The sequence below is a fragment of the Hemicordylus capensis genome, chromosome 5 (genome assembly GCF_027244095.1).
Source record: "Hemicordylus capensis ecotype Gifberg chromosome 5, rHemCap1.1.pri, whole genome shotgun sequence".
NCBI lineage: Eukaryota > Metazoa > Chordata > Lepidosauria > Squamata > Cordylidae > Hemicordylus > Hemicordylus capensis.
The window spans coordinates 221,683,258-221,755,346 of NC_069661.1; the positions used below are offsets into that span (position 1 = coordinate 221,683,258).

Here is a 72,089-nt window from a genome sequence, read left to right on the forward strand (position 1 = left end):
AATGAGGGTCCCCTGTACATTCATGGTTTTTCTGGCTTTACTTTTGGTCAATGACCGTAAATAAATAAATAAAACTAAACATTCATGGTTTCGGCATCTTTCTTGTGTCAATAACCATGTCAGTTTATGGTAGGGATTTGCACGGAACTCTACTGGGCCAGTTTGGTCTGGCACCCCCTTGAACCTTTCCCCCCGGTTCAGTTTGGGGGTTTGCAATCTTGAAATTCTTAATTTTTTTAAATCTTTTACTCCTCTCGGGGGAGTTCCTGGAGGGGGTGGGGTGGGTCCATGGAGGTTCCCCCTCCCCCTGCCAACCTTCTAAATCACCCCCTCACCCAGTTTGGGTGTTGTTCTGCCAGTTTTTGGCCTTCACCCGGTGGTCCAGTGGCCATGTTGGGGGCTGGGCAAACCCAGAGGGTATGGTTCGACCCTGAACCACTGAACCCCCAAACCAACCCCCCAAACTGGTTCACACTTCCCTAGTGTATGGATGGTAGTATCACCTAAGGTATTCACACTCCCCAACCACTAAATTGTGACTAAACTCAGGGCTGACCCTTCTATGAGTCCCTCTGACTGAGGCAGTTGCCTCAGGTGGTAGCTTGGAGGCAGCAGTGAGGGTTCTCCTGGGGTAACCATGCTGTTGCCTTTGCCATCACTCAAGCACTTCTTTGTCTCTCTTGATGGCTTCTAATTTCCCTGATCACCTTGCCTGCAAGGGACAGGGAATGAAGGAACAGGAAGTGTAGACAAGAAGAAGCCTGAGCAGCAGCAGCACTTCCTATCACCTTCACACCAGGTAAGTAGCAGGTGAAGGGGAAAGGTGGTTCGCTTGGCTATGAGGGGGAGAAGTTGCTCCTGGGCACATTTTGTATGCTGAGGAGAATAAAAAGTCAGGCCTGGGAATTGCTGCCATGAGAATGTAGGGCAGGTTGACTCACTGTCTCAGGCACTGACTCGGCTTGGGGCAGGCTTAAGCTCTGTGTTCCCTTAAACCCGGCATCCCCAAACTGCAGCCCTCCAGATGTTGCTGAACTACAATTCCCAGTATCCCTATACACAATTTTTGTGGCTGGGTATGCTGGAAGTTGTAGTTCAGCAAAATCTGGAGGGCCGCAGTTTGGGGATGCCTGCCTTAAACCTTCCTGCCGTGACCCCACAATATTTGTCACGTTCCTCTCTGCCATTGGATCTGTTCAGACTGAGGATACAAGGGATGCTGTAACCATATATAGTGTCCTGACACATGCCCAGAACTCCTGGCCCCAGCACCGATGTGCCAGCAAGCCTCATCCTTACTATACTGCTCACTGTTATGCATTTGTCTTAAGAAGCAAATATCATAAATGTGATGGTGGGTGTTTTTGTGATTGCAAGGCTGTGGCTTGTATCTTATTTTTCTCTTCTTGCCCTGGAAACAACAAAAGAGAGAAACATAAGATTTAAGAACAGCCTTGCTGGATCAGGTCCATGGCCTACCTAGTCCAGCATCCTGTTCACATAGGGGCCCACCAGATGCCTCTGAGAAGTCCACAGGCAAGAGGTGACCTGTCCTCCATTAATTTGTCTAAGCCCCCTTTAAAGCCATAATTGTTATAATTATCCAAAGTTTCCTTTGTGGTAATGGTCGACTCTTTCCATCTTGGAACTGTGCCCAGACAGAGACTCTTAATGACCAAAAGCACAAGGCAGACAAATTAGATTTCTCTTTTTCTTTATTTCCTTTTCTGTAGTGCCTTAGGGTTCAGGATGTTAGAAAATTAAACGTGTTTTTTTGTATCCAGCTATTAGTGGAGGCTGTGACTTTTTAGCACAATGTGCTTTTTCAAAACCTTTAGAGCTGCTGTTTTAACTACCACTCCTGAGCATCCACCGGCGTTATCACTGATGCTTTACATCCCTGCATGTGGCGATATAGCTTGTTGACTCTGTGCATTGTGGCCCTAGCAATGCTACTGTAGTAATTTATTAGATGTCGAGTTGTTGTTTGAAAGTTCTTCATGACTTGCACAGTCACATTTATAGCATTTGTAAAATTCGCTATGATTTTAGGGTGTTTGTAAAATGGTGTGACTTTACAGCATTTGAAAAGGACTAGGATTTAAATGAAAACCAGGCTCGATGGAATTCATTGGACAATATTTCTCTGTTATTACATGCACAGCATCTTTTGAACAGATTGGAATTGTCTTCTGAAGAGGACAGCAGTTAGAGAGATTTATACCAGGGATATGCAAGCCCTGTGGAAGTGAACTACTGTGTGGTCTTGTGCAGCTGGGCAAAGAAAGTGGTGCTTCTTCAAAGTGGTGCTTCTAAGAACATAAGAAAAGCCCTGCTGGACCAAGGCGCATCCAGTCCATACAACAGTCCAACCAGGTGCTCTTGGGAAGCCTGCAAGCAGAGAGAAAAGGGGAAATCTCCCTTTCCCTTGGTACTCCCTAGTACTGGGAGTTCAGGTGTGTACCACCTCTGATCCTAATGGAAGTATATAGCTACCAAAGCTAGTAGTCATGGATAGCCTATCCTCCATGAATTTGGACTCCCTTTTGAAACTATCTAGATTGGTGTCAGGATGTAGGGTCAATGGAACAAGGGGGGATGAATGTCCCTAGAGGAAGGAGCTCCCAACAAAGCACTGACTGGAGAGAAGTGAGAGTGAGGCTGAGTGGCCCCATTCCTGATGCTGGCCATGTCCCCTGCATCTGATGCTGACACATGGAGGGTGGCCACTAGTGTTGTGAAAGTGGGCAAAGTCTGTCTAGGATATCAGAAATCCTGGCCCCCACCATGAGGAGAAGCAATTGCCCCTGGTAGTGCGGTGGTGGAGGATTTCATTTGTATGAAATCCTGGAGCTTTCCCAGACAGCAGGCTTTACCGTGGGTTTTCTGCAAGGCTTTACTAAGAGTTCGAAGTTGCCCGCCCCCCATTGCTTGATTAAGTGCCGTCAAGTCGGTGTTGACTCTTAGCAACCACATAGATAGATTCTCTCCAGGATGAGTGGTTTACACAGAAAAACAAATAATACATAAATAAGAGTATATAGGCTCTATCCACCCCCAGCACCGTACCTCCAGTGACTGTTGCTGGTGTCTCTCTTATGTTTTTTTTTAGATTGTGATCCCCTTGGGGACAGGGATCCATCTGACTTAATTGTTATTTCTCTGTGTAAACCTCCCTTAGCCATTTTTGGAAGGGTGGTATAGAAATCGAATAAATAAAAATAAAACAATAAATAAGATGGTCCCCTGTCCCCAAAGGGCTCACAGTCTAAAAAGAAACATAAGGCAGATACCAGCAACAGCCACTGGGGGGATGTTGTGTTGAGATTGGATAGGGCCGGTTGCTCCCCCCCCCGCTAAATATAACAGAATCACCACTTTAAAAGGTGTCTCATTGCTCAGTTAGCATCACTCTAACAAAAAAACTTCCTGGCCCCCACTAGAGTGTGGGGCAATTGCCCCTGGTAGTGCGCTGGTGGCGGCGGCTCTATAATTGCTGACCCAGCACTGGTGCATGGTTGGCTGGGTGGCTGAGTGATGGAGGGGTATGATGCAGGGTGGCCTGAGAAAGCACATGGGGGGGGGGCTGAGAAGAAGTGTGGGATGCTGGGTAATGTAGTTCCACTAAGAGCTTCTCCCATGGATGTCCCCCCATGCTCCTTTATCCCTATGCCCATGGGTAAAGGAGACCTGTCCTCTTTCCCATAGGGCAGTCATTAGCCAGCTGCCATGAAGCGACCCAATGTTGCTTCTGTTGCCATCTGCAAATTATGTTGCAAAGGTGCAACATAAACTGTAAAATAATAATGAGAAGGGGGGAAAAAACCCCACTCACTGCTGCCACTACCAAGCAGCGGTGAGCCGCTTCCTTCAGAACTTTTCAATAATTTCTTAATCTGAAAATTTCTCCTGTTTTTGTTCCACCTAGCTTGAACCCCTGTATTTCATGGCAATTGCTTCTAGGAGACTATTCAGATTCAGATCAGCTCTCAGTCATGGATTACGGCAGTGGTTCCCAACCAGGGTTCCTCTAGATGTTGCTGAACTACAACTCCCATCACTTCCAGCTACTATTTATTGTGGCTGGGGGGTGATGGGAGATGTAGTTCAGCAACATCTGGAGGAACCTTGGTTGGAAACCACTGGATTAGGGCATGCCTCATCAGACCCTTTGTACACGTCTGCTTCTCCCATCAGCCATCAGCCAGACTTCCAGCTGGGTTCACACGTGACTGTCTCCTGTTCCCAGGTGACAGTTGCATCACTTCCCACTTGCCACCTGGGCATGTTTGCATTGTAAACTTGCCTCTTTTCTATCCCTGCCTTTTGGCTCAAGATGGTTGAGCGTCCCTCCTTAGCTCACACATAATACAAATGTAACAAAATGTTCTTCTTCAGGCAGTGCTTCTGATTTAACTTTAGTACAGGAAGACACAAAGTTCATGTCTTTCCTTAGGCAAACACTTTGTCTACAGTTATGGTTCAAGGGAGCACATACTACCTGTCGTACCTTACCTGGATTCGTCTCAGTTGGGCATGCATCTACAGGATTAACTCAGGATAAGTGAATTGAAGGAGTATGCCTTCTGGCAAGGTCTCCTCTTTTAACTCTGCTACTGGGGCAACATACTCTATACATAGAAGACCCAGTACAGAGGGTGGTATATACATTTATCTTAAAGGAAAATAGAACATTGAGAGAAATATCACGGTTGAAACTGATCAGAATTGTAGCAACATATTCTTGGCGATAAGAGGACACTAGCTATTGGAATGCGAAGTTGCTACCAGGGTGGCTTCAGTCCTCCCAAAGTAGAGCTAAGGAATAGTTCCATCACAGCACAACTCATTTTGAGCATTGTCACACAGGGACCTATGAACCATTTAGAGCCTGGTTCCAAGCACCCCACTTCATTGGAGTTTGGGCCAGTTGGGACCGAAGATAGGCAACAGTACCATGCCTTTCAAACATATCCCCCTGGAATGTCCATTCAGTGCATAAGAGCAGCCCTGCTGGATTGGGCCCAAGGCCCATCTAGTCCAGCATCCTGTTTCACACAGTGGCCCACTAGATGCCACCAGAAGCCTGCAGGCAGGAGTTGAGGGCATGCCCTCCCTCCTGCTGTTACTCCCCTGCAACTGGTACTCAGAGGCATCCTGCCTTTGAGGCTGGAGGTGGCCTTTAGCCCTCCAACTAGTAACCGATGGTAGACCTCTCCTCCATGAAGTTATCCAAACCCCTCTTAAAGCCATCCAGTTGTTGGCTGTCACCACATCTTATGGCAGAGAATTCCACAAGTTGATTATGCGTTGTGTGAAAAAGTACTTCCATTTGCTGGTCCTAAATTTTCTGGCAATCAAATTCATGGGATGACCCCTGGTTCTAGAGTTATGTGAGAGGGAGAAGAATTTCTTTCTATCCACTTTCTCCACACCATGCATGATTTTATAAACCTCTATCATGTCTCCCTGCAGTAATCTTTTTTCTAAACTAAATAGCCCCAGGTATTGTAGCCTTGCCTCATAAGAAAGGTGCTCTAGGCCCCTGATCATCTTGATTGCCCTCTTCTGCACCTTTTCCAGTTCTATAATGTCCTTTTTTAGATGTGGTGACCAGAATTTTACCAGTACTCCAGGTGTGGTCGCACCATCGTTTTGTATAAGGGCATGATAATATTAGCAGTTTTATTTTCAATCCCCTTCCTAATGATCCCTAGCATGGAATTGGCCTTCTTCACAGCTGCCACACATTTAGTTGACACTTTCAATGAGCTGTCCACCACAACCCCAAGATCCCTCTCCTGGTCAGTCACTGACAGCTCAGATCCCATCAGCGTATACTTGAAGTTGGGGTTTTTCATCCCAATGTGCATCAGTTTACAGTTGCCAACATTTAATTGCATTTGCTATTTTGTCACCCACTCACCCAGTTTGGAAAGATCCTTTTGGAGCTCCTCACAATCTGTTTTGGATTTCACTGCCTGAAAAAGTTTGGTATCATCTACAAATCTGGCCACCTTGTAGCTTACCCCTGCTTCTAGATCATTTATGAATAAATTAAAAAGCACCGGTCCCAGTACAGATCCCTGGGGGACCCCACTATAAATCATTAAATAATTCTACCACTTTGTCTCTGCCCCTTTGGCTACTACCAACTGCCAGCAGGCACTACCAGTTCATATATATTACAGCAAGTGCGTATAGCACCATCACCCCTTCTGTATAAGCTCTGTACATCTTCCTAAGCTGGAAGAGAAGGGCTTGAGGGAAGATCTGCCAAAGCTGCTAATAAGTCAGTGGCATATCATTAGGATTATAATAATTTCCTAGTAGGACTCTTGAGCCCTTCCCTCCTCCTTTGAGACATGGCGGTGGAAAATGGTGTAGCAAGAGAGTGATGTTGATAGCTCTGTCATTTCTCTCACTTCACAGTCGTGCAGAACACAGATTGTCCTGTGAACCAAGCTGGAATTTAAGATTCTTTTCTGTCTGTAATTTTTTTAACAACAACAACAACAACAACAACAAAGCATGATGATTCCCAAACTAATTCAACTAAATGTGAAATTTGATCAGGGAAATTCTCCCTCTGGAGCCATCAGCCCGAGGAAGGCGGGAGAAGAGCAGCAGCCCAAGTTGATGACAAAATTCAATCAGAGTTGAACTGCCATTGATTGCTCTGATCTGGTTTATGTTTATCTTTTAATTAAGCTGTTCTAATCTGTTTTATTTTACATGCCTATTCCTTCTCCCTGAACATACTCCAGCAGCAGCTATTCTGCAGACATGGCAAAAATGTACAAATAGCAACAGGAGCGGAACAAGACACTAGTTAGGTATTTTCTGATTAAGATTACTGCACGCAGTAACTTTCTTGGGATCAAGCACTACAATTAACCTTCTCCTCCTTTTTCAATCAGCTGACTCGAATGATACCTCAGCTGGTTTCATTCGAATGATACCTCAGCTGGCCCATCCTAAATGCATCAGGGAGAAGTATGGGCCCTCATATCTCCCACCCCACCCGGAGTGCCACCCCACTGCTGACCAATCAAGGGGGAGGGGTAGTTCATTTGGACATCATGCAAGTGTAAAAAAAAAGCTTTAAATTGCATTGGCTGAAGCCCCCTCTTCTCTACAGCTATTAATGTTATAGGAGCCTTGTCTTTCTTTGCATCTGAATATCTTGTCCTGCATGTAGACTATTCTTTATCCACATTAGAACACCAGGGTTGGACTAACCAGTGAAAATGCTGCTCTTCACAACTTTACTCAGACCCAATGTTCATGTTAATGCTGGATGCGATACAATCATTATGAACTAAGTCCTTCCCGTTATTTCCCACAAAACAACTCTTTCTAAGAAAAGATTTGTTTTTGTTGCATGCTGGTTTTTCTGTATGCTGGAGAGCTGGTCTTGTGGTAGCAAGCATGACTTGTCACCTTAGCTAAGCAGGGTCTGCCCTGGTTGCATATAAATGGGAGACTTGATGTATGAGCACTGCAAGATATTCCCCTCAGGGGATGGAGCCACTCTGGGAAGAGCAGAAGGTTTCAAGTTCCCTCCCTGGCCTCTCCAAGATGGGGATGAGAGAGATTCCTGCCTGCAACCTTGGAGAAGTTGCTGCCAGTCTGTGAAGACAATACTGAGCTAGATAGACCAATGGTCTGACTCTGTATATGGCAGCTTCCTATGTTCCTATGAGTTCTTTCTCTTTTTATGTTTTCAGGATCTTGTAATATCAACTCTCTCTACATAGCTTTTAGAAGTCACTTTGGCTCCATCAATCTGAACTCCTATACTTCGATATAGTTCTGAACCCAGCTAGGGATGTGCAAATTGGGGTTTGAGTCAAACTGGACCATCCCTCCAAAAAGGGGGGCTGGTCTGAGCTTGAGCCAAACTCACCCCAGTTCTAATGAACCTATTTGGAACCGGTTTGATCGATTCTAGTGCTTGTATAGGGAAATCTAGTTCTAGACACAAATTGAACCATCGGCCGGTTGGGCAGAACCGGTATGTGGACTGGGTGGCTTCGTTAGCATTCAGTTCAGACTTGAACTGAACCGCCGGGAGCTGTTCCATGTACACCCCTAGTTCCATCCTTGTTTTGTCTGTGACTCAGTCCTCCTCCTGCTTTGCCTCTTACCTAGAGATGACTCTCTTCTGGCCTTGATCCTGGCAACTCTTTTGCTGGCTCTGATCCTGTGAAGATTCTGAGGCCTGCTCTATACATACTGCAGAATGAGGGGATGGAACAGACGGTACCACTTCAAGTGGTACAAATTCTCATTCTATCATAGCAAATGAGATATTTTTCAATTAAACAACTCTCATGACCCCACTTTCACTTTTTCACACTTACTATGAATATGAGGAAGTAATCAATTTAGCACACTTCACCTTATGAAGACAAACCTCATAAAAATAAATTCACCAGAATTCCCCCCTCTGCCCAATCACTCTTAAATTGGGGATGGGTGGTAGCCTCCACCCATTAGGCACTATCTACCAGCCCACCCCACTCCTTTGGGGCAGATCCACTTTCTGCCCCCAATCTGCCCCAAAGACACCCAAACTTCAAAAATTCTCAAAAAATCAGCCCTCTGCCCAATCCCCCTGAAGTTGGGGTGGTAGCCTCCACCCATGAGGCACTACCACCCCACCCCCACTATTTTGGGGCAGATCCACTTTCTGCCCCCAAACTGCCCCAAAGTCACTAAAACTTCAAAAATTCTCAAAAAATCAGCCCTTTGTCCAAACCCCCTGAAATTGGGGTGGTAGCCTCCACCCATTAGGCACTACCACCCCACCCCACTATTCCGCCCCAGGCCCCACTTTCTGCCCCAATATGCCCCAATCTGCCCCAAAGACATGAAATTTTCAGAAATTTACCAAAAATCAGTCCTTGGCCCAATCCCCCTGAAATTGGGGTGGTAGCCTGCACCCATTAGGCACTACCACCCCACCCCACTCCTTTTGCCCAGATCCCATGCTATGCCCCCGAACTGCCCCAAAGTCACTAAAAATTTAAAAATTCACCAAAAACCAACCGTGAACCGAATCACCCGAATTTTTCATGCCCGAAATTCGGGTGATTCGGCTCGTGCCCGAAAAATATTGGGGGACATCGGGGGTGATTTGGTTCAGCCCCAAATCACCCGAAATTGTTCATTTTGGGCACAGATCGTTCTGTGCCCGAAATTTTTTGCACATCCCTAGTCGGGAGTGCTTTTTTCAGCTCTGAATGATACACCAGCTACATCAATTTCTGAAGATAAATGACCTTAAAACAGTGGTGCACATTCTGGTAACATCCAGGATTGACAATTGCTATATACTCTACATTGGGCTGCTCTTGTATGTAGTCTGGAAACTGTAAGTGGTGCAGAATGCGGCCGCCAGATTGGTTTCTGGGTTTACTTGAAAAGACCACATTACTCCCATTCTAAAAGAATTATACTGGCTGCCAATAAGTTTCTGGTCAGAATACAAAATGCTGGGTATTACCTATAAGCTCTGAAGAGCTTGGGTTCAAGGTATTTAAGAGTGTGCCTTCTGTTAAGGGCATAGGGAGAGGTCCAATTGCAGTTGCCACCAGCTCATTTGGTGACCCCAAACCGGGCCTTCTCTAGGATTGCCCCAGGACTTTGGAACACACTCCCATACAAAATTAGAGCCTCTCCATCTCCAGTTGCTTTTAACAAATACCTGAAAACACACCTGTTTAATTAGGCTTTTAGTTGGCAAGTTCATAAGTTTTAAAGTTTACTGATATTCATTTTTATACACTTTTAATTGATTTAATGTTCTTAATTGTTGTTTTGTCCTTTGAGATTTGTAAACTGTCCAGAGGTTTGTATCTGGGGGCAGTATAAAAATCTGCTAAACAAAATAATAATAATAATAATAATGATGAAGTGATGCAACACTTATTAACTAACAAACAGTTTCCAGTTGAACAGAAAGGAAATTGCCCGAACACCAGAGGCACAAAAGACCAGCTGCTGATTGACAAAATGATTTTAGAAAATTGCAAGAGAAGAAAAACCAATCTAAGTGTTGCATGGATTGACTACAAGAAAGCCTTCAATTCATTGCCTCACACATGGATACTAAAATGTTTAGAAACAACTGGTGTCAGCAAAAACATTCAGATATTTATAAAAAAAAGCAATGAGCATGTGGAGTACACAGTTAACAATCAATGGCGAGAAACTTGGACAGGTTAGCATTAGAAGAGGCATTTTCCAAGGGGACTCACTATCCCCTCTGTTGTTTGTAATCGCCATGACCCCACTTTCACAAATACTAAACAAAACAGGCCTCGGATATCAAGCATCTAAAACATCAAGTCAAATCAACCACCTGCTGTACATGGACGATCTGAAGTTGTATAGAAAGTCCCAGTCAGAAATCGAATCACTGCTAAACACTGTCCATATATTCAGTAGCGATATAGCAATGGAGTTTGGACTAGACAAGTGTGCTGCATTAATAATGAACAGAGGGAAAATAAGAATAACAGAAGGAATAGAACTGCCCAATGGAAGCAAGATCAAGAACCTGGAAGAGAAAGAACGTTACAAACACTTGGGCATTCTCCAGGCTGATAAAACTGCACACACTGAAGTTAAAAGAAAAATGGGAAGTGAATACATCAGGAGAGCTAGAAAAATCCTCACATCCAAACTCGATGGCGGGAACACCATACAAGCCATAAACACCTGGGCTATACCTGTTATCAGAAACACTGCAGGAATAATAGACTGGACCCAGGCAGAGCTAGAGACACTAGATCGTAAGACCAGGAACATCATGACCATCAATCATGCTCTGCACCCCTGCAGTGATGTCGATAGACTATACCTCCCTCGCAGCTCAGGTGGAAGAGGACTGCTGCAAGTCCATCAAACAGTAGAGGAGGAGAAAAGAGGCCTTGAAGAATATATCAAGGACAGTGAAGAAGATGCACTTCAAATGGTCAATAATGAGAAACTATTCAACCCCAATGAAACAAAGCAGGCCTACAAGAAAGAACAAGTCAAGAACCGAGCAGAAAAATGGAGAAATAAGCCCCTGCAGGGTCAATATTTGCACAATATAAGTGGAAAATCAGACATCACCAAGACCTGGCAATGGCTTAAGAATGGCAACTTGAAGAAGGAAACAGAGGGTTTAATACTGGCTGCACAAGAACAGGCACTAAGAACAAATGCAACAAGAGCAAAAGTTGAAAAATCAACAACAAACAGCAAGTGCTGCCTTTGTAAAGAAGCAGATGAAACCATGGACCACCTAATCAGCTGTTGTAAAAAGGTCGCACAGACTGACTACAAACAAAGGCATGACAAAGTAGCAGGGATGATACACTGGAACATCTGCAAAAAATACAAGCTACCTGTAGCCAAACATTGGTGGGACCATAAAATTGAAAAAGTTGAAGAAAATGAAGACGTAAAAATATTATGGGACTTCCGACTACAAACAGACAAACATCTGCCACACAATACACCAGATATCACTGTAGTCGAGAAGAAAGAAAAACAAGCCAAAATAATCGACATAGCAATAACAGGGGACAGCAGAATAGAAGAAAAAGAAATAGAAAAAATCACCAAATACAAAGTTCTACAAATTGAAATTGAAAGGCTGTGGCCGAAGAAGACCAAAATAATCCCAGTGGTAATTGGCGCCCTGGGTGGTGTTCCAAAAGACCTTGAAGAGCACCTCAACACCATAGGGGCCACAGAAATCACCATCAGCCAATTACAAAAAGCAGCTTTACTGGGAACAGCCTATATTATGCGACGATATCTATAACAACAGCAACAACATTGACAATAAAATTCTGGCATCCCAGGTCCTTGGGAAGGACTCAATGTCTGGATAAAGCAAACCAGTAAATAACACCCGTCTGACTGTGTGAAATAATAATAATAATAATAATAATAACAACAACAACAACAACAACAACAACAACAACAACAACAACTTTTTTCCAGACAAAATAATCATAATAATATTTACTTTTTTTTCCTACTACAGCACTTATTGTATTTGGATTTCATACTATTCTTTAGGATGAGGCCAGGATCAGATGACAATCAGGTGAGCTAAAAACAGAGTGACCACAAGTTGTTCTGTTGACACCTGAAGCAAACAAGCAATGGGTGAAAAGTCAGCAGAGCTCTTGCTGGCCCAGAACGGACAATCAAGGACCAAGAAGGAAGCAATTGCTGGGAGTCCAAAACGATGATTGCTGTACCAGGCATAAATAAAACATAAAGAAACATTCAAAAGACAAGTATTTCCTGGAAAGAAAGGAGGGGCAAGTATAGTGTTGTTAAATTGGCTTTTCTTTTTTACTGGGAGCCATTAAAATAGCCAGGCCATTTCAGCTACTAAAGATTTTTAAGACCTTTGAAGAATAATAAAGCTTAGGGGGCAGCAAGGAGAAACGCTTGTATTTAATGAGTGAATAAACTTGACACTGATGACATGGGAGAAGCACTGGAAACAATGATGAGGAATGAGATGATAGAAGGCTCGGCAAAACAGAGATGAGACACACAGGCCCTGAAAATTCCGAGCGGAAGGGCCCTGTCCAATCAGCTGGCTTTGATTCTTTTAATAGATCACTGGGTAGTTGGAAAGATCGCAAAACAAACCATTTAAAATGCTGTTCCTGCAGACCATGCCCAAGGCTCCAAGCCAATGTTTCATTGCAGTTGTTGCTATTCCGTGGGGGGCATTTTCTCCTTGAAATTTTTATGAAAACTAGTATCAGAGTGATAAATTCTTTGCAACTTTTCAGATGTGGAATTTTTATTGGCGCTGATAAAAAATCTATTTGAATTATCCTTTAAAGTGTTTAAACTAAAATCCCCTGAAGATTCAACATTGGGCTCCTATTTGATTGTATAAATGAAAAGAATCGAGAGGCTGCTTCACATTCTTTGTCCTTCTGGAAAAAGGTAACCCCTGAAGAGAAGGTTTGCAATCCACTGAAAGTTTCTTTCTGCTTCTTCCATTTGGGACAGATTTAAGAGGATGCCAACATGAGTTCTTGTGGTCAACGTTGTTATGCAGAGGGCATCAATGTCTGAACGAATAAACCTCAAGTTTCTGCAACCAAAAATCTCAAATTTTGCATTCAGCATACAAAATTTTAATTAAGTACACTTGTTAAATATGATTTATGAATAAATTAGTACATTTGCATAGATTCATTAGCTTCCACTAATTTTTCCCAGTTGCAAAATATGGATGTTCTTAAAAGTCTGATTTTGTTTTAAAATGGAAAAGGATATATTCAGTAGTGCATATGTAGACAGGTTAGAATATGGGTCTGAAGAGCTTGAAAAAAGGAGAGAGGTGGGTGGAGAGTAGAAATCCTACCCATTGGAACAGGGGCATAGCTGTGTTGGCCCCTCTCTGGCAGCCCCTTGGAGTGAGAATGATAATCAAGAAAATAGAGGCAGGTGGAGCTGGGGGCCCCTAAGGAGCTTGGGGCCGTGGGTTTTTTGCACCCATCCGCTCAATTGTAGCTACACCTCAGCATTAGAAGCTCTAACAAAAACCCCTGCTCTGTTTTCTGTTCCTTTCAAGGACTGTAGTGTAGCTGCTTACAGAGTTTCCTGCTCGGACAGATCCCAGCAGTCTGTGCAGCGGAGACAGGAAACGGCGGCAGAGATAGAAAGTAACAGCACAAACAGAGACTCAGAGACAGAGATTGGTAGGAAACAAACGTGAATATGTTAAGTTAAATGTTGTTGTTAAAGACCTTAATACAATGTACAACTCTGGAGCTCTTTGTTAAAGGTTAAACAAGAGAGTTCACAACGAGGACTAAAACTTGTTTCACACAGAAACTGAGATTCTCCATGTGTGTATCCATATTCTGTAAAACCTAGCTTGATTCTCTACACTCTTTTCCATAGTCATGTTCCCACAGGGTGCTAGGCAATACTGTCCATCAGATAAGTATAGTGACACAATGTGTCATGCCATAGAAATAGATTAGGATTTAGTTGAAGAGCCAAGCACGCCAATCTAGAACATAAGAACATCCCTGCTGGATCAGGCCCAAGGCCCATCTAGTCCAGCATCCTGTTTTGCACAGTGGCCCACCAGGTGCCACTGGAAGCCACAGGCATGAGTTGAGGGCATGCCCTCTCTCCTGCTGTTACTCCCCTGCAATTGGTACTCAGAGGCATCCTGCCTTTGAGGCTGGAGGTGGCCCAGCCCTCCTAACACCTTAACAAACCTCTGTCAAGAAGCAGCTCATTTGGTATAGTATGTAGGTGGTGTTCACACATGTACAAGGGTTGTGCATGTATTTGGAATGATCAGCCAGGACTATGTTCCACCAGATCACCCTTTTTCGTCACATATTTGATCTATCCAAGGTCTATTTTGGCCACATAGAAAGGCTAGTGCTGAGATCCAAAGTGCTAAACGTTCCTTACTGTGCAATTTTTTGAACGTAAATGTTTCATGTGTGTCAGACTCAACATTTACTTCAATCATTTGTTTTGGTATTGCATCAGAACTTCTAAAAGAACAGAGGTTGTATTGATGCTTTTCTAAACTTTTTGATGCATCTTTGAGACACATTGGTGGAAAGCCGTTGCAGATATCAACAGGCTCGGACCGATTTGTATTAGACGGTGTTCATCTTGTGCTGGAGATAATATTAGAAAGGCAAAAACAATTATAGTGAAGGAATTATAGCTGAGTTCTCTGTGGCTCAGTTTTAGATAAAAAGGAAATGAAAGATCCAAAACAAATTCAACCTTCCCTGCTCATGCATCTTTAAATAAGGAGTTGGGCATCCACAAATGAGCAATGTGTATACAAACACAATCTATTATTGCTTCTAGAGAGGTGTCCTTGCTAACGATGCAGTAATTGAGGCAAACACAGATAGTTGCATCATGATGAGTAATCTTCAATGCATCATAGTCTGCTTTAGATAGCTCATTATTCAGAAGCAACTTCCCAAGATTAATATGTTGCAATTAAAATATTCCAAGATTAATACATTATGTTATGATTAATATATATGCCTCGATTAAAATGTTGCATGTTCAGTTCATCAGTCAAGCCTGTGGATCTGCTAATTCCACTTGCACAAAATATATTATTGTGTTCTATATTTGTATTCCACCTTTTCTTCAAGAAGCTGAAAGTGGCTTATGTGAGTTCCTAGGCATCTTTCATCTTTTTAACTCAGCTTTGCTTGGACAGAGCATCATCAAGAAACTTATGTGCATCTTTAATACAATATGTTCGTCAGTGGCTGAAGGCCATCTGTCCTTGTCTAGAGTTTTGTAGTGGGGGAATAACCCCCACATAAAATGACAAGCACCACATTAATTCCACTAAAAAAGTTAGGGACAGTTTAGAAATACCCACGCCGCCACCACACAAACACATACACATATTTCAACATGAAGCCCACAGTGAAGCACATCAAAAGTTATATTTAAAGGCACTTTAAGTGACACTATGGAGATATGTCTCATGATCAGCAAAAATCGGGCTAGGAGAGCCTAGCCTGATTTTTGCTGATTGTGTAACCACTGGGCTCGCAGGTGAGCCCGGTGGCTTACAAGCGGCTAGCCTGCTTTTTTAGCCCTCCCCTTAGCCCAGGTTTGTGGAGCAAGTGCTCTGCAAACCCGGGCTTCCTGATCATGAGTAACCGCGCTGCGGCTCCGTGCCACGGCTACTGACAAGGAGACCCCTGGAGGGGAGGCGAAAAGCTGCCTCCCGGCTCCAGGGGTCTCACCAGCATGCCCTGCGTGTTCACACAGGGCATGCTGGAGCTTCCCCTCTCCCCCCAGCCCCCACTGGCTCCGTCATGGAGCCGGCAATCGTGTGGGCAGCCGATCCAACCACCCAAGGCTCCCTCCCTGCTCGTGTGCGGGGAGAGCGGGCTTACAAAAGTAAGGTGCCCACTCACAAAAACTGGCTCTCACTGATCATGAGACCCAGCTCTTTGTGTTAAAATGTTGATTCATCTAAAAAAATCAAGAGGTTCTGGGGCACAACAAATATACCTCTGAACAAATGCTCCTGCACTGATGGCTTTGTATAAACATTATAGTCACAACAGGGGTCGGCATCCCTATGGGGAAGTCTACTGTCTGCAGCTGTACAATGTAACAGTCCTCATTGTATGGATTTGAGCCATCTTCATCTTGTAGCGAGTTTCCCATCAAGAGTTACCAATGCATAGTACATAGTACTACAGTGTTCTTCATTCTAAGGCCCAGAGGCCAATGGCCCTAAGTACAATAATAATTGTTTATTGGGCCTGTGTAAAGTTTTGGCCAAAGCTGAATATGCTGCACAGTGCCGCTAGCACCAAGGGTAGATGATCGTTTTGTTGTACTCTTATCTACTAATCTTTTAATTTCTTATATTTAAAAGTTTGTCCCAGTGAGGATCTTGTGGAGAGGGTGGGGTTGGAGTCAGAAAGACAAAGTGAGGGAAAGGAGAAGGAGAAAAGGGGGTTGTTTCTGAATAAACATTTAGCTGAATCTATATAAGCTTACTTTATGAGGGAAGCAGCTATAAAACAGGTTTTATAGAAATGGAGCCATCTTGGAAGGCATGCATGGGGTGCTTGGAAGTGTAACCTTTCCAGTGCTTTCCTCCTGGAGCTCTTAAGAGAGAGCTTAATTTCTCTTAAAGGGCCCTCCTAAAATAGAGGAAAGTGCAATACTGGACAGAGATCAGCACAATGGGAAATGGATCTCACACTGAATGGGTTTTTTTGCCAAACTTGCCTGCACTTGAAATGTGATGATCTACTGTACATGGTGGTCAAGGTTCAGATGGTGAGTAGCACTGAACGTTGCAGATAAGGGAAGGTGGACAGCAAATTCACCACATTGATGCTAATTATTGTGGCAACCGTTACTGTGTTCTGAGCCCAAGAAGTCATACAGTGGTCTCAAGCAGGCAATAGTTATGAAGGCATATAGATCAAGAACAGCAAGAACAAAAAGAAAGATCCATGAAATATGAAATGTCCCTAATATAATCGTTGGGGCTGTAGCTTCATGATAGAGCAAGTACATTGCATGCAAAAAGCCCGGGGTTTAGTCCCTGGTGATCTTCAGGTATGTTTGGAAAGCACTCCCATCTGAAACCCTGGGGACTCACTGCCAATGTGGACAATACAAGTGGGCCTCATTATCCGCAGCCCCAGCACCCGCAGTTTTGTATATTCATGGTTGGGCAATGGAGACCCGACCTCGTTATTCACGGATACAAAAATAGTGGAAATCCACATATCCGTGGTTCCTGGGTAGCTGGAAATTACCTCCAAGGTTATTTCTGACCATCATTTTGCTAAACAGGGCCATTTTGTGGCTCTTCCTTTAAAAAACATTCTTGTGATTTTTCATGGAAAATTGGCACAATTGGGGGTTTGGGGGCATTGCTGGACAGCTGGAGACCTGCAGAGCATGGCACGGCACATTATTTCATGTATTTCTTACCCCTTCCTGCTTTTTTGCCCTTTTTGCCCTTTTTGCCCCCTAGTAACCTAATCCCCCCCCCCAAAATTCCTATTGATTCAAGATCTCGTCATCTGTGGTTTTGTTATCTTTGGAAATTGGCAGGAACAGAACCCCTGTGGATAATGACCGTCAACTGTACTGAGCTGGATGGATCAATGGTCTAACTTGGTATTGGACAACTTAAGTTACCAAGCAAGTTCTGAATCAGACAAATGTTGTGCCGCTCCAGGACTGATTTCGGCTTTGTGAAAGTATCTAGTTCCTCACTAACTGAAGGATTTATGAAAAGTTCCTAAGGATCTGACATGACCTGATTTGGTCACTGATTACAGTGGAATCAGGTAGGCATTCTGAATGAGTCACATCTAAGCCTCATTTTCCTAGTAGACTGTTATTATTATGTAAGCTGTAAAAGCCTACGGGCATGTTTGAACTGTGCATGTTGAGCACTGGATGAATATAAATAACTTTTCTTGTCCTTTACCTCCAGAATGGCTTCTTTTTTCGATGCGCTAGATGAGTCCTTTTCCTCAGAAAACCAATTCAACAAAACAAAAAGTGCCTTTTCCTCGTAACCATTTTAATTGTTTAACGAATACAATATTCCAGGAATCAAATATTTTATCCAATATAATTTCTATCCCTCTCTTTCTTTCTCCCTCTGACTTGTAAATTAATCTGCAAGCCAGTATTTCAAGTTAAAAATACAGTTGTCCCTCGCCAACCAAGTGCTTTGCCAATCATGGATTTGCGTATCCATGACTGGCAAACTGTCACCCCCCATGTCAACCATGACTTGAGTATTCACGGTTGGTACCATTTTAAAAAACATTTAGGCAATTTTTTCAGCTAATTTCCAGGGTCCCGGCGTCAATGCAAGGGTCAGGAGGTCATTTATGGGGGTCAGGGGTGATTTGGTGGGGTTGGGGTGATTTCAGGGGGCATTTGTGGGGGTCATGGGGTCATTTCCAGGGGTCAGGGGATCTGTTCCTGGGGCCAGTGGACCTTTTCCGGGGGTCAGGGGGATTTTTTTAACACCTTTTTTGGTGTGTTTTCAGGCACATTGGTACTCACGATTCCACTAACCCCCAGTCTCCCATTGAAGTCAATGACTTCCCTACCACAAATTTGCCAGCTGCGAGGGTTTCCAGGAACAGAACTCTCATAGTTGGTGAAGGACAAATACCCTCATCCCTCAATAGAAATAAGGTTTCTCAAAAGCTATATATGCTTTCCTCCCTTCCCTTAAATGTTCCCTTAAATGTTTTTCCCCACCCCTCACCCTATGAAACACAACTAACATGAAATGTGCAAGGTGAATATTCAGCATAGTTGGGGTTGGTCAAATTAGTCATTGGAATAGCAGTATTTTTCCTTTAGTGAACAAAAGCAGATGGTATTCCACACCAGCAGCACTTAGACCAATAAATCTTCACCCCCTTAGACCAGGGGTAGGCAGCCCTGGCTCTCCAGCTGTTTCTGAACCAAAACTCATTTGGATTACTGTAATGTGCTCTACCTAGAGTTGCCTTTGAAAATAATTCGGAAGCTTCAACTAGTCCAGAATGCAGTGGCCTGCCTTCTTATGAGTGGCCATAAATTTGATAGTGTCACACCTCTTTTACAGTCACTACACTGGTTGTCTGTTTGCTTCCGGGTCCAATTCAAAGTGCTAGTACTCACTTATAAAACCCTTATGGGCTTAGCACCTGTATATCTCCAGGATCACCTCTCTCAGTCAGTTGTATCCCGTCCTGTGAGGTCTTCTCAGCTGGCCCTCCTTAGTGTCCTTGGCCCTGGTGTAGTGTGTGGTGCCTGGGCCTTCTCTGTGGCTGTCCCTCTTCTTTGGAACACTCCCCCCCCATATTCATTCAGCTCGCTCCCTGGCTACTTTTAAGGCCCTTCTTAAGACCCACCTGTTTCTCCAGGCATTTGCCTAATAATAATAATAATAATAATAATAATAATAATAATAATAAATTATTATTATTATTTCTTGTTTGCACAGTCAGACATCGAGTCCTTCCCAAGGACCTGGGAGGGCTGAATTTTATTATCAATATTGTTGTTATTATTATAGATATCATCGCAAAATATAGGCTGTTCCCAGTAAAGTTGTTTTTTGTAGTTGGCTGATGGTTATTTCTGTGGCCCCGATGGTTTTGAGGTGTTCTTCAAGGTGTTTTGGAATTGCACCTAGGGTGCCAATTACTACTGGGATTATATTATTATTATTATTATTATTATTATTATTATTTTATTTTATTTTATTTTATTTTATTTTATTTTTTTATTTTAAGAGCGCACTTTACTTGTCTATCGCTATAGCTCATAAACAGACCCTGCAAAGCAATACCCACTCAGTACAGTACCCCCTCCAAAAAAACCCCTCTTCTATTGTTTCAAGTGGAGTTCATGTTTCTTTTACACAGTTGATGGAATTCTTCAGTGGATGAAGCTTTGATGTTCTTGTATTATTTGCATCTAATTTAGGCCAAGCTGCATCCATCCTCCAAAGGCAACCAAAGAGGCTCAGTAATCCTGTTTAAAGAGAATTTCCCATAATCCCTATTAAAATTATATTTGTGCCTCTTCTAAGGCACTCAAGACAATATATACATTTCTATTCTGTTATCCTGACAATAACTCAGTGAGGAAGGTTAGGCTGAGATACAGTGATGTCCCCAACGTCATCCTGTGAACTTTGTGGCTGACTTGGGATCAGAACCATCTGTCCACTGCATCAAACTGGCTCTAGAAGGATATTGTGATCTTTTTAGGAAACCATAGTATTGCTACAGATCACTTCACTCTTCATCCTCTTCTATGTGGTTGGCACTGACATTGCCTTCAGGGGCAAGGAAGGCAGGCTGAATGGAGGGAGGTAGTCAAGAAGTCTGTAAGGCTTTGAGAACATCACAGGATCCAGGTGCAGGGGAGAATAGGGCTGCATGTTTGGTAGCCAGGAAGTTGTGGTATGCCCTTGGACTGGAGAGTAATACTCTATGCGAGTATGTCTACCAGAGAGGCTGCTGGGCATTAGCCAGAGATCCTGCACAAGATTAAAAGACAGAAAGAAAAAGAAGTCTCAGAAACACCAAAGCAGTTCTTTAGCTCAGTGCAATTTATGATCATCACTGGACTTGCCTTATCAATTTCTCCCAGTGTTTAGTGATAAACAGCAACATTCCAGAGAATATGTCTAAACAGAGTCCTTAAAACATAGTGACAAGCAATCAGTCAGGGAGGAAATAAATCCTTTTGTTATATGGTGATTTCAAGGCTTCTGGGGGACAAAAGTCTTGTTTGCCTACTGAGTAACAGTTTCAAACCCACCTTTTGTGGAGGATGTAAAACCAGGGTTAAAACATGGTTTGGATTAAAGGAAAATGAGAGATTGGATATGCGGAGATGTCCCTTTGAGACTACTAAGCAGCCCTCATAATAATGGTTTGCAAATCTCTTCAAACTATAATTTCAACCTCTGGTTTACAAGAGAACTGAACATGTTTGAATTAACCATGGTTTACTTTTGTGCACATTTAACATGGAACCATGGTGAATACTGGAAAGGAAAGAGAAAAGAAAACTGCTCTGGAGAGAAAGAGAAGGAAAGAGGGGCATGATCTGTTTTCCTGGGGCTTGTACCATGCTGTGCAGGTAATCATTGTAATGTCAGCACCAGCCTAATGAATAATAGGGGATGAACTTATGATCAGGCAAGACCAATGCCTAGTAGCCATTCGAGCAGATCCATCTTTAAACCCTAGAGGACATTTGATCCAGGGATATTGCTAGGTACCTAAAAGATCCAGGGCCCAGGCCTACAGCCCCTCTTTTGATAATTAAACTCCATCATGCCCCTCCATGAATAGTTATGTCTGACTCCTCTCCAAAGGGAAACTGGAGGAGACAAGTGCTGTATTGAGGGCTAAAGTGTCTGTTTAGTCCCCAGCACAGCAACCTTTAGGCAGAAGACAGAAGCCCTATTCAGACATTATGCTGCATGCATGTACAGATGTCTGTACACTCATACATGTTTTTGTGTGAATGACTGTACCTATGTTCATTTAAAAAGTGAACCTATAGGCCTCTCAAATGCATGGTGCAGCTAGGAAGTGTACTGCTATATCTGTGTTCAGCATAACAGGTGAATAACTGTACTTTTGTACACACCTATACCTGTGTATACATACCTGCCAATATGTCCCTATTCTCCCATTCACCTGAACTGGAAAATAAGGACATGTTGGCAGGTATGGTGTATACTATATACTCATTGTATGAGTGTTGAACGTAGCATGTGAATAGGGCTAGAGATGAGAAAAAAATTGTTGCTTGTAAAACAGCAGCAGCACAGGCAACCACCCGTGCTCCAGTGGAGAAGGAGATGGCTGGTGAAATTTGGGGCTCTGAGTCATACTTTTAGGGGCTTGAGCCCCATGCGCCCTCCCCTATTGATACCACTGCCTGCATCCTTTTACAAAAGTTCACAAATTGTGTCACATAGTACCTTGGTCTAAAACAGGGCTGTTCAACTTAGTCCCTCCCCCCAGCTGTTTTTGAACTACAACTCCCATAATCCCCAGCCACAGTAGCCAATACGCAGGGATAGCCAATAGCCAATAGGCTGCTCAGCTTTGGCCCTCCTGAAGATGTTGGCCTGGTCTAGGTCTAAAACCATCCCTCATAATTATCCTAGAGTGTTTTGGAGCCTTCAGAGCACACCTGCTTTTTAAAAGCATCTTTTCTTTTATTAGTACTTCTACGGAAGGTTTCATTTTAACAGGTTGTTTCTGCCTTTACAGATGGCCAGGGTTACTCACAGTTATGTCTGCCTTCGGGACTGGAATAAAATCAACCTCCGTTAGATGCTGAAGGCCACCAAAATTGCCATATTTTTCATGTTTCCTCCACTTTGCCCTCTGGTTCTGGAACCAGATCTATGTGCAGGAAAAGAAGGGAAATGAAGTGTTAAATTGGACAAAAAATATTAGGAGAAAGGTTCATATCAACAGGTGGCAATAGTTTCTGTTAAAACAGGAGAACCAATTGATTAAATATTTGAAAGCACAGATGATAGAGATGGTTACAAGTTCAGGAACCCAAACATATCAAAATTATTTTGCTTTCACACTGTGCCCTTAACTTATGGTCTGTGCAGAGCTCTGGACAAATGTGGCAACTACCCCTGTAGCCAGCCATAGTTTGTCCTAAAGTCTACAGCAGAATCTCTTTTATTCTGTAGGAAAAAGAGTCAGCCATGGTTAGTTGTCTTATTTTTCTTTGCAAATTGATATGGGGTCCTAAAAGATAAAGTAACTAGCCATCAGATACACCCAGAGGTCATCCAGGGGTTTGGAAAACACATATTTAAAGAGAAGAATTTAATGTAACACCTAATACAAACAGGCATGTTCTTCACCAGTGTACATGATTTTCTTCTTCTTCCTGTACCAATAAATGCCCATGTAGGAAAAATCTCCCCAGTGAAGTGGACTTTGATTCATTTGACCATTTATCCAAGGCTGAGAGAGATAACTTTTAATGTGATCCAAAAAATACCTGGAAGCATACAGGTTGGGGCTACTCCCTTGAGAATATGAACACCTACTTTTTCATAATCCGAGGATCACCATTACCTTCTAGAGCTAAGGGAAATCCATCATACCCATAAGGTATACTGCAATGAGGTAGTGGTTATCAGGTTTCCACAGTCTTTGTAAACCTATAGGTAGCAATAACTGGGCTGAGCAACTAGCATCTTACTGAATTTATTATGCGTTAGAGAAACACCCAGTTTACCTGGACTCTGGCTTCTGGGAGATTGATCTTTGCTGCCAGCTGGTTGCGCATGTGGACATCTGGATAGTGTGTAACTTGGAAGATCCTTTCTAGTTCCTGGAGCTGTTCTGCTGTAAATGTTGTCCTGATCCTACGTTTCCCTTTCTTCTCATCTGTACAACAGGGAGAAAGTGTAACTTAGGAGGTTATAATACAAAGAATGGTTTCAAATGATCATCGGCAGTGATGCAGGACCAAATATATCTCTACTGCATTTGACAGGTATATCACATTTGTACCATGGCCTTATTTCAAGGAGCTCAGGTTGCCATAACAATCACAACAATCCTAAGAGGTAGATTAGGCTGAGAGATAGTGACCTGCAGAAAGTAAGCCAGTGGGGTTCATGACTGATCAGGTATTTCAACGCAAGCGTCAGGATAAGCAGTCTAGAGGAAAGCAGATTATAGCTGAGAGGTAGGTGGGCCATCGAGGCTGTCAATGTGCAAACAGAGAGTCTTAGACCTTTGGTGAATTGGTATCTGCAGTACCACCCTCTGGCCACCTGCAGTGGTGGTGCTGAAGTACAACAGAGAGAAAGTTAGCAACTCTGTCCACAAGCAAGAGGTTTGTTCACCTTGGCATGGGTTCACTTCAATGTTGGTAACCCACATTAAACAGAGATTCAAACTACTGTGTGAACAAGGTCAAGCTATAATGTTCTGATTATTTAATTGTTGTTTTATGATGTTTTTAATTGTTAATCATTGTTTTATGCTTTATAGTTTTTGTTTTAACTATTAACTGATTTTAATGGTGTTTTAATGTAAACCGCCCTGAGCCTTTTGGAAGGGCGGTATAAATTTTTTTAATAATAATAATAATAATAATAATAATAATAAAAAATATAATGGAGGTGCAGAGTAATGTGCTTTGATCCTGTTTAAACAGGCCTAACATTAGCACAACACAGCTTTCTTGTATATAAGGACCCAGTGCTCCAGGGCCCCTGGAGAGGCTCAGTCAGCAACTAATGGCCACTGCAACTGACGTGAGCCCTCCTCCACTCACTGTGCATGGGTTTCTTTAATTTTTGGCAGGTTGCAGCAACACTGGAGTTTTAGCCAGTGTCTGTGGCCCACCATGTTTTTCTTCACACAGAACCCCATGTAGAGTCAGGATGGGGAGAAAACACCTGGCAGATGGTAGCTGCCAGACAGAACACTGTTACTGCTGCTGGTCCACCAAGGATTACATAAACCTGTGTCCACTATCATGGTGAGGTGAGGGGGAGGTCCACCCAGGTGGGGAAGCCACCACCCTTGTCAAGGGCCCTCTCAGATCTGGAGCTGATCCTGTATTATAGTCCTTGGTTTGAGATTCCTTGGTATTTTAACCATCTGTAAAGCCCTAGTCCAGCTCTCTAGCCACTGTGGGTAGAAATCTCTGGGCATTTTTTCCACTGTGCAAGCCACTGAACTGATTGGGAGTTGCCCATGGTTGGGCAGTACCTTGCTTTATAAAGCTTGTAAGTCAATCTCTTCCGCTTCCAAGATACTGGTGCTTCTTTTTCCTTGAGCAACATAGGGATTGGACAGTATTGGCTCTGTTGAGTCTACCATCTCTCTTCTATTCTGTTGGGCAATTTTGGGAGGTTACTTAAGATGATGCCATGTATGTATGTCCACTTCTTGGAGTAAGAAGTGACATTTTCATATGTGGACTAGCCATCTGAGAGCAAAAGCTACAAAAACCCAACCCCTTTCATGTCTTCTTAGAACTGATACTTTGTGATAGAAGCAGTTCATACATTCAGCTGTGAGTCCTTGAGCAATGGATCTGCTTGTGTGAATCAGTCCCAAGTGGGTCTCCAAAGGTAGCAGGCTGAACTTGGGGTGCTGTTGAATGAATGATCCTGTTTGGTAGCAGTGTTTCCAGGGGGAGCCCTTTCATGAGGCAAGGTGAAGTGGTCACTTCTGGCAGCAGATTATTGGGGTGCAGTGCACTGAGATGCCCTCTGCTGCTGCCATTGGAGCAGCTGTTTGGGACTGACCTGACCCTGGCAAGCTTTTCAAGGAGACCCTCTCCTTACACTCCTTGCAGAACCTGTGAGACACGTGAGAAGAGAAGAGGAGGCTGCTTCCCTCCTCCACATACCCCACATTACTTTCAGAGCTTTCAAGAGTTGGTGTTGAAGTGGAGCTGCCCCCATCAAGTCATGGAGGTTGCCTCAGGAACTTGGTGCCACCCCTGAATGTTTCCAACGTAGTTCAGAACAGTGTTCCCTCTAACGGGGATTCCCAGATGTTGTTGACTACAACTCCCAGCATCTCCAGCTGCAATAGCCTTTGCTTGGGGATTATGGGAGTTGTAGCCAACAACAGCTGGGAATCCCTGCTAGAGGGAACACTGGTTCAGAAACAACTTCTAAACTGGATTCAGTTAGGCAGGAATATGAGCATCAGTTGTGACAAATACTCATTACAAGTCCATCTCGGAAGCAAGGGGCAGATTGAATGAATGAATGAATGAAGCTTCTGTACCAGAAAGTTCCTTCTTGAATCTTTGGAATTTTAACGATCATATCAAAGGACAACTCATTAGATGTATCTTTGGCAGTAGCCTCAAGGAGTGTGTGTCAGTCACACTGAGTTTTGCTGGCACTATTAGGGCAGCAGTCAGAAACAAGCAAATATTTCCTTGAAAAATATTTCCTTGCCTAACCCTATTTTTAAGCCCAGCCTTTAGCCAAGGTTAAGGATATGAGTGCACCCTTAACCCCAGCACCGGGGTTGTGTGGGTGCTCAGGCTGCTTGTAGCCCAAGCTCACACAGAGATGGGTGCCTAGAGTGCCTGTCTCACGGGGGTATCCCCAAATGCACTGCGTTCCTCACATAGGGCATTGTGAGCTATCTAGAGGCCAGGAAAATGAGTCTTGGCCTTGAACGAGCCGCACTGCATGGAGCAGCATGGATTGTCTGGGCGTGTGGCAGCTTGCCAAAGATTTCACAAAGAATCGTCTAGAGGGAAGGTACATGAAACACCGCCTCCCCACATCCCCGCTTGCCTGCTCTGTTGGTTGTGTGAATACCCTTATCATCTAGGAGATTTCACTATAGGCATGAATCCTAGTGCACTGGGATACTAATAAACATATTTCACAGAGATGTTCATTGCCACTACTGTGTTTCTCATATAAAGTGTACCACCTCTACTGTATGAAATGTATGCAATATGTTGTTAGGAGCTCCCAGAGCTAGAATTAAGAACTCACATATCTGGATTGATTGATTGATTGATAAATTTGATTGATTGATTATATAAATTTGTATATTTCATTAAAACAATCCCAAGGCGGTTCACACAAATATTAAAAACGACTATAAAAATGACACAATTAAAATATTAAGCTAAACTATAAAACAAATCTGAATAAAAAGATTTAAAAACAAGCATAAGAACTGTACAAAATACAAAGAAGCAGCAGTAAAGACAATCATATAAAAGCCTGGGTAAAAAGCCAAGATTTAACACACTTTCTAAACACTGTGATGGAGACCAAGGAGCTAATAGCCACTGGGAGAGCATTCCAGAGTCCGGGGCAGCAACAGAGAAGGCCCTGTCCCACGTGCACGGCATCCGAGCCTCCCTTCTTGTTGGCACCTGGAGCAGAAACCCTCAGATGACCTCATCAAGCAGGCAGCAAGCCTTGGGAGCAGAGGCGTAACTAGGGAAAACAGCACCCGGGGCAAGCACTGAAATGGCGCCCCCCCAACATACTATATTATACTTAGGTTTTTCCTCACAAGCGCCCGCCGCCGCCGCCAAGCCAGGCCACTTACTGGCCGCCAGGTGCCAGCAAAGCAATGGGGGGGGGAGCGGGCAGCGCGCAAGGGACCGCTCGTGGGGGAGGGGGCGCCGACACGCTCCCTTGACTGCTGCAGCGCTGCTGCACTGAGCAGGAAACATTTGTATTAACAAAAAAAATTTAAAATTTTTTTTTAAAATTTTTTGTCATGGCGGCGCCCCCCACGTGACCAGAAAAGATGGCGCCCGGGGCACGTGCCCCCCCTGCCCCCCCTATAGTTACGCCTCTGCTTGGGAGCAGGCAATTCCTCAGGTATCCTGGGCCCAAACCGTTAAGGGCTTTAAAGGTCAAAACCAGTGTCTTGAATTGGACCTGGAAACAACCTGGTAGCCAGTGCAGCTTTTTCAAAACAGGTGTGATGTGATCCTAACGGGATGCTCCAGATAAAATCCTAGCTTCCGCATTTTGCACTAGCTGCAATTTCAGAATATTCTTCAAGGGCAGCACCACATAGAGCATGTTACAGTAATCTAGCTGTGACGTGACTAAGGCATGGGTAACTGTGGCCAGATCTGCCTTCTCAAAAAAGGGACGAAGCTGGCGCACTAGCCGAAGCTGTGCAAAGGCACTCCTGGCCACAGCCTCCACCTGAGCTTCCAAAAGCAGAGCTGGGTCCAGTAATATCCCCAAGCTGCATACTTGCTCCCTCAAGGGGAGTGCAACTGCATCCAGAACTGGTAAAATCTCATCCCGATCGGCTCTCCTACTGACCAACATTACCTCCGGCTTGCCTGGATTCAGTCTCAGATTATTAGCCCACATCCAACCCATCATGGCCTCCACACCAGCCCCCCCCCCCGATTCAGGACATCCACTGCCTCCCTACGATCAGATGACAAGGAGAGATAGAGCTGAGTATCATCTGCATATTGCTGACAACTCAGTCCAAGTCCCCGGATGACCTCTCCCAGCGGCTTCATGTAGATGTTAAACAGCATGGGGGACAAAACTGAACCCTGAGGGACCCCACAAGCCAATGGTCATGGAGCTGAGCAATAGTCCCCCAGCACCACCTTCTGGACCCTCCCCCCAAGAAAGGATCGGAGCCACTCTAAAGCAGTACCTCCAATTCCCATACTCGAGAGGCAGTCCTCTCTGTTAACAGAACTGTTAACAAGCCTAAAAAGTTTTATTTGAAATGCCATACAGTTCACTGAACAGTACTAAAATGCATTGTGTGCTTTGTCCTTTAGCTGATAGCAGATGGTCCTTTTGCCTAACTCTGTTGTAGGATATTGGGTTCACAGGAGGACGATCCCAGTACAGACCCATGAAGAGTGAGTGCCTTGCGTGGCTGACCAGTCTATAATTAATCTAGTCCTAAATATACTCCTCATATTCTTGGCATACTATAAAACCAGCTCATACTGATATAGAATGTTTCTTGAATCTGCAGCAGGCCTGCTGTTCCTGGTTCTTGAATGAGATGGGGGCTGTAGCTCCGTGGCAGAGCATCTGTTTTGCATGCAGAAGATCCCAGGTTCAGTCCCTGGCATCTCCAGGTAGGGCTGGGAGAGACTCCTGTCTGAAACCACAGAGAGCCACTGCCAGTCAGTTTAGACAACACTGAGCTAGATGGACCAATGGTCTGACTTGATATAAGGCAGCTTCCTCTGTTCCTAACTTGATCTGGCTTACTGTGGCCCTATTAAACATTCATCAAGCTGTCGTAGAATATTTTGCTCACAGTCTCACTTGTAAGGAAAATAAGCAACAATGTCTCGTGTATATTTCATATCAATGCTGCTGCACTGCTATCGCACATGCATTTTGGAAAAGAAGGAAATGTGTTCCTTGACCCCACCTGCAACTGATGATTTTGTCACATCTAAGCCAATGGTGGCCCAGAGAACACCAACTACAAGTAAGAATGGCAAGGTCCAAAGGGCTTCCATTTGCCCACCATGCTGTGGCCATTCAATCACATCCATTTTCAGTAGCAGGAGGAAGGCCAAACCTACATCTTCCTAATTGTTAGTGTTATCCCGATTCATTATTAATTTTTAATTGTTAAATTTATATACCACCTTTCATTACAAACAATCCCAAGGCGGTTTACAAAATGTTAAAAAAACATAATACAAATGACAGTTAAAAGTATGAAGCTAAAAATATGACAACAAATCTAATTTAAAACATATGAAATACAGACATAAAAACTGTACATGGATAAAAACACACAGAAGCAGCAATAAAACAATCATGTAAAAGCCTGGATAAAAAGCCAAGATTTAACAAGCTTTCTAAAGACTGTGATGGAGTCCGAGGAGCGAGTGACCACTGGGAGAGCATTCCAAAATCTGGGGGCATCAACAGAGAAGGCCCTGTCCCAAGTGCACGACAACCGTGCCTCCCTCATTGTCGGCACCCGGAACAGAGTCCCCTCAGATGATCTTGGCACATGCAACATTATGTTGTATGTGCATTCAGGTTCCTGTATGCACATCCTTGTTCTTGCTTGATTGACTATACTTGTGTTCACTTTAAAAGTGAACCCCTCAAATGCAGGGTACAAATAATGTACTCAGTCAATCAATCAATCAATCAATCAATCAGTCATCTTCATTACGGTTCAAGAGCAGCATAGAGATAATGTACTGCTGTATATGTGTTCAGCATATTGTATGAATAGCTGTGTGTGCATTGGATCTGAATGTGCATTCACTGTACACAGATTGATTGTACATGTGTTGAACATTATGTCCAAATAGGATTTTATATTGTAATTCCTTTCTGCAATGTTGATTTTGTTAGCTGCCTAATGCATAGGCAAAAATAACCTTTAACAAACAAGCAAACACTTATGATCTGTATTTATGAAGCCTTTATAGCTAAGTGATACCAACTTTATTATACAACCTGACCCTGTGGTGGGGAGGGAGGAGATCATACTCATTCCTAGACTTAGGACTATACTACACAGGACATTAATGATGTCACCGCAAGCACATGGGAGCTATTTTTTTGTAAATAACACACATACGAGGGCCTGATCTGGACCGGGGCCGCAGTGACCTGTAATACATTGCCCTGTTGTAGTTCCAACCTGGATCAGCATCCCTACCCATGGGTGCTATTTGAGAAGTGGGTGGGGGGAAAGCTTCAGATGTTGCAGAGCATCTGTGGAAGGAGATGATCTGGATCAGGACCACAATGGCAGGGGGAAAAGTTACAGCTCCCATGTTTCCCTTTGCTATCCCAATCAGGATCAAGCTCCCATGCACATATTAATTGCAAAAGAAAGTAGCCCCGGTGTACATGTCAGTGATGTTAAGAACATACAAAAAGCCCCGCTGGATCAGGCCAAAGGTCCATCTAGTCCAGCATCCTGCTTCATGCAATGGCCAACCAGATGCATCTGGGAAGCGCACAAATGGGGAAAGAGGGCAACAGGACAACTGCCCCTTCCCATTAGTGTATGCCCTCTCTGATTCTGATGGATATATACAGCTGCGGGATAGCTGGATACATCCTGATGGATATATACAGCTGTCCAAGCTAATAGGCATTGATATGATGGCTATCATCATGTTCGGTGGCAGTGAATTCCATGTTATTAATGTCATGTATACTTTGGCCCACAAGAGCTGGTCTTATGGCCGCAAGCATGAATCGCCTCATTTGCTAAGCAGGGTCTGCCCTAGTTTGCATTTAAATAGGAGATTACATGTGGGCACTGTAAGATATCCCCTTTAGGGGATAGGGCCACTTTGGAAAGAACATTTTCATGCTTGCATGCAGAAGGTTCCAGGTTCCCTCCGTGGCATCTCCTGGTAGGGCTGAGAGACACTCCTGCCTGCAACCTTGGAGAAGTTGCTTTCAGTCTCTGTAGACATACTAAGCTAGATGGACCAATGGTCTGATTCAGTAGAAGCCAGCTTCCTATGCCCCTATGTCTGAGGAACAGACTAGCCTCTGAGAAAACAGAAGTCAGCCATCTCTGGTCTGTGTTTTTCACTCCAGATGCATCTAAAACAATGCTGTTGATGTTATAGTAACCTAGAGCTTGCTGCCCTCCTCCACTTCTGGCTTGGCAATATGCCTCTTGCTTAGGGACAACAGCAGCCCATGGAGTTTCTGAGTGCCAGTCTTGCTGAGAGCAGTTTTTCCAAGCCGGAACTCATCAAATTAAAAGAATAAAATAACCTGAGGTCAGCTGTGCACTAAAAGAGACTGAGTGGACTGGCTTTGATTTCAGCTACAAAGAAAATTGCTGCCAACATAGTAACAGTGAGCTAATCAAGGACTCGCCAGTAGGAAAGTGAGATGGTGCATTTTTGATTAAACTTAATCAGTTATTCTGTTTGTTTCCAGAAAAGAGGGGTGGGGAGGGAGAATATTTTGGTGGGGGTGTGGGGAATGGTAAAACTATGTTAGCATTCACCCCTGCAAGGTGCAAATATCTCTGACTGAAGCTCTAAATATTCGCAAGTGCCTTTGGGACTTCAGCTTAAGAGATCCCATAGCAAACAACAGCAGTCAAAATTACAGTCTAATAAGGAATGTGGGAGGAAGATATAAGGCTGGAAAATGTTAAGCGTAATGCCGGATTTACACATTTGGTTCCAGCATCCCTGGGGAAATAAGACAACATTTCTTTCTTGAGGTGTTTCCATATGCAAAAGCTTGGGATGTTTAAATGTGTGCTTAAAAAAGAAAAGCTGCAGGGAAGAGACTCAGAACAAAAGTTTAAGTGATTTAGGAGTTTAAAAGTTTAAATGATGAAGGCCCTATTGCCTTCATCTAATATGGAGCAATTTAATCATGTGTTTGGATTTTGTGTAGGGTTGATGGGTCCAGATCTAGCAACTATCACTGGAATGTTGCAAACTCCAGGATGAAAAAGTATGTTGCTGAGCCTCCTGCTCAAAATGATCCCTCTGGGTGGATTCAAACAATGCAGGGAATGGGAACTGTCATTTCTTGGAGCTCGGCAGCAGCCTGACTTCCAGTTGGGGTTGGGGCAGAATATGCCTACATTGGTCATGTCATCGGAACCTGCCAGTGTTGGAATACTCTGTCCTTCTTGGAGTTCTGAACCCAACATCTCTAACCAAGATGTGAAGTTGGCTATAGATGTCAGGTTTGGAATGGCAAGTAGGGCAGAATATGCCAACACTGTTCAGATGACACAACTAATGTTGGCATATTGTAAACCGCCCCCCGCCCCCGGAAATTGGGCTTTCCACTGAGCTCCAGGAAATGGCAGTTCACGGTTCCTCATGTCATCTGAATCCACCCTTTGTCTCTAGTCTTTGGTTGTCTGAAGTTGTCTTGTCTAGGAGGAAACCTAATAGAAAGACCAGGATCAGAAAGTACTTCAACAGAGATCTGTTAATGTATTATTAACGTAACTCTACCATTCTAGGATTCTACCATCTCCTGCTGTAGCATGTGTAGATAAGTCTCACGCTTATTTATTTATTTATTTATTTATTTATTTCATTGTTGAATTTATATACTGCCTTTCATTAAAAACAATCTCAAGGCGGTTTACAAAAGTTAAAAAACATACAATAAAATGACAATAAAAATATTAAGCTTAAAAAATCAAAACAAACCAAATTTAAAATCTATAAAATACAAGCATAAGAACTATACATGGGTAAAAACACATAGAAGCAGCAATAAAAACAATCATGTAAAAGCCTGGATAAAAAGCCAAGATTTAACAAGCTTTCTAAAAATTGTGATGGAGTCTGAGGAGCGAATGGCCACTGGGAGAGCATTCCAAAGTCTGGGGGCAGCAACAGAGAAGGCCCTGTCCCGCGTGCATGGCAGCCGAGCTTCCCTCATTGTCGGCACCCGGAGCAGAGCCCCCTCAGATGACCTTGTCAACCAGCAACCCTTGGGAGCAGGCGGTCCCTCAGGTACCAGGGGCCCAAACCATTGGCTTCACCTAGCAACTCTAGATTTCAAAGACTGGCAAAAAAAACCCTCCCCTATATTTCTAACGTAATTGTTGCTGTTTGTCAATCACTTGGCCAGGCCCTCCATGTATTTCCAACAAATAAACAATCTTGCTCCAGTACATCAACTTGCTTTAACTTCACACACACACACACCTCTCCTCTTTTCTCTGGAGCTCTACAAAGAAGGATGATTAGGCCAGCTTTACTTGTTCAGACAGATGCTCTAAACTTCTAAAGTCATGGTCATTGGTGTCTGGATGGTACAGCAAGAATGTTTTCAGGTGTTGGCCCTAGCCTCTTCCTTTTTTTAAAGAGGCATGTTGGCACGTTGGGCTTCAGTGAAGCAAACCAAATTTGCTTGTATACATAAGGAGACGTTTCGACTCAGGGGCTTCGCCTCCAAGCGAAAGAACCCACTTACCAATTTAAAAGCATGCGGAGGAGACCTCGAGATGCCGTGGCTAATTTTTATTAACATAGCTGCTCACCCCTTATTAAAAGGGACTGGCATAGTCAGGGAGAATAGTTCTAATAGGGTACATACAAATTGCTCAGGGTAGAGCCTTCTGCTAGCGAAGCGTAGCATTTAGCATCCTGCTGCTATCTGCTGAGGCATTGCAGAAATAGAGCAGCAGGACACTGGGATGTTTAAAGGCTCCATTTCATTTTTCTCACTCCAAAACTTTCAGACAAAAGCCGCCCACACCCAGACACCAATCACAACTGCTTAATTATTGGAGAGGATGGCTGAAAATGAAGTTAAGTGGAAGACCTGAGGCACTATGAGCAGAGAAGCCTTTCAAAAACAGAAGGCTGAAAATAAATTTCAACATGCATAATTAATAGGACAGGAGGGGTGGTGTTTTGGTTTTTTTTAATTTTTAATGTGTTTTTGTGTGTGTACCTTCTCCTAATAAGAGGCTGTTGAATGCCTGCCATGTTTGGGAAGGGCCCTGCTGAGTTGTCACTGTAGTGGACCCAAATGCAATGTGGTGGTGGTGGGGAGAAGGGAAATCTCCGAGAAGGCCAAAAAGGATGGGATCCATTGCCGGCAAGGATTTAATGGCCATTGATATGGTGATAATAGATTTGCCTCTGGCAAAGTAACTGCAGCTTTCATCCTGGAAAGAATAGAGTGCATCTACAGTAAACTAGTCACTACCAGTAATGCTGTTTTCTCAAATGATCCTTAATGGTTCCTCAAAAACTAAAAAGCCCCAGATTCTGCCAGTGACTTTCACACATAGTGGGGAACTTGAGGTCCCCACCCAGTTCAACACATGGAGGGAACCTGAAGTTAGCATCACAGACATTTTGCATCACAGAAAGTTGTTGGGAGTAGCCAAGGTGAGGCAGAGGTATGCTCCCTGTCCCTTCTCTTCCCCACCTGGCCTGCTTCTCCCCCCGCCCAGCTTCTCCCCCCCCGCCTCCCATGGTTTCTGGCTGCTTGGCTGGCCAGAAAGCCAGCCCGCCACCTCCTCCCACCTGCCCGCCCGCCCACCAATCCTCGGCGGCCAGGCTGGCCCACTGCTGCCTGCTCTAACCAGCTGGCTACCCGCTTGCAGGAGCAGCCCGCTTCTTCTCCCCACCTGCAGTTTCTGGCTGGCTGGCCGGCCAGAAAAATGCCCTGCCAATTCCTCCCACCCGCCAATTCCCAGTAGCTGGGCCGGGTTGCCGCCGGCTTCTGACGGCCGGTCCACCGCTGCCTGCTGCTCCCAGTGGCCAGCCTGCCTCCGTCTGCTGCTCCCAGCGGCCGGGCTGGCCAGCCACTGCTTGCTGCTCCAGCCGGGAGGCCTGCTGCCTGGTCCCACCGGCTGACTGTCCACTGGCAGCCGGCATCCCTATTTTCTCCCATCCCCATCACTAATTGGCAGCTGCTTGTGAACTCTCATGAGAGCTGCCACGCATGGGATTAGCGACGGGTATGCCTAGGAGAAATAAATATATATATGGTGAGGTGCAATATTCCTTTAGATCCATTCATGACTGTCTGGGTACATTTTAGAAAATATAGGAAATGCATATGAACATAAGCAGATAATTAATCATGTATTAGCAACAGTTGTGATTACACGGTACTGGAAATAAAATAGAAACTTCCTCATACAAATATGAAAAATTGAATGTTGGATTGCAACAGGAAGTTTTAAACTTACTTATATTTTATATATCAAGATGGGAAAGTCATGATCATGAAGCTGTTAATACACTAAATGGATGTTTTCAGCACTGGACTAGAGATGGTCATAATGGATGCCTGAGATGGAGTTATATACTGTACTGATGGATTAACATAAGAACTTGTTCATTAATATTATGTTAGAAGATGATGCTTGTGTAACTATACGCTGTATTTCTGTTTTCTTTTTTGTACTTCCTATAAGAAATTATTATTATATTTTTTAAAGACATCTCTGAAATGGTCCCCAGAGAAAAATTGACAAAATAGGGGCAGTGATTTACTGGGGAGAAGGATAGGGACTCTCCCTGGTAAATAGGGAAAGTTGGAGCATATAAGACTTTTGTTGTTAGAACAGAACCATAGGAGGCAGTTAAGTTTCTTATAGGCTTCTCTAGCAGACCATTTACAAGCTGCCTGTTGCTATCTGTTATTACTTGGACCTACAAAGCTCTACACATCAATCACAAGTGCTTGCCTTTTAACATCTCTGTCTCATTCAGGCTTCCTGCTCCATTTCTGCTCCTGCAACGTCATTTTGTCATTACCTTGGTACACCTGGCCCCTGCTCTCTCCAGATATAAGATAAAACTCTTGTTAAAACAATAGATAAAAAGCATGCCCTCAATTCTCAGTCAAAGAATAATAAAAAAAGAGATCAAATCCTTAGACTGTAATGACAGGTTCTTAGATCAGTTTGGGAAAAGCCAATAAAAACACAAAAAGACGTTAGAGAGGAAATGGTCAACAATGTTATTAATTTATAAAACAGTCTCATAACCCAGGGTCTATTATCGGACCTCTGCAGCCCTGATAATAACTTTATCCAACAGCCTTATAAAATGTGACCTGTGTGTCTAAAATCCTAGGAAATGTGGTGTAGGAGGAACAAACGTCTATAGGCATCCGTGCTCCCAAGCAGCTTTCTGCAGAGTGCCTGGAATTTACTTTCTGTCAGACCATTGGTCCATTTAGCTCAGTATTATCTGCACTCCAGCAGAAGCCCTCCAGTACTCCAGGAAGCAGCGCTCCAGGATTTCAGACAGGGGTCTTTCCCAGCCCTGCCTGGAGATGCCAACCAGGGACTGAAGCTGAGACCATTTGCTTTCAAAGCAAGTTCTCTCAGGAGTTATAGCCCCTGACATATGCCTGTGCAGCCCACGGTGGTTGGGATTATGTCCAGGCTGCTCAACTTGGCCCTCAAACTGTTTGTAGACTACAGCTCCCAGCATCCCCAGCCACTGTGGCCAACAGTCAGGCATGATGGGAGTTGTAGGCCAACATCTGCAGGAAGGCTGAAGCTGAGCAGCCCTGGATTATGTGGACTGGTCTTTGGCAGTTGGCAAGTTACTGGGTCTAACAGTACTCAAGCTGTCCGAAACAGCAATATGCTGGAGGAATGGGATAGAAACCGTTTAAATAAATAAACTATGTAATTATATTATGTTAATATTGATATTTATTTATTTAACCAGGGTGGAGATATAACTGGGTGGACATACTCAAAGAACATGAGCCGCCTAGCATCTGGGAGCCTACTCACATCTCTCGCTGCCCCTGCCAGCCACCTGCCCACTCCTGCCACTGGCTGCTCGCTTGCAGCTTGCCACTGCCCATGCTATTACACTGCTGCTCCACATACAGCCAGCTCCCCAGGGACTTTTACACACAGCAGGCTTTACTGTGAGTTGACTGGGAGGCTTTACTGCAAACTTTACTGCAAGGCTGTACTGCGAACCAATTATCTAGACCCATTTCAGACCGGCTTTCAGGTGGGCTATGGGGTGGAGACTGCCTTGGTCAGCCTGATGGATGATCTCCAATTGGGAATTGACAGAGAAAGTGTGACTCTGTTGGTCCTTTTTGACCTCTCAATGGCTTTCAATACTATTGACCATAGTATCCTTCTGGAGCGTCTGAGGGGGTTGGGAGCAGGGGGCACTGCTCTGCAGTGGTTCTGCTCCTACTTTTCTGGCAGATTCCAGATGGTATCCCTTGGGGACTATGGTTCTTCAAAATCTGAACTTTCGTATGGTGTCCCTCAGGGCTCTGTATTGTCTCCAATGTTGTTTAATATCTACATGAAACCGCTGGGAGAGATCATCAGGAGATTTGGTGCAGGGTGCTATCAGTATGCTGATGACACCCAAATCTATTTCTCCATGTCAACTTCATTGGAAAAAGGCATAACCTCCCTAAATGCCTGCCTGGAGATGGTGATGGGCTGGATGAGGGATAACAAACTGAGACTGAATCCAGATAAGACGGAGGTACTTATTGTGCGGGGTCGAAACTCAGGAGATGAGTTTGATCTGCCTGTTCTGGATGGGGTCACATTCCCCAGAAGGAACAGGTACGCAGTCTGGTGCTTCTGGATCCAGGCCTCTCCCTAGTTTCTCAGGTTGAGGTGGTGGCCAGAGGTGCCTTTTATCAGCTTCGGTTGATACACAGCTGCATCCATTTCTTGGGATGAATGACCTCAGGACAGTAGTACATATGCTGGTAACCTCCAAACTGGCCTACTGCAATGCGCTCTATGTGGGGATGCCTTTGTATGTAGTCCAGAAACTACAGCTGGTTCAGTATGCAGCAGCCAGATTGGTCTCCAGGTCATCTCGGAGAGACCATATTACTCCTGTATTGATAGAGCTACACTTGCTGCCGATAAGTTTCCGGGCAACATACAAGGTGCTGGTTATAACCTATAAAGCCCTAAATGGCTTGGGCCCAGGGTATTTAAGAGAATGTCTTCTTTGGCATGAATCCCACCGCCTATTAAGATCATCAGGAGAGGTCCATCTGTAGCTGCCACCAGCTTGTCTGGTGGCTACTCAGGGACGGGCCTTCTCAGTTGCTGCCCTGATGCTTTGGAACGTGCTCCCTGCTGAAATAAGAGCCTCCCCATTTCTGACATTTTTTAAAAAAAAAATCTTTAAAAACACATTTGTTCACCCAGGCTTTTAATTAAATGCCATATTAATAGTCTTAACTTCATTTTAAAATATTGTTTTAAGATTTTCAATTATTATCATGTTTTAACTTTTCATTGTTATTTATTTTAGCCAATGTTTTAATTTGTCATTTATTTGTTTTAACTAATGTTTTAACTTTGTTTTTGTTGTAAACCGCCCAGAGATGTAAGTTTTGGGTGGTATAAAAATATGTTAAACAAACAAACAAACAAACAAAAACTCAAAGTTGTCCCCAAAACTCAACGAAAATAGTGGATCTTTTTTACCCCAGATATAAATTGCACTACACTCTAAGAAGCAGTGAAAAACTCAAATTGTGTGTGAACTGCCCCCCGATAACTCACAGGAACTTCTGGGTAAATCTGGCCGATATATGAACGCACCCCCTCCATTCCAGAGAAGATGCGAATTAAAGGGCTTTAGAAGCCTGATGTGAAAAACTTCCAGGTGGTGGGAAAGTAGAAAAGCTCCAATCAGGGTCTTCCTCCTTCTGCCTGGCCCAGACCTGGTTGCAAATAAGGGTCACACATGTGGCAGTGTGGCAGAGTGGTGGTAGAGTGGGCTTGAGCTGTGAGTGGTGAGCAGCATTCCCATTGCCGAGGCAGGCTGCCTGGGCAGTAGCTGAGGTACTGGTGACAGGGCCACCAATGGTAAACTGTGCACCACTACAGACAGTGGTGGTAGTGGGTCTCTGGGGAGGGGGATGAACACAGGCCCACCCTCCCAAGCTGTGGCTAACTGTTTGAGCTGTCTTTTATTTTTACATTACAAGGAAGCAAGAATTCTAGAAGTGAGATTCACCCATAATTTGGAATCGCACTTCTTCAGGTGAAAGGAAGTTATCCTGCCCTTCACTTCTTCAGATTTCCCCCCCAGTAACTGCAGAAGTTGGAAATATTTGACACCACATGGCTGGAGACTGCATGGACAATTCAGTAGGGTTTTGTGTGTGTGTGTGTGTGGTCACCACAAAATTCACCTTTTTTTATTGCAGGCATGTCACATAAAAGGATGCCATTTCTGAGAAAATGAGAGTCATCACATTCGAGGTCTATGATGTCCAACTTTGAGCATTACTTCAGAAGCAAGGAGTCAGAAATGTAAGTGGTTTGTGGTACACATGCTCATCTACTAAAAAGCTCGTGAGACTTTATGCAAGGCTGCATTTTATGTATGAATGTTTGCTGATGGGAAAAGATGATTTACTAACAGAATGTCAGGGACCAGGGTATTTTCTGTGGTGATGTCCTTCCTTTGGAACTCAAGTTCATTCTGAAAGAACACTGTGGCCTGCTGGGTGCAGATTTTTAGAAAGACTTAAGGCTGTTATGGTTCAGGACAGTGGTGTAGCCACCATGGAACTTGGGGGTGGGGGGACCAAAGGCCGGGGCCATGGGTCTCCAGGGCCCACCTGCTGGCTCCTCCCACCCCTTGTGCTCACCCAGCAGTGACCATGTCACCAAGCTGGCATGGAGCTGCCCCATCTCAGCAAGAACAGGCAGCCCCTTTAGGGCAGGTCTGTTCTTGCTTTGGCATGGGGCAGCATACTGGTGCAGTGACATCATCAGACTGCATTGGCATGGCTACTGGCGCTGAGGATACGTTGGCTGCCAAAGACAGGCTGGCAGCAGGTACCAAGCAGATAGTGGGGGTGGCAGAGGGTGACAGCAGGGGTCACAAAGGCAGGCAACAGTGAGTCGCCATTTCTAACCTCACTACGCCCCTGCTTCAGATGGTATTGGCCTGGGGAGCTGAGTTATTTTGAGGGGCTTTCATTATTGTGTGTTGTTGTGAAAAGCTTTGAAAAGAGCTCCAAGGTCAAGCCCTGGTGAGCCTTATCTCAAATTAAGCCTCCAGGATTTGGTTATTTGGTTATTTGGTTATTGCCTTTAAGAGGAGATAGCTACAATGCACTCCTTGCCTTCTTCTTCCCATTGCGTAATGCAAATATTTCCATGTGGCTGATGTGGCCTATCAGTGCATTTAGGCAACCCAAATAAATTCCTAGTAAAAGGAAAATGCCCTTTGGAATTACACAGGGCTATCAACCCAATACAATGGTCCAAATCTTATCTTTTCATGATTCTTCAGTGGAATGCTAATACGATAGTCAAATGCATCCCAGATATGTTGACTGCTGAGACTTGGTGCGAAGTCTGGCTCTGAAATAACTAGGAAAGAAAATAGTAGTAGAAAACTGATTAGGTCTGCATTATTTTCTTGGGATGAAGCTCCTTTGAACTCAATGGGATTTACCTGAGTCATTCTGTATCAACTGCAGTTTCTGGACTACATACAAAGGCAGCCCCATATAGAGTGCATTGCAGTAGTCATGTCTCAAGGTTACTAGCATATGTACCACTGTTCTGAGGTGATTTATCTCAAAAAATGGACACAGCTGGCATTAGAGGTGTCCATAAACTGGTTTGGCAGTCCTTTTCCAGACTGCCAGCTCGGAGGTCCGGCGGTTCAGCTGTTTTGGCAGTGGGGGGTTATCTTTAAGGCTCTTACCCCCACCCCATATTTCCCCCACCAGCGCTGTCTGCAAAACTGCAGTGTAACCTCTTGCTGCCCTGGTTAGCATCAGACTGGAAGTTGCCGGTGCATGTGCTGGGTTGTGTGGACTCTGGCTGTACAATGCCTGTAAGTCCCAAGCCAGACAGTTCTAGGTTGTTGAAGTTGTGTCCAAACCTGGTCAGTGGCTTTAGATCAGTCTTTAACTAGTGGCAGCCTACCTTGAAGGAGCGGCACGCTCTTAGATTTGGGATAAGACCAACCTCTCTACTGAGGGTAGAGAAAGCAAAGAGTAACCCCCATTTTGTCACATCAAGTCTGAGACCAAGTCTGTCAGCTCAGTTAGGGACTCCGTTGGGGAGTGGGGTGATCAGTACATAGGCGCAGAGCCAGCCGAGCGGCGGCCTGCATCCAGCTCTGCTCGGTGGCCCCCTCTGCGTTTGCCCGTGTGCGTGACATCACATGCACGAGGGCATGGCACGGGCTCTGGAGGAGCCCATTGCGAACTCTCCCTTCCCACGCCAGGGCTGCCGAGAGCCCGGGCGAACACTGCTCTAGTTATTTCAGGCAGCACAGACTGCCCGATAGGACGTTTCCCCCTTCCTCTCCCTCTCCCTCTCTGGATGCAAAGGGGACATAGCCTGGGCTGCCAAGAGCCCGAGCAAGCTCTCAGCATGTCATTTCAGGGAGCATCGGCTGCCTGATAGGACATTTCCCCCCCCTTTTATCCCTCCAGAGAGGGAGAGGAAGGAAAAAGCATTCTATTGGGCAGTCTGTGCTGCTTGAAATAACTAGCACAGGGTTTGCCCGGGCTCTTGGCGGCCTGGGTGTGGGAAGGGAAGAGTTCACTCTGGGCTCCTCTGGAGCCCAAGCCATGGGGCTTTGGTGGCCTTTTCCATTGGCGGCCTGGGATCTTTGAACCCGTTTGCCCAATGGTGGCTCTGTCCCTGTCAGTACACTAACAGAAGTCTCAGTCTATCCTTGGTCCCCAAACAAGTACACACATTTGATACAGTCAGACACTTCAACAGGGATCCTGGTAAAGCAGATGTTATTCTCATAGACCACAGCCAATCCACATCCTCTCACCTGCTTCTCAACAGAGTACCCTGGAGGGGGAAGCTGGGACCAGACTGGGCCACCAGCCTCCCCCAACCAAGTTCTGTGATACATGCCATTTATATGTATTTATTTATTAAATTTATAAACAAAACAAACAAACAAAATGTATTTATCTATCTTAAATTCATAACTGCGCATTTATTTATTTATTTATTTATTTATTTATTTATTTAATGAAATCAGTATTTATTTACTACATTAATCTATTTGCACGATCAAGGTAGCTAACAAATTGTGGGGGGATCCTTTTGAAAGTCAGCCCATGGAGGATAGCTGATTGCTCCCTGGAGTCACAGAGATAAGAGGAAAAATAGAGGCGTATTCCCCCCGTCACCTATTAGCCCCACTAACTAGTTTTAGGAGTGGGTGGGTGGATGAAGGATGGGAGGCCAAAGCAAAACTTTGAGGGGATGAAGGGTCCAGCTCAAAGAAAAAGTGAATTTCTTGAAATGGGGCTGAAGGAGCTCAAGGTGAAGAGAGGACCTCTCAGAAGCTCCTAGTGTTTGCTTCTATCAGATATGACTGCTACTGTGGTCTGTTCTGAAAGTAAACATTGAGATTAAGAGATTGGAACCATGACAATCCCTACATGAATAAAGATGGATATTTTAATCTCTGCTTCTTCTCTGGGAGAAGCAGTGATAATAATTTCCCTCTGGGAGAGATATTGAATATGAGTGCTCTTGTGATTTATCCAGGCCAACAATTATTTATTTATCTACTTATTCATCTATTAATTAATTAATTAACTACATTTCTAGACCGCCCCATCCAAAGGCTCTGGGCAGTGCACAACAAGTTTAAAAAGACATTTTTTAAAAACCACAATAATGGAGCCACTCCGATAGAGGGAAATTCCCTAGATTTAGGGACACTGCACACGATGCTACAAAAAGCTTTTGCCCTTGAATTTCTGATGATCATGCTTGAACAGGAGCCCTGCTAGAAAAAAAGGTGGCAGCGAACCTAATAGATCAGAGGTGAATACGAAACGTGCATCTTGTAAAGCTCCAGGGATGTGTCCCATTTTCACATCTGACCTTTCTGACATCGCAAAGGTTTAAGCCTCTTCAACAGTTTTCTGCTCTCTTGCATGAGGTTTTAAAACATGAATAGGAAAATGTTAACTTCTGTTGTAGCCTTCAGAATATTCTCTTCGAGGGAGACAGGAAAGTGGAGGAGGGGAATCAGAGAGTGTTGGGCTCTTGAGTCAGGCTGACATTTTCTTTGGTAAATGTAACATTTGACTTCCAGAATTTTTGACATTTTAGCCTGGCACAGGCTAAATGAGAGAAATGTTTCTTTTTGGCTGAGAAATGGCTCTAAGGTCTGATTCAAATAGCCTCCAGCATTTGCAGAAAGATGTAGGAAAAATGTAGATAGGGTGGTAGTATTTGATTCTGGAAACACTGCTTGGAAGTAAAGAGGTGGTGAGTGACTGATTCCCTAATGGACATTTTGCTACCAAGAATGCTTAGAATAAGAAGACAACAGATCTTTCATTACTGCTATACCATCTGAAGAAGCAGCTCAAGATCTGATTGAAATCTGAGGTCATGTCACACACTCTACTTTTTTAGGTATACAATATATACACCCAAGAGGTTTTACATGCAAATATATTTTTTAAAAATGTATATCATAGATACACTAATCAAGGAGCCATGATTGTCTGGAGATTCCTATTGAATGGGACAAACGGACATCTCAAACACTAGCAGGCCATAATTTATAGTTGGAGGGCTTTGACTTCATGGGTTGCAAGTCGCCCTAGGTCTGCTGGAAGGCTATGGGGCTGTTCTCATGGTCCTCAATGGGGTAGGAGACACATCCTACCCAAGTTTGAGAACTAAGCATACTCCCATTTTGTGATAATCTGTGAACAAAAAACAAGAGGTGCGGGTGGGGAGGGGGAAGTAGATTATGTGTGAAGCTCACACTTGGTAAGAAAAAGATTGGGGTGAAGGGTTATTTGCATGATTCCTTTCACAGGAGTGCTTTGTAATGCCTATGGTGTACCATACAAATTTTCCCCTCATTCAATTCATTATTTCAAAACTCCCCAAAAATAATTGCAATGGAATTCAAATGGTGGAAATGTCAAATGTTTCATTGTTGTTTCCAAGGTGTTATAAATGATGATTTTGAAATGGGCTGGAAATATCTATGGCATTATGTTTTTATGATCAGCTCAAGCATAAAGTATCATTATTCTCATACAAAATGCATCTGATGCTGTCCTAAACTGCGCCAGCAATAACGTGTGCTTCGCACATGGCAGAAGCAGAAAATCAATTGTTTTCTTCTAGTGGCTTGAAGATGCTTCACACTGTTCCTTAACAGACTGAGCTTTTACTTAGCTGAAGAAATTCCCTTGTCTCATGTTGGTTTTCTTTAAACAAGAGAAAAAGGAGCATTTTCAGCTCATTTAGTCAGAAGGGCAGGTCTTGCTTTTGCTAACAAGGCAGAGAAAAGAGCCTGTGTCTGCTCACTCGGAGGGGAAAACTGGGATGCAACAGGCTTATCAGGGCAAGTTCACATATGTGTACTGTGTGCATAATTCAGCAGCTGTAGCCTTAAGCAGATATTCACAGTACATATGGGGGTGGGCGGGGGAAGATTGAAATCATAGTGACAGGTTCTGCGTGTAGGGTTCCAGAGGCATATTGTGAAGGTAAACACACATCTGGAGTGCCACAGGGGAACATAGAAACATAGGCAGCTGCCATATACCGAGTCAGACCATTGGTCCATCTAGCTCAGTATTGTCTTCACAGACTGGCAGCAGCTTCTCCAAGGCTGCAGGCAGGAGTCTCTCTCATGTTGGTTCAATTAAAAAATCTTGTCCTATAAAAATAAATAAATCTTGTCCTATCTTGGAGAAGCCAGGGAGGGAACTTGGAACCTTCTGCTCTTCCCAGAGCGGCTCCATCCCCTGAGGGGAATATCTTGCAGTCCTCACACATCAAGTCTCCCATTCATATGCAACCAGGGCAGACCCTGCTTAGCTATGGGGACAAGTCATGCTTCCTACCACAAGACCAGCTCTCCTCTCCTAAACATATTTGGAATGTAGGAAACTGCCTTATACTGAGTCAGACCATTGGTCTATCTAGCTTAGTATTGTCTTTACAGACTGGCAGCAGTTTCTCCAAGGTTGCAGGCAGGAATCTCTCTCAGCCCTATCTTGGAGAAGCCAGGGAGGGAACTTGGAACCTTCTGCTCTTCCCAGAGCGGCTCCATCCACTCAGGGGAATATCTTACAGTGCTCACACATCAAGTCTCCCATTCATATGCAACCAGGGCAGACCCTGCTTAGCTAAGGGGACAAGTCATGCTTGCTACTACAAGACCAGCAGCTGTGTAGCACAGTTTGGCATGGAGAGACAGCTGGTGGGGCAAAAGGTTAAGTCAGTGATCTTCACTGTTTTGCAAGTGCAGGCTACTTTGGCGAACAATATCCAATGTGAGATCCATTTTCCACTGTGCTTATCGCTGCCCAGTACTGTGCTTTTCTCTATGTTGGGAGGGACCTTTAAGAGAGATGAAGCCCTCTCTTAAGAGCTCTAGGAGGAAAGCACTGGGAAAGCACTCCCCAGTACTCCATGTACTCCTTCCAAGATGGTGCAGGGGCCCAAGATGGCTCTTTTTCTCTTAAGGAGCCCCCTGTTGGACAAAGTACAGGCTTGCACAGTGGGAACAATAATCTCCCCATGGTGCCAGGGGCACTGTGTAGATTATTCAGCTTTGGCTGAAGTTTCACACAAGCCGAATAAACAATTAGTCAGGAAGCCACACTTAGGGTTGATGGGGGCCACCACTTTACAATGAAGAATACTGGCTTAAGTACTGCCCTGTTGCTTTTCTGCTCAAAAGTGTCCCCGCCTGACATGCTTTCCCTGGCAAAAAAAAAAAGTGTTTGTTGGAGTTTTCTTACAAGAGTTGCATGCATGCTACATGTAGCAGAGATACACAGTACAGAAATGGGTGCTCAATCTTAGATTGCAATCATTAAGGAAAAGAGTACACATCATTTTCTGTTGTAGGGAAAGGATTTCAGTAATCCCAATTATAACAGAGCAAGCATGTGTGAAAAGAACAAAGCCCATTAAGAGTATATTGAGAAAGACATTTAAGGTCCAAATACTGTAACAGGTTTATTAAGGAGGTTGCATACTTGGATAGAAAGCCTGTGTCCCTGAGTTTTCTATGACTTCATAGTGCAAGGGAAGAATAAGGAAGGAGTAAAAGTTAAAATGCAACAAGCAAGAAGGAAGAGGAGGGATGAGTAGGTCCTGAGAGTATCAGTTTACTAATCAGAAGCCAGAACAGAGAGAGAGAGAAAGAAGAAGAAGAAGAAGAAGAAGAAGAAGAAGAAGAAGAAGAAGAAGAAGAGTGGGGAAACCAAGATAGTAAACCTTGCTTACTATCTCTATTCCCAAAGCCCCTAGTGGCCAATAGGCTAGAACGTGTAAAGAATCACTGCTCCTGGGGCTGTGTCTCCAACAACATGAGTTCCCAAAAGGATGCAAGATCAGGGTTTCCAACTCTGAGTTATCAGAGGTTGTTGAACTACGGCTCCCATAATCCCCACCCCAATGACCTTTGGTAGTCCAATGACATCAGAGAACTCAAGGCTGGAACCCCTGCATTAGAGGGAAAGGGCTGTCTAAGGGCTGCTGCACATTTCCTTGTGAAAAAAGCACGTATACATTGCAGACATGTGGCAAACACACATGGTTTTGTTACTGCAGGTATATAGGTAGGGAGTCAGAATTGGTACTGGGTTTCCACATTGCACATGTGAAACACACACACACTTTCATTACATGCTAGAGTGTTCATGTCATGCACAAGCTATTTCTCTGCATTGAAATGACACCTGAAAAGGAAGGAAGAAAAATCGACCCTCCATTAAACTAGTCCCAAATCATAAGGAGATTTAGAGTACAATCCACCAGAAAATTCTCCTGAGCAAGTCTACTTGAAATGAATGAGAGCCATGCAAGAGGATGGTATAGATTATACTCAAGTGCACCTGTTTTCTTCCTGAACAGATCAGCGTCTGTTGTAAAATGTCCTGGTTAATATGAGAACTCATAGCAACAGAACCAAATATTTCTTGCAGCACTAGAAAATTAGCTCAAGTACCCATATCGTCTAGTTTTCGTTGTCACTACCGTGTTTACATTGGCCATGGTGCTTCATAAAGACTTTGCAGCTGCTTCCCTTTGTGTATGTTAGCACAGGGCCCTTCAGTTCTCAGCACCTCATCTCTTTGAAATCCTAGACTGACAGTTGCTTGGTTTTGCCATTTCCATATGGCACGAAGCGGCTTGAAGTTATGTTAATACTACATATCATTTGACAGCATCAGGATACCCTGTTTGGACATAGCCTATCTTCCCCATTTCATTTATCCAACGATATCAGCAAGTTGCCTATGTAATTTAGGGCTGCCAGATCAAATGTTTAACAAAAAGTGCTGCAAAAGTATGGGGTTACCGTTAATGAAATTATGTGAGATTCTCTCCCATAGAAGGTATTAACACAGCATAGCAAAGATAGCGATTATTACCTCCTGCTGCAGTTGCGAATGCTGCTTCCCTTGCATACTTTTACACTTTACATATGTGCTATCCATATATTATGTTGAATGCATGTACAATCTGTGTACACTGTACACGTGTACAGTTATTCAAACATTCTGTTCAATGCACATATACAGTAGTACTCTTCCTATCTGTACCCTGAATTTGAGGGTGCCTGTACCCAGGTTCAGTTTTAAAATGAATGCATGTACAGTCATTCACAAAAACACATGTACATATGTACAGACAGAGACGCTCGTACCCCCACCACCACCACCACCTTGGGCCCCCGGTCTGTGGCCTCCAAGGCCTGGGGGGAGGGCCTCCAAAGACTGACAGCTGATCACGGACTTGTGACACTCTTTTCTAACTGTGCAGGCACACCAGAGCGCCTCACAGAGCTCAGAGGTCACTGAGCCAGACAGTTAGGCTCATCAGCCACGGAGGGTGGGGGAGGCTTGCTCACCTCACCCCCCACCCCCAGCCATGAACATGGCAGCTGGAGTATAGGTGGTTCGGCCTCACAGTAGCGGCGGAAACAAGGAGTGCTCCCGGTGGCGAGGAGGAGGAGGGATTGTGGCCATTTTTCTGGATGTGGATTACTAGTGTTCCAGAATATAGAATACCCATTATTTTGTATAGCACTCTTGAAGTTTGAAAAACTGTGACAACCCTTAACAACAGCAGAAAACTGCGACAACCCTTAACAACAGCGGACACTCCTTAAAATAAGAGCCATCATAGATCCAATTTGATCAGTTTCAATCCAGTACACATTCACTGGAGTTGAAATGGTAGGAAAGACAATGCAATACTGGTTGACATGATGAGTAAAACCACTCAAAGGCATTGCATATCTTGCCCTTTTAATTTCAATGGGACTACTTTGAATAATTTCCCACATGTCAGCTGCTGATTGCAAATGGGCCTAAATACAGGGACACCCATTTCAAAGTAGGTTTATCTAGAAGGTTAGGTCACATAGTTCATATCTTCTAGTTTGTTTTTACTTTAAGAAATGTCAGGAAAAGCGATGCACCTTCTGCCTTCAGTGCATTTCCAAGCTGGGGAAGTAGCACCTATTATATTTCTGCCTATCATGCTGCTATTAAAGGTGCAACACCTCTATGCATAAAAAAGGTAGCAGCCCTAACCAGGTCACCTTATTTTATTTATAAAATATGCCACTGACCAAAGTGACTTACAATAAAACAAAAAATACAATAATAAGTAATGCGAGTAAAACAGACTACAATCAAGGTACATTATCTTAGTGCTCTATTGTCAGAGAATACATGAATTCTACCCCCATCCTCTGTCCGTTCGAAAGGGTTCTATGCTGGTGCTGTAGTAAAGTAACTTTGAATGCACAGATTTTAAGAATCCCTCTGAAATCTCAATGAGATAAATTATGGCTGATGGTTGTTTTCAGCAATAAAACTCTAGAGACATGTGAGGGCATAAGAGGATCAAAGCTCATCCAAGTTTCATAGACTAGGTGCTTACCCTTAGACATTTCCAAAAGTGGCTCTGATCTCTGGAGGTGAGCAGTCTCCACCTGAGTTCTGCAGAGTGTTGTACTGTGTAGGCAGGTCTTACCAGGTGATGGTTTTAAGATCTCCTCAATAGAAAAAGACAACATGGGCTTCCTTTGGTTATCATATTCCTCTGAATTGCTCATCTTTATTCCATTATGAGGATAAACAAATTCAGCATCAAACTTGTTTATTGAGGTAGGCAAAATATGCTATGCATATTTCAAAATCTTTCTGCTGTTCATGTATGCAGGAAAAAAACACACACCACAGATTGATATTCGTCCTCTCCTTGCTAACACCTGCTGAGACGAATCCAAAAGATGGAAGAAAGAATAAGGCCAGTGTTCTAGATCAGATCCCTGAATTCCACCACACGATTTAGAAATATTCTTGAATCACTAGGAAAGTAACAGTGTGACTGATAAATAGAAACAGTGTGGGTATCTAGCCTTACAAAACAATCATCCCGGTCCAGTTTAAAGTTTTAAGGAACTTTGTGCATTATCACTGTGATCTCAGGAGGAGGAGTCTTCTTAGCAAATTCAAAGTCTTCCCAGAAAGGCCCATGAAAGAACTGCTCGATATGGGCATGTGAGTATAGTCAGGTTATTGCTTTCCTTTTTTGTCTTTCCGATGAGATCTGCATACAAGCGCTAGCTTTTTATTTTTGGACCAATGGGAACTACGGGACTTGAAAAGAATAATCAGGCTAGGTCATATACCTCGTGGTTGTTTGGAGATTATTTGAAAGTCTTGAGAGTAAATGAAGACAGTTCTTGGAAAGATCACAGTTATCCTTTCTGGGGATTTTATTTTCGGTATGTTTTTGAAACTGGGAAAGTCCCCAAACTGTTGTCCTGCAAGCGGTTTTTGAGAAAATGGCAGCAGGAAATAAAACGTAAATGCCTGAGAAAACAAATAGACAAAAGGTCTTTCTTTTTCTGCTTCAACAGAGCTGGTTTGAGAAACATCCCAAAAGTTAGATCTTCCTTTCTATGTCAGTTCCACAGAGAAAAGCTTCCAAGGTCTCTCTTCTTCTCCCACTCTGTCTGGTTCTTCTAGTTACTTTTAATTTAATGGAGATCACACCATAAAATTGCCTTTTAAAAATCCATAAATTCTTCTAAGATTTCACATTGCCTTTGCATGTTATGTTTTGGGCTCTCTTGTTTCAGCCTGCTCCTCTCTGGTGGCTTTTACTATCTCTCTCCTGTAATTGTATTGACAGACCGTTCCTTATTTGTCCAATTACCTGACAGTCGGGTTGATATCCCATCATATGATCCTTTGTAAAACTCAGGCTGAAATTACTGTGTAACCAGGTGGCAATAAAGTTCACCTGATAAGATGAAAGACTTTTGGCATTTTCCAAGGCCTGGGGAATGAAAGTGGTTGAACAGGGAAAGGAATGATGGCGAAGTTTCAAAATATTAGTCAAACACAATGGAGTGTGCATGTATGTTTAATTACCTGACTGTACTAATCAAAGCTCTTCCTAGGAGGTAAGACAAGACCAACTTTTAAACTGATAACCAAAGAGGAACTGATCATTTATCATTTCCTTTTGTTTTACTTCATATGGAACTTTAGGGCCAGCACAGTTTAGTAATCATATCAGTGCTCCCACCATATTAAAGTTCATGAGAACCCTTTGCCAGACTGTATTAAAGGCCTTCTGCCATTCTGAAATTCAGATTCCTTCCTTCATGGGAACAGCAGATGTGTGACTGTTTATTCTCTCTGCAAGATCACTGATGCCAGTTCATACATGCATGTGCATTCATTAATTACTCAGCATACGAAGACTCACAGCTGAATATGTAAACCACACTTTCAGCTCCATTTCAGCTCCATCCTCCAATATTGAGGCTGTTCTCACATGCAGCCTACCTGGGCTAGGGATGCCCAGCCTAGGTTAGGCTGCATGTAAGAACTGCTGGGAGCCATGCAGATCCCAGTGGCAACTCAGCGGCAAACCTGCCGAAGAAGCCTGCCAGTTAGCCAAGGTTAAGGGTGTGCTCGCACTCGTAATGGCATCTAACTGATGCTTGCAGCTGGTGTTGAGACACTGCAGGGCTCCCAGACTGTGTTGGGGGCATCCCCACAATGTACTGCACACTAGTGTGGTGCATTGTGGGATTTCTGGGGGCTGGGATGATGCGCATTGACCCCCACACCTCCATGCTTTCAGAGGCAGCAGCGACAGATCTGGGCTTGCGATCCACACGCCCAGAGGCAGCAGCAGGATCATCTGCAGGGGAGGTAAGCTCCTGCAGCCTTCCCCGCTGCCCTGCCCTCAAGCCCTCTCACAGGATCATGAGAAAGTGTGTTTGAGGTGATATGAGGTGATATGAAAATTTCTTGTTTAGCCTTTGGTCTATGGTGGCTCATTCACATATGTAAGGGACAAGCTTATCCAGAGATAAACCCCTGCTAACTTGGCAAAGATGCACCTTTTAACATGGTGATTCTCTTTATTTAGCAGGGGGAGAGTCACTGGCCTTATCCACCCCCAGCACAGTATCTCCAGTGACTGTTGCTGGTGTCTATCTTATGTTTCTTTTTAGAACGTGAGCCCTTTGGGGTCAGGGAGCCATCTTATTTATTTATTATTTCTCTGTGTAAACTGCCCTGAGCCATTTTTGAATGGGCGGTATAGAAATGAGTACCCAGAATGTTGGGGGGCAATATGCTAAATCATTGTAAACCGCTTAGAGAGCTTCCAGCTATAGAGCGGTATATAAATGTAAGTGCTATTGCTATTGCTATTGCTAAATCGAATGAATGAATGAATGAATGAATGAACGAAATATGCATGTGGGAACTAGGCTAAAGATAGTGTATTTGCAGCTCTTTAGCTATGTTATATAACTACATCAATCATCATCTATGATGATGTGATCGCTATGTGAATAGATGAGGCACAGAGGCCCTTTTAGGATCTCTATATTCTGTAGCATATTGTGATCTGCATTGGTTGTGCATCATGAGGTTGTGCACCCATTTATAAGGAACAACTCTGATGTGGAGGTATTTTCTAAAGTCCTTTAAGGAGCACATCACCGTCCCTCATATTGGACGTCTCTACAGGTGAGAGCTACCTAACTGGGCAGCCTCAGAGAATGCTGTCCGCTAGCCCACCCTCCACCTGGGGCACCATTCTGTTCCACATATTCACATGGGGGGTATTTAAGCTATGTGATTGGGTGTAGTTCAGAAATTCTACCTCCTCACATGAGTTTGTGTAGGAGGTGGGTGGAATATGCATGTATGTTTCACCCACTAGGAAGTTCTTACAGAGGTTGGAGTCAGTCACATGAATTGCTCCAGCCTATCAGATGTTTTGATTGTTCCTATATATCTGGTGTGTTTTCAGGTAATTATCTCTTTCAACTGGATCTTGATGATGATGATGATGATGATGATGATGATGATGATAATGATATATCTGCTTCACATTATTTTGAGGTAAATATCTACCTCACATTATTGCAGATTTTGGTTTGGCTGTAGGTGTGAGTCTTAGCTGTAAAAATCATGCTTGTGTCCAGGAACTGGTCATCCTGTCAGAGATCAAAGTTTTCATCTCAGTTTTCTTTTTAATTAAGGCACTGTTGTTCATTCTGGATGCCTGTATTTTTAGTAGGAAGATACTGGACATGTGGAAGGGAAGGACTGACAGACCTCAGATTCATAACCTGAGACTCAGGTTTTGGATGCCATCCAATGGATGGCCATCTTCAGCCCTCTGGATGAATGGCCCAATCTCCAACTGCCCACTGTCTCTGCTGCCTCGCCCCTTCCCTTCACTGTTCAAAGCTGTGCACATGCAGTTGGCCTGGAAGGAGAAGAAGAGGCAGATTTGGCCAATCTATAGCTGGTGACTATGTGACATCACTGGGCTCCATCTCTCGAATCTTATATTTGGGGATGCTTCTCTCCTGGCAACCTAATGAAAGGGCAAGCAAGAGATATACCATATTTTCACACCAAGAACCCACAGGTAATACTGTTTTTTTTACAAATAGAAGGAGGGGAGGCTGGAACTTAAAAGGGTGTGGGCTGCCTACCTAAACATTCATTTCTTTCCCTCGTTGTTCTCCCGCTGCCTTGCATTGCTCTCCATGCTCCTCCAGGCCCTGCTTTCCCTCTCCGCCAACCATGCAGGCAGTGAGGCGGGCTTGGAGGGGGGCAGTGGAGGCTCCTCAGCAGAGCTGGGCAGCAGCAGGGCTAATAGGCTCAGGAGCTACCGCTTGCTGTCTCTCTCTCTCCCCAAACCACCCGCTAGGCCAGCATCCAGAGAGACAGGCTGAGGGGGGCAGCGGCATTTTTAAAGCACTGCTCTCCACCCTTTCAGGCACCCAGCGTCAGCCTCTGTGAAGCCTGCACGGAGGCTAGCTAAGCAGTGGAGGCAGGGGAGCTTCCCCGCAGAATACCAGGTGAGCCTCTGCCAATTCAAAGAGACTGATGCTGGATGCCTGAAAGGGGAAAGAGTGGCACTTAAAAAAAAAACCCTCACCCCACCTCTGCCCCCACCCCACCCTGCCCAGCCTGCCTCTCCGGCTGCTGGCCTGGTGGGTAGCTGGGGGAGAGAAATACGAGGGGCTTGGATGTGAGCAGCAGATACAAGGGGTCTGGATATGAGTAGGGCCTGGATACAAGCAGCAGCTTCTGTGCCTCTTGCCTCTGCTGCTGCCTGGCTCTGTTGAGGATCCTTGCGACCAGCAGGAGGCAGAGATGGCCCAGTGCCAGCCAGCAGCATGGCCCCCTGTAGCCTTAAATCCCCATGGAGAGCAGCTGAGGGCGGGCTTTCCAATTTCCTTTTCACAAGGATCCTTCTCAGGTGTGGGCTCTAGGCAGGTGCGGGCAGTTGCCGTGAGTGGGGACTATGCGTGAACATGCAGCACACAGACACATATACCGCATATACCCAAACACAACTCAGATGTATAGTTTGGTCTTATTATTCTTTGAAGAATCTATTTGCTCTCTCCTTTTCATGATTCTTGACCTGTTGTAAAAGGCCAAGGAAAATGACCAGGCAATCTAAGCCCTTTTGTCTTGTTTCATATCAGTGTTTTGTTTGATGTCTACTAGGCAGTCTTTGTTCTAGTCCTTTGGGAGACAAGGTCACAAAACCTTAGCTATAGGAAGCTGGAAACTGTTAGCACTGCAACCTTCGTGACCGACATCTGTACTAACACTGCACTTGTGAAGTGAACAAAGTTGTGCTAATGCAAGAAAATCACAAGACTGCACAAAATCATGGAGATTTTGGGAACTGCACTATTGCGCTCTTGCACAGAAGTTCCGTGCAAAACATATTAGTTTGCATTCTTTGTTTTCAAAATTAGTCTGGAACACAAGCTCCAGACATAACCCAACTAGCTAGCACAGCAACCTTGTGCTAGTGCAACATCCTTGCACAAGCACAGCATTAATCAGGATGTCAGCCAGCATCCAATCACAGGACCTCATGCGTGTTTCGCTTCTGGAGTTGGAACTCACCGGGATCTAAGGATGCTACCACAAATTTCACTGCCCATTAAATTTGAAGAAAATGTGTGTGAGTGTTCTTCTCTGAAGAAACATATAATGCAGTTGAAGATGAACTAAGAGATGGGGCATGGGAAGGCAAATTCATGGAGGACAGGTCTATCAAGTGTACTTGTATGATAGCTATAGGCCTCCTCTAACCCTGGAAGCAAGGTGCCTCTAAATACCAGATGCAGGGGAACAACAGCAGAAGATAGGGCATGCCTTCACCTCTTGCCTGTGGATTTCTCAGAGGCACCTGGTGGGCCACTGTCAGAGACAGAGTGTTGAATTAGATAGGCCTTGGGCCTGATTCAGCAGGGCTGTTCTTATGTAAGGCTCACAGTGGCCCCTCCCGTCACTTACCTCTGTGTCAGCCTTGCTTTGAGTGAAGGAGATAAAAGAGCACTAAACCAGCAAACAAAGTGCTCACCTTGCCAACTGGGTGAGACCAACTGGTGGTGCTTCTGGGTCCATTGCCACCCACACCCCCTGCATCGGCGCACTTCTTGTTGGGGTTTGTGATTATTTAGCAAAGTGCCAAGGAAGCTACCACTCCAGTTACAGAGTGCAGAGTTTAGTTGTTGCTGCTATTTAAGGAACACGCATGGAGATCACTGTAGAGTGTAAACTCAAATGATTTATTGGTGAAGCACATTGGATAGGAAAGACCTAATTTTATCTAAAGGCTACATAATGAATAGATAGGGAAAGAGAGAGATGTTTCCATCTTCTTTCTAGGAGGAAAAGAAGAGGACTGACTCACTACAGGAAGTACCCAAGGAGACAAAGCAGGAATCATAGAATAGAGGCAAGCAGGGACAGGTAAGGAGACCCTCACAAACTATCTCTACTCCCAATGCCTCTAGTGGCCATTAAGATAGTTGGTGCAAAAGGTCAATGCACTGGAATTCCATCTCCAACACTTCTGACATACACACAAGGGGCGTGGGCAGCATTGGGTCCAGAAATGCCACCCGTCTCCCTCTCAGAGATGATGAGCACTTCGTTCACTGGCTGGATGTTGAGGCTTGTGGGTTGAGGAGGCATTCTGATAGCCTCAAGGCCCCTGTGGCCCAGGGAGGTGTGTTTCCCCTTGTTCCACAGTGGCTGCACCCCTGCCAAAAGAATTTTGACATGACTAGTGCAACATCTTGGAGAGGCTCTACCAGTGTTCTCTATAAGAGAGAATCCCAGATGTTTTTGACTACAGTTCCCAGAATCCCTAGTGGGCTTTGGTTGAGGGTGCTGGGAGTTCTAGTCAACAACATCTGAGTTTTTCTGTTAGATGGAACACTGGGCTGTACACATTTGTTGCAAGGAGTGAATGTTATGTACTGGTGCGGACTAAATCAAGTGGCTCAGCTCTGACTCCACTCTCTATCAGCAGTATGTCAAGCAGGAGAAGAAACCAAAGAAGCTCTGCCATTTAATCCTAGAGATAGATCTGGCACTAAAATATGAGCCAGTGTGGTCTTGTGGTCAGAGTTTGGACTTAAACCAAGGAGACCTGGATTTATGTTGCCACTAAATTACAAAGTTTATGGGGCAAGCTGGGGCCAGCCATTATCTCCCAGTCTCACCTCCCTTACAGAGTTGTTGTGAGGTTAAAAGGGAGCATATGTGTTGCTCTGAGCATTTCAGAGAATGGTTAGGATAAAAAAAGTATGTGCATAGAATACCTGCCCTGGTAGATTACAGTTCAGGACCAAACTACTACTGCTACTGCTATTACTACTCGTAAGGATATTTATAGTTAATCAATGTTTGTGTATATGGCTGGTTTAACAGAGCAAGGTGGCAAGTTAGCATTCAAGAATCCACAGCACGCCATCTAGATCCTGTGCTTAAAGCAACTATTAGCATATAGTAGAAAGCATTTAGCGGTGAGTTAAATGATCTACAGCCTTCAGGACGTTCTTCCCATGATTGCACAAAATTTATTTCTGTACAGAGTTCATTCCTATTCCTTTATCCCCAAGGGTAGGCTGAGCTAGGAACTCTGGGGAAAGGAGAGGGAATGCAGAGAATTTTAGGGTGTACTTCCAGGTGATGTATAAACCCCTGATTTAAACTGTAAGCTCTCTGGGGGAAAGGATCTCTTTGTTTTCCTTTGTGATCTGTGTCAAATTGGGCATATCTGTACAGTCTGTCCATAGAGGGAACATCATGGTTCTCCTTATTGTCAGAACTGGGAAAGAGGGGTAGTGTCCTTTACCCAGGGCTGCACAATTTCCACCCACCAGCTGTTGTTGGACTACAACTCCCATCATCTTCAGTCACAATGGCCAATTGTCAGGGATGATGGGAGTGTAGTCCAATGACAGCTGGAGGACTGAAGTTATGCAGCCTTGCCTGCGCCAATTGCCTGTTCCCCCTTAGTGAGAGCCCCCCACATTTTGACAACCATAGCTGTGTATCCTGTTGGTCTTTATACTGCACCTAGGGCCAGCTTCTCTGACCTTTCCCAAGTTTAACAGCAGGTGACAATCTCCCCGATAGCTCGTTCAGCCTTCCTCCGGGATTTATTGCCCCCCTTGTCTCCGTAAATGTCCCAATAAGCCTGTAAATTAGAAATATTAATGGAATGGCACTGTGGGTTTAAACTAATTATGGCATAGTTATTAGCAGTTGACATTTCAGACAATCTTGTAATCCATCAAGGTGAAATGGCCTCAGAAAGCTATTGCTTGAAGATAAAATAACAATAATAATTATTATTGTGAGCTAGAAAGAGAGAGAGAGAGCGAAAGCAAGAGGGAGAAAGGAAAAGGGTAATTGGTTTCAGTCTTGTTTGTTGATTATACAGAATTGGTGATGGGCTTTAGCGAGTTCAGTTGTTGACATATAAGAGATTTAATTTATGCTCTGACATAGTTAGTCTTTTGCTCTCCACCCCCATTGTTACAAATGTCTGGGCAAACAGAGTGGCTAATTAATAATTTGATCTTGGGCTGGTGAGCCACCCCTGCCATTTAGCACACATCCTATCTCCAAAGGCTCCCTCTTAAAACCATCTCTCTGGGAGTCATTCTTTAGTAATTGGTGCATCTTCTACATACACTATAAATGTTAATGTGTGATCCTATTAGGTCCACCCAAAAGGGAAGGAATTCTAATATACTTTTGAGGATCTTCTGCATTGACTGCACATAGCAGTTTCAAGACCTTCTTCATTTCCAACATGAGGACTGTGAACACATTGACAACGGCAACTGCAAATACTAAGGACATGCATTTGATAATGTAGAGCAGGCCATGGTATATATTTGGGCAAAATGAAACGGAAAGTATCCAAACACTTTGAGACAGGTAGTAAGGGTATTCACACGGCCAGAGATGGGGTGGGCAGGCAGGGGTGGGGGGAAGGCTGTGCAAAACAGCCCAAGCGGTCACAGGACCGCAGAACCAGGGTTAATGGTGCACTCGTACCCTTAACCCTGGCTAACAGTCAGGCCATGGAGCCGGGTCTGGCAGCTTGGTGGTACTGGGACCCGTGTGGATCCTGGCGGTTCTCATAGGTAGCCAAGCCCAGGCTTGGCTGCTTGTGAGAACAGCTTTAGTGTGTATGTGCTGAGGAGCCACAACTGGGTATTTTTTTCCTTAGCACACGTCCAATCTGTGTCGCAGAAATGCACACCTGTCCTTTCACCCAATTTTATTCGCACTTAAGAAAATCAGTGTGATACAGAAAGCAGCCTGTAGGATTTACATTTAAAACTCTCTTCCTTAGCCCTCAAGCTTGCTAGGTAGCTGTGAATAAGTCTTTATGCGCCAACATCACCTTTCTCATATGGTTGAGATACAGAGGCAAAGTCAGCCATAACATTTGCCTGACTGTTCACACAACCATTTGCGGGGTGGGCTGGAGGGCTGGAAAGCTCCTACCCCATTAGCAGCACAACTGATTTCTGTTTGGGTCAGCAAACCCAGGAAACACACAAGTAAGTCAGATGCGATGCCCATTCTTGAAAATTGGGAGCTGAAAGTCCTCTGAGGACTTCCATGGCTTCCCAATATGCTTTGCACTGCCAGCAGACTGGAAAGCCTCATGACCTCAGTGGCTGCCTTCTAATTTGCCATGAAGGAGCAGGAGGTGTGCCCGGTCCTGCTGAAGCCTCTCCAGCTTCAGGATCACAGAGTATGCTTTGCAGAGTGGCGTGTCCATGGATGGCAGTCCCTGTAGCCACAATTCTTTATTGTTTCCATGCTTATTGGGTCCCAGTGGCTGGGTAGAAGAGGCACATGGGTTCACATGACCAGAGAACTGAGGCAGGAGAGCTCTCTTAGGAACATAGGAAGCTGCCATATATATGACTCTGCTGAGTCAGACCATAGGTCCGTCTAGCTCAGTATTGTCTTCACAGACTGGCAGCGGCTTCTCCAAGGTTGCAGGCAGGAATCTCTCTCAGCCCTATCTTGGAGATGCCAGGGAGAGAACCTGGAACCTTCTGCTCTTCCTAGAGCTGCCCCATCCCCTAAGGGGAATATCTTACAGTACTTAAACATCAGGTCTCCCATTCATATGCAACCAGGGCAGACCCTGCTTAGCTAAGGGGACAAGTCATGCTTGCTGCCATAAGACCAGCTCTCCTCTCTTCTTTTTCCTACTACCTTGGTTAAGAGAAAGGTAGGAAATCTGGGTTACCCTGCTTTGAGCTGCAGAGATTTTTGTGAGTTCACACAATCATGGAAACCAGGGTAGCCTGCTTCCTACCCTGGTTTTGATGATTGTGTGAACCAGGCCACAGCGTGTGTCTGATGCTGTCAATTCTTCACATGCATCTGTACTCCAGGAAAGACGGATCATGTACTTTAGCAATTTCATTTGTTCTGCTTAGGAAAGGCGGCGGCGGCGGGGTGTGTGTGTCATTTCCAAATGTAGACCATTCACCGACATTTCCACTCTGTACCGAGCAGTATTATGTCAGGCTGGCAAGCTGCCAGAGAAAGAAAGCAACACATTGACATTTTTGTGAGTTCACACAATCAGAGAAACCAGGGTAGCCTGCTTCCTACCCTAGTTTTGATGATTGTGTGAACCAGGCCACAGTGTGTGTCTGGTGCTGTCAGTTCTTCACATACATCAGTACTCCAGGAAAGACGGATCATGTACTTTAGCAATTTCATTTGCTCTGCTTAGGAAAGGCAGCGGCGGGTGGGGGGACGACCCTGTGCCAGAATTTCATAACTCTCATCCTGAATCAAATAAAAGCAGCATCTCATAAAGACAGTCCCACAGAGGAGGCAGAAGAAACTCTTGTCACACACAAGCAAGCTTGCCCCCTTCTGTGAAGCACATACTACATTCATTTCTCTTTTTGATGCTGCCTCCCTCCCTGCCATACTCCCTGCTTCCAAAAGTCTCCTTGGAGAGGCTCACGGAACATGATGAAGAATGCAATATTCCTGGACTCTGAGTGCTTTGTTTTTTTAATGGGTTCCAGTTGAATCTCCTGCTTAATCCACTCAAGAGAGAAGACCCCTTCCATGCTCCCTTCTGCTCGAGTATAGGCCATAAATTATGTGCTTGACATCCTTCCTCACTCCTGGTATCCCACAGGGGCCTATTAAGCAGCTTCCTTGCTTTTGCTCTCCAGAGACGCGCTGAATGCTGAAATGGGAAAGAGGGCAGAGGAACAGGGATCACGGCTGCACAAGGAATCTCAGGAATGCTGACGAGAAACACCGAGACCCCATTCCAAAGGACCAGGTAAACAAAGAGTCCGGAGGGACAGATTGCAGCAGAGCTGAAGATTTGCTGTGAATAGTTTTGCCGGAGCCTGATAAGATTATTAGCTATATACAAAATATAAGGAGGTCCTGTTTGCTGAATCAGAACACAATTGTCAGCTCCACTTGCCTGTGGATCTCCAAGGTCCTAGGCAGAGGTCTTTCCAATTCCAGCTTGTTCTAAGAACTCTCAGTTGATAATAGGGGAGACTGAATTGAGGGTTTAAAAAAATCTGTGGCACATGCTCCAGAGCCATAGCCCGGCATTGATAAACAAGAACCGATACTTGTCTGGTGGTCCATTTTGATTCAAAATGGATCACGAGACAAGAGGGGTGACTTTAAAACAACTAGTTTGCAGGAGCAAAGGGGTGGCAGGGAATGAAGATTTTGCTACAGTGAGGTCATTCTCACAACCAGCTCTACTTGGGTAGGACAGGGTAAGTCCAGATAGTGCTGGTCAACTGCAGCAATGGGATCACTTTCTCCTCCCCTAGGTAGGCCTGATTGGCAACCCAGGCTTAAAGCGAGATAGGAGGAGATGCACACACCTCCCACCTCACTCACTGATCATTTATATTTATATCTAAGCAGCTTTGCAAACTTTTGTTGAAAAGCTGTATAGAAATATTCATCGTATTCATCGTATTCTTATCTGGAGCTCTGTGCTGCCCGCAGCTGCTCCTGGTCTGCTGGCAGCCATCTTTATCATAGAGCTGGGGGGAAGGAGCGGCCAGACAGTGTGGAGCTTTACCAGTGCACTGTGCTCCTCTCATGGTGCACTGTGAGATGCCTGGTGGTCCAGGCTTGCTTCCCCTCCTCCCGATCACTGCTGGGCTTGCTACTGTAGTGCTCATGTGCATGTGTGGGTGGTGGAGGCCAACGCAGGCTCCAGTTGTGTAGGAGTGAGCCTCCAGGTCCCTCCCATTTGGTCATTAGAATGACCTCAGTAAATACATATAGAGGTAAGTTAATTAATGCAATTAAGGTAATAAATGAATCTCCTACCTACCTGGCTACACTGACTTTGGCAGCTTCTGGGAAGAGGGATGAGTGAATGAGGCTTCCTGAAATAATGGAGGCTTAAAAAAAAATTTAATTCAAGCTGCAGGACCACAATAGATAATAACTGTATTATCTGATACGTTGCTGTAAAGTCCCAGTCTGATGGATGGGAGAGTGAAAGGGGGAGTGGGAAATAGTCTTAGGGGAGCACCTGCTTCCCCTTACTACTTCTTGGAGTCATTCCTGATGTTTTGATATGAAACGTTTGTGTGTATTCAGGGTGCTTTCATGCTGTTCAGTCCCCATGGTCTTGTGGTAGCAAGCATGACTTGTCCCCTTAAGCTAAGCAGGATCTGCCCTGGTTGCATAAGAAAGGGAGACTAGAAGTGTGAGCGCTGTAAGATATTCCCCTCAGGGGCTGGAGCCGCTCTGGAAAGAGCATCTAGACTCCAAGTTCCTTCCCTGGCATCTCCAAGATAGGGCTGAGAGAGATTCCTGCCTGCAACCTTGGAGAAGCTGCTGCCAGTCTGTGTAGACAATATGGAGTGAGATGGACCTATGGTCTGACTAAGTACAGGTGAAACTCGGAAAATTAGAATATCGTGCAAAAGTCCATTAATTTCAGTAATGCAAATTAAAAGGTGAAACTGATATATGAGACAGATGCATTACATGCAAAGCGAGATAAGTCAAGCCTTAATTTGTTATAATTGTGATGATCATGGTGTACAGCTCATGAAAACCCCCAAATCCACAATCTCAGAAAATTAGAATATTACATGGAACCAAGAAGACAAGGATTGAAGAATAGAACAATATCGGACCTCTGAAAAGTATACCATATACTGTGCTTGATTGGCCAGCAAATTCGCCTGACCTGACCCCATAGAGAATCTATGGGGCATTGCCAAGAGAAGGATGAGAGACATGAGACCAAACAATGCAGAATTGCTGAAGGCCGCTAATGAAGCATCCTGGTCTTCCATAATACCTCATCAGTGCCACAGGCTGATAGCATCCATGCCACGCCGCATTGAGGCAGTAATTGCTGCAAAAGGGGCCCAAACCAAGTACTGAATACATATGCATGCTTATACTTTTCAGAGGTCCGATATTGTTCTATTCTTCAATTCTTGTCTTCTTGGTTCCATGTAATATTCTGATTTTCTGGGATTGTGGATTTGGGGTTTTCATGAGCTGTACACCATGATCATCACAATTATAACAAATTAAGGTTTGACTTATCTCGCTTTGCATGTAATGCGTCTGTCTCATAGATCAATTTCACCTTTTAATTTGCATTACTGAAATTAATGGACTTTTGCACGATATTCTAATTTTCCGAGTTTCACCTGTATATGGCAGCTTCCTGTGTTCCCATACTCTTCATGCCTTCTGTTTTCCATACTCGTCATGCCTTGCTGACTATCTTCTTTGCTAGAAAATGCTCAGACATATCATTCTTTTCGGAAACACTTCAACCCACCCCCTGCATCTTGAGGCTATGGCTGGCATAGAAATCTGGAAAAAGTGAAATTCAGAGAGAGCTTTAGGGTTCCTTCCCAAGGAGAAACATCTGAGAATGCAGAAGGGAAGCAACAAGAGTTCCTATAAGACAAGTACAATTTCTCAAACCATCCTTCCCTGAGGTCAAATGTAGATGATCTGCTTCAAGTTGGGGCAGCAGCTGGACAAGTTGAACTCTGGCCAAAGGCCTATGTCATGTCCAGGGACCATATGGGGGTATGGGAAGGAGGCAGCAACACTGTGAGTCTCATGCTACTATTGTCTCCTCTTCCCTCCCTCTGGGCCATCCTTGGTGCTGGAGGGGAGGGAGCGTGAGTGAGAGTGAGAGTGAGAGTGAGAGAGAGAGGTGTGCATTTGTCAGTTCCAGCCTGTAGAATCCTGGGAATGAAGGGATTTCATTTGGGAAGGGATTTCAATGATCCCACTTATGGCAGAGCAAGTGTGTGTGAGAGGAAAGAAACCCATTAAGAGTACCTTGAGACAGACATTTAAGGTCCAAATACTTGTAAGGGTGCATTAAAGAAGTTACATACTAGAAGAGAAAGCTGGTATCCTTGAGCTTTATATCTTCATAGTGCGAGAGCAGAACAAAGAAGGAGGGAAGGTAAAATGCAGCAAGCAGGTATGAAGAGGAGGGGGAGACGTGAGAGTATCAGTCTGCCAACCAGAAGCCAGAGCAGAGAGCGAGGCAATAAGAGTGGGGAAACAAAGAGGAAGACCCTTGCTTACTTTCTCTATTCCCAATGCCCCTCGGGGTCAATAGGCTAGAAGATGTAAAGTCAATGTAATGAAGATGTAAAGTCAGTGCTCCCAGAGCCATATCTCCAACAGTATCACACACAGATCAGGCAGTGGAGTACAATTAAGTATTTACTGGAGAACGTTTTTTCGTTCTTTAGCACAGCAAGGCAATACAGACTGCTTTCCTGTTCTGCTGCTCAATCTCTGTCTGCCCCACAACCAGTCTGGGACAGCATTAAACTGTAACTAATCTATGGAGCCAGTGAGGCCATTCACATGACTGGGTTTGCGGGCAGGGGGAAGGTTTGGCTCCACTCACCTTCCCCCCGGACAATCAGCAAAAAAATGTTGGTGGGAGCGCCATCCGTGCTCCCACACAATCCATTGTAGGAGAGTTGGGATGATGTGTCCCGGCTGCCGGAAATCCCACAGTGCGCAAGGAAGTGCATGCTGAGTGCAATGCATTGTGGGATCCCCCCAGGAGATGGGTGCCTCTCTATTTGGCTGGGCTGGAAGTAGCCCAAGCTCACACACGAGCAGGAATCCCAGGTTAAAGGAGTGCTCACTACCCTAAACATGGCTAAAAGCTGGGCTAAAAAGCTGGGCTAGGTGACTGCCCATTGCGATTGGGCCTCATTCGTTCATTCATTCATTCATTCAATCAATTTCTATACCACCCTTCCAAAAATGACTCAGGGTGGTTTACAGAGAGAAATAATAAATAAATAAGATGGCTCCCTGTCCCCAAAGGGCTCACAATCTAAAAAGCAACATCAGATAGACACCAGCAACAGTCACTGGAGGTACTGTGCTGGGGGTGCATAGGGCGAGTTCTCAGCGGATCCCAGCATTTCTCACACGCAGGCCTAGCCTGGGCTGGGCTGCGCAGGGGAATAGCCTCAGTGTGTTGTAGTGGTTAGAGTGTTGGACTAGGACTGGGGAGACCCAAGTTCAAATCCCTTCTCAGTCATGAAATTTGCTGGGTGACTCTGAGCCAGTTACTTCTCTCTAAGCCTAACCTACCTCCCAGGGTTGTTGTGTGGATAAACATAACCATGTGCACCTCTCCGCACTCCTTGGAGGAAGAGTGGGATATACATGTATTCAGTCAGTCAGTCAATCAATCAATCAATCAATCATCTAAATCAAGGATTCTCAGCATTGGGTCCCCAGATGTCATTGGACTTCAACTCCCATAATTTTTATTTATTTATTTGATTTGATTTGATTTGATTTGTATACCGCCCTTCCAAAATGGCTCAGGGAGGTTTACAATTAAAACACACCACTAAAACAGTAAAGAGCTAAAACAAATTAAAAAGTAATATAACAATTAACAATTTCAAAACATTTTAAAACAACAATTAAACAATTACAGTGATTAAAACCCCCGAAATTGGGTTTTGGATTTTAAAATAAACCAGAAATTCAAGCCCCCACAATCTAGGAAGCGGAGAAAGCTTGGGTGAAAAGAAGGGTTTTCAGGTGTTTTTTTGAAAATTGCCAGAGATGGGGAGGATCCTATCTCGGCAGGGAGCGCATTCCACAGTCTCAGGGCAGCCAACCAAATCCCCAACCAAAGGCCACTGGGGCTTGGGATTATGGGAGCCGAAGTCCACTAACATTCCTTTATCCAGGTCGTCTCTTGAATAATGATTTAAATCATTATTCAAGAGAAGACCTGGATAAAGGAATTGATTCATTGGAAATTGCACAGAGCTGGTTGGGTGGGGGCGGGCAGGGCAGCTCAACGCCCTTTGCCTCAGGCAGCAAAGAGCAATGATCCAGTGCTGGCTCCCACTCCCCGCCCCCCATGGTAAACAACCTGGGTCGGCTATATCTGCACCCAGCAGCTTAAGACAACTTACTTGATTAGGTTTACAGCAGCTGAATGGAAGCATTTTCCAGCAGAACACATGACTTAGAGTTTTGGTAATTGCCTTTCTCAACAGCTAAGTAAATTCTAGTCAGGGCACACCTCTCTGCCCAGTTTGTTTAAGAGATGTTGTGATTGAAATTAGTTCCCACTGTACACAGCAGCAGCCTCCGTCTGATGAATCTCCCATTACAGCTCTGGAGCTACTTAAGCTAAAACAATATTTTCTCCTGCAGTCTGACAAAACAAAAAAAGCAACGAGGCTTTGTTTAGGTTCCCAACTGTGCCTCTCTCAAGGACGCCTTGTGCATTTTTACACTGGATATGATAGACAAAGCCTTCTCCAGATAGCCCTATTAAAACAAGCTGCTGCTACACGTTGCTGTGCTAAGCCCTGAAGAGCGCCACAAGTCAGAATTAATAATGCACTGTAGATGATGAAGTCTTCAGCTATGTCATCTCCGCCTGTCAGATGCTGTGGCTGGCCAGGCAAAATTTGGAACACAGATGGCCAGCTGGCTGCATCGCTAGAAGTGGGGCTTTTGCTCCAGTAGCTCCAAGGCTTTGGAATGGTCTCTTCTGAGGAGCATTCTTGTCCCCACTTGCAGGCTCATAGGAGGGATTACAACAAGGCTTGCTTTTTCATTGGGCCTTTAGACTTGATGGCTGACCTGCTGGAGATGAAACTCCAGCAGCACAGACCAGAGGTTCTCAAGCTTGGGTCCCCAGATGTTGATGGACTTCAACTCCCATAATCCCCAACCCAAGGCCATTGAGGCTGGGGATTATGGGAGCTGAAGTCCAATAACATCTGGGGACCCAAGCTTGAGAATCCCTGGCATAGACCATTAGCACCTTTTATCCTAGTGACCACTTGAAGCATTGGGAGTAGTGTCAGTGAGGGAGGATCTTCCTCTTTATTTTCCCTCTTTTTGCCTCTCTACCTCATCTAGCTTTCTATGATTGGTAGACTGATATTCCAGGGCCTTTTACTCTGCCTTTCTTGCTCCCAGGCTGCTCCTGAGTCTCTCTGCCGCAGACTCAATTAGCCATGTGGCTTCTCTCTCTCTCTAACTGTCTCCTCTGTACTATGAAGACAGAAAGCTCAGGCACACAGACTTTTCTATCCAAGAATGTAACTTCCCCCATAAAGCTTACTTGCATTTGAAACTTCACTGTCTCAAGCTACTTTTTAATGAGCTCAACTTTTACCCAGATGGGCTCCTGATAATCCCACAAAGCACTGTGAGAGTGCAAGGTGCATTGTGGGGGATCCCTGGAGATGGGCGGGTGCCCCCATTGTTTCAGTGCTGGCGGAAAGCAGCTGGCGCTAACACACTGTCGCTTAAACAGGGTTAAGAGAGTGATCTCTCCCTTAACCTTGTTTAACAGCCGGGCTTCATAGCTGGGTCTGCTGCCAAGGTGCTGCCATGAACTGTGTGGATCTGGGAGGTTCTCATGGGCAGCCAAGCTCAGGCTTGGCTGCCTTAGCCCTGTCCTGGCTGCTTGTGAGAACAGCCTCATTGTTTGCTCGTTATCTTTCAGGAAGACTATTTTTTTCTCTACCATTTGTTTTTATATCACCAGAGGTAGCCTGAGGTATTGAGGCACCTGAGTTGAGGTGCCAAATGCTGCTTTGCCCCTGGTGTAGGCCACCCCCCCTTTAAAAACCAACCTGTGCAAGCTTTGGAAGTAGCAGAGGGGCGAGGAGAAAGGAGGGTTGCCAGCTTCCGCTTCTCCTTGTACTTATTACAGGCTTTAAAAGGAGTGTGAGGAAAGGTGCTTCTTGCAAAGCTTGCAATGATCTGATTAGTCCTGGAGAGCTGCAGTGGTAGGCATCTAGCCACCCTCCTGGTACCACAATAACCTGCCACCTGAGGTGACTGCCTCTACTTGCCTCATGAGTGGACTGCCCCTGTCAATCACAACTCTATCATTCTTGTATAGTGAGCTGTGGAAAGGACGCATAGCAGTGGTGGTGTAGTGGTGAGAATGCTGGACTAGGACCAGGGAGACCCGAGTTCAAATCCCCATTCAGTCATGATACTTGCTGAGTGACACTAGGCCAGTCAATTCTCTCTCACAGGGTTGTTGTGAGAAGAAACCTAAGTATGTAGTAAACCGCTCTGGGCTCCTTGGAGAAAGAGTGGGATATAAAATGTAAATAATAAGAAAAACCAGTCAAAATAATCGACATAGCAATACCAGGGGATAGCAGAATAGAAGAAAAAGAAATAGAAAAAAATCACCAAATACAAAGATCTACAAATTGAAATTGAAAGGCTGTGGCAGAAAAAGACCCAAATAATCCCAGTGGTAATTGGCGCCCTGGGTGCAGTTCCAAAAGACCTTGAAGAGCACCTCAACACCATAGGGGCCACAGAAATCACCATCAGCCAATTACAAAAGCAGCTTTACTAGGAACAGCCTATATTCTGCAACGATATCTATAACCATTGACAATAAAATTCTGGCATCCCAGGTCCTTGGGAAGGACTCGATGTCTGTATAAAACAAACCAGTCAATAACACCTGTCTGACTGTGTAAACAAGAAATAATAATAATATCCCCCAGTGAGGCACTACCTTGGTGTGGTTGTGGGGCTTGTGTGCTCTGAGGAAGGTGAGAGCTATGCCAGAGGTATGGAATGACTACAAGAAGGCCTTCGACTCATTGCCTCACACAAGGATACTAAAATGTTTAGAAACAAGTGGTGTCAGCAAAAACATTCAGATATATATTTTAAAAAGCAATGAGCATGTAGAGTAAACAGTTAACAATCAATGGCGAGACACTTGGACAGGTTAGCATTAGAAGAGGTATTTTCCAAGGGGACTCAATATCCCTTCTGTTGTTTGTAATTGCCATGACCCCACTTTCACAAATACTAAACAAAACAGGCCTCGGATACCAAACATCTAAAACATCAAGTAAAATCAACCATCTGCTGTACATGGATGATCTGAAGTTGTATGGAAAGTCCTAGTCAGAAATCGAATCACTGCTAAAAACTGTTCGTATATTCAGTAGCGATATAGCAATGGAGTTTGGACTAGACAAGTGTGCTGCATTAATAATGAACAGAGGAAAAATAAGAAAAACAGAAGGAATAGAACTGCTCAATGGAAGCAAGATCAAGAACCTGGAAGAGAAAGAACCTTACAAATACTTGGGCATTCTCCAGGCTGATAACATTGCACACACTGAAGTTAAAAGAAAAATTGGAAGTGAATACATCAGGAGAGTTAGAAAAATCCTCAAGTCCAAACTCAATGGTGGGAACACCATACAAGCCATAAACACCTGGGCTATACCTGTTATCAGATACAGTGCAGAAATAATAGACTGGACCCAGGCAGAGCTAGAGACGCTAGATCATAAGACCAGGAAAATCATGACCATCAATCATGCTCTGCACCCCCGCAGTGATGTCGATAGGCTATACCTCCCTCGCAGCTCAGGTGGAAGAGGAATGTTGCAAGTCCATCAAACAGTAGAGGAGGAGAAAAGAGGCCTTGAAGAATATATCAAGGACAGTGAAGACGATGCACTTCAAATGGTCAATAATGCGAAACTATTCAACACCAATGAAACAAAGCAGGCCTACAAGAAAGAACAAGTCAAGAATTGAGCAGAAAAATGGAAAAATAAGCCACTGCAGGGTCAATATTTGCACAATATAAGTGGAAAATCAGACATCACCAAGACCTGGCAATGACTTAAGAATGGCAACTTGAAGAAGGAAACTGAGGGTTTAATACTGGCTGCACAAGAACAGGCACTAAGAACAAATTCAATAAGAGCAAAAGTCGAAAAATCCACCACACAGCAAGTACCGCCTTTGTAAAGAAGCAGATGAAACAATGGACCACCTAATCAGCTGTTGTCAAAAGATCGCACAGACTGACTACAAACAAAGGCATGACAAGGTAGCAGGGATGATACACTGGAACATCTGCAAAAAATACAAGCTACCTGTAGCCAAAAATGGGTGGGACCATAAAATTGAAAAAGTGGTAGAAAATGAAGATGTAAAAATATTATGGGACTTCCGACTACAAACAGACAAACATCTGCCACACAATACACCAGATATAACTCTAGTCGAGAAGAAAGAAAAACAAGTTAAAATAATCGACATAGCAATACCAGGGGATAGTAGAATAGAAGAAAAAGAAATAGAAAAAATCACCGAATACAAAGATCTACAAATTGAAATTGAAAGGCTGTGGCAGAAAAAGACCCAAATAATCCCAGTGGTAATTGGCGCCCTGGGTGCAGTTCCAAAAGACCTTGAAGAGCACCTCAACACCATAGGGGCCACAGAAATCACCATCAGCCAATTACAAAAGCAGCTTTACCGGGAACAGCCTATATTTTGCGACGATATCTATAATAACAGCAACAACATTGACAATAAAATTCAGCCATCCCATGTCCTTGGGAAGGACTCGATGTCTGGATAAAATAAACCAGTCAATAACACCTGTCTGACTGTGTAAACAATAATAATAAAATCATAACATTAATAATAATAATAATAATAATAATAATAATTAATAGCTGAGAGCAAAGATTTAATGTAATAAAGGAGGAAGATGAATTAGCTATCCTTGCCTCCCTAGCAAAGCACTGTATGAACCCTAGTTTCTGTCTCTCTATGTATCTTTCCCATCTTATTTGTTATATCCGCACAAAGGATAATCTTGTGCATGTATTGTAAATGGTTGAATTATAAGAATCTCTGGTTGGGAGATAGTGAAGATGGCTAATGCAACTCTCCCACCCCATGAGTTCTTTTTACTTTAACTCCATGCTGGGAGGATTGAAACTGCAGCCCAGCGTGACCATGTGATCACACATCCTGCCCTGGATTATCCATGCCATAAAATGCTCGGTTTTCATGATACAAGGTGCTTGACAGCCCTGGCAGCTACTAGAGAGACAGGAGGTGAAGGGGCTATGTGAGCTGGAAAGCAACAATGAAAACAGCAGCTGGTCTGAAAAGAGCTCTGGCAAAAGATAGCCAAAAGTGGCATTAGTGAGTAGCACTGCAGGGCTACCAGCAGAACCTGATCTGGAAGGCAAGGAAGCAAAGGGAGCCCAAGGCATGGCAGGGGCTGACTGGGCCAGAGTGGTCTGTCTACAGGCAGATGATATCTAGGATATAGCCTCCATAGATGTTAGTATCCTGCACCATTGCCACAGGGATGAAAGCATCCCTTCACCTCTGGGCTGGCCCTTGAACTAATGTGCTGAAGTTACATTACAAAAACCTCTGCATTGGTAAAACACATTGAGCCAATTTGAGTGATAGGATCCTCTTGCTCCTCTTTGTGTGCTGGGCAGTCTTCCAGGGTGAGATCTTCCAAACTGTCCCATGGAGTTTCCTTAATGATAACATCCAATGAAGAGCCCATCAACCTTCTCTGAACTGGGGAGCAACATTATATTTATTCTGTCTTGGACAATGATTCCAGGTAGCATAAGGGGTGGTGTGTATGTGTGTAAAAGCACCTCCAGAGAGTTCCTAATCTAAACTGTGGGAAGCTTTAGACATTACCCAGAAGCACTAGAAAGAAGATATGAAGGTACTATATGGGGAGTGGGGTGGAAACCCTCCATGCATATACAAAAATGGCATGTCATAAGAAGGTCAGGTTGAACTCCTCTTTCTGAGATGTTAGTTTTGTTTTCTACAAAGAGGTAAGGGTGTGTGTGTGTGTGTGTGTCTGTGTGTGAGCATTTCAGTATATAAGTTCCCACTTACAGCTTCAAATGGTACATCCCAGAAAAAGCATTGCCACTTGGTTCTCCTGAGTAGGATTGGTTCTTGGATTGTAAGTCATTTGAGGGGTTAAACATTATAAGGGGTTGTGTGGATGTGTCCTGTTCTGATCTCACACAGGGGCCCACAAGGCAAAGCAAGGCAAGGTCTTGTTGATCTCCAAGGGAGCAAATTGATCCAACAGACTCCCATCTTCACCTTTCTATGGTCTTGACTACCATTTTCAAGTTCCACCCCTTTCTTGCAGAGGGTGGATACTTAAAGGGGCAACAACCAAACATTGCACCATCTCTCAGCCATCTTTTGCCTCTTCATTCCCTGTGCTGCTGAGTGGCAGTGAAGGGCAAGAAGTTCCTGGCATGTCTTATTCCAACCCCTCCAGTGAGTGCAGCTCAGGGGCACCATCTCTGGGGGGCCCTGGGTTTGGGTTCTTGGGGCTCCACACCACCCAGTTCATCCTTGCCACTGGAGCTGGATCCATACCTTGGTGGCTGATGGGGATTTTCTTGGCTTCCGCCCCACTCTTGATACTAGAATCCTGGCTGCTGTTTGAGGTTGGTGCCATAGCAGACTGTCACTGAGCCCTGTCTCCCCGATTGAGTCTAGTCAAAGAAATGTGGGATGTAATATCATGATCTCCAGAATGTTCTAACCCTTAGTCATTGGCTGCTGTATGCTGAGAACGAAGGAAACAATCCATTTGATGACATGTGGGGAAGACATATACAACGATCCCCTGCAAGATCTACTTAGGTCCTGAATTTTGTTGCCCTTCTGGATTTTGCTAGGTCCACACCACTGAACTGCAAACAGGCTCTGCTCCTGCTGCTTATTCTCTCACCTTCAGTAATAGGTCTCAACCCTCCCT

At 44.4% G+C, this 72,089-nt stretch overlaps 1 protein-coding gene across 1 annotated transcript; it reads right to left on the minus strand.

Moving 5' to 3' along the window:
* Window positions 1–20,359: 20,359 nt before the first annotated feature.
* On the minus strand, window positions 20,360–50,291 carry ISX (intestine specific homeobox). The gene is made up of 5 exons (XM_053256245.1): window positions 50,268–50,291; window positions 48,984–49,197; window positions 23,341–23,492; window positions 22,362–22,478; window positions 20,360–20,587 (listed from the first exon to the last, which is right to left on the minus strand). The coding sequence occupies exons 1-5, from the start codon at window positions 50,289–50,291 to the stop codon at window positions 20,360–20,362; spliced, it is 735 nt and encodes a 244-aa protein (XP_053112220.1).
* Window positions 50,292–72,089: the final 21,798 nt, after the last annotated feature.

Bases quoted from the DNA above. Each gene is read 5' to 3' on its own strand.
- ISX (XM_053256245.1), bottom strand. From the start codon at position 50,291: ATGGGATATCAACCCGACTGTCAG. The intron at 23,493-48,983 runs GTAAGCACCTAG...CCTGTTGTACAG, and splicing joins ACTTTTGGAAATGTCTAAGG to ATGAGAAGAAAGGGAAACGT. The intron at 20,588-22,361 runs GTGAGTAACCCT...AATCTTGTGCAG, and splicing joins TCCCGAAGGCAGACATAACT to GATCTCTGGCTAATGCCCAG.